The sequence below is a fragment of the Lissotriton vulgaris genome, chromosome 9 (genome assembly GCF_964263255.1).
Source record: "Lissotriton vulgaris chromosome 9, aLisVul1.2, whole genome shotgun sequence".
NCBI classification, from domain to species: Eukaryota; Metazoa; Chordata; class Amphibia; order Caudata; family Salamandridae; genus Lissotriton; species Lissotriton vulgaris.
In genome coordinates, this window is record NC_141697.1 from 149,286,314 (window position 1) to 149,358,402 (window position 72,089).

Consider the following 72,089-nt stretch of genomic DNA (forward strand, 5'->3'; position numbering starts at 1 on the left):
AACTCGTCATTTGCGGTTCATAGATACCAGACTCGACCATATTCGGAAACACCACTTACAATTGTCACGGAACCTCACGTGGGATCCATGATGGCACTTTAGTCTGCACCTACTATTTCCATTCTTGGCGGTACAGCTACCAGCAGGTCCATCAGAGTCTGTAAAGTGCTGTCAGTTAGTGTAGGTAAGGCATACACACCAGCTAGCAGACATGCAAATCCCTCCACTGACCCAGAAATCACTACAAATTGACTAATGTTGTCATTGAGAACTGCTGGAACTGACAATGGCAACGATTTATGGAGCAATTTCATTACTCCTCTTGATCCTCTGATGAAGCCAGTGTGACAAACGTGTGTGTAGCCATGTCTCTCCAGGAACCTGCAGCTTGTGCCCTGTAAGTGTGTTTCTTATAGCAGGAGCAAAGTGGGGAAATGTTTTCTTGCAAATTGTAGAGTTGCCCCTGTTGTAATTTTATTGTTGAGGCCATTCACATTCCAGAACCCTAACTGGTAATCTTCTAGGCTCTTATTGTGCATTAAGGAAGTCATAAATCTGAATAGACTGATTGGCTAAACTTGTTGACCATAAAAATTAAACCTATTCCCACCCTCCCAAAACCCTCCCCCATACCTCTATAAATTAAGTATCTGTCGCCCATTTAGAACTATATATCATACAATGCAGGTTGGGCCAATGCTTTTGCACTGTATGGTCTACTGAGCTCCAGTGTGGGCCCTAGATAGGATGTACGTCCACCTTATTTGAGCCCCCTGTGATGTTTCCATGATTCCAGGAGTCACTATGTAAGTATGTCTGCATAATGAGCAATAAAGGAGAAGGAAATACACACATCAGTTCAAAATCATGTTATACTACCATTACTTAAGTGTTTGGGAACAGTTTGTCTTTCACAGCATTCTTTACCTTCAGACTTGCTTTCTCCTCCCTCTCACTGCCCCTGGCCGTTAAGACCGCTTTGTAAACAATTGGGTTACTAGGTGAAGAGAGTAAAAAAATACTCAAGCAGAAACTGCAATCCTTGCCAGGGTGAAGTCACAGGCAAACCCAAATTAACACTTGCTCCCCATCTGGTAGCTTGGCACAGAACAGTTAGGCTTAACTTAAAGGCAATATGTGAAGTATTTATGCAGCACTTCAAACAACAATCAAGTGAAAATACAACAGAAGAAAAATCCAACACCAATTTAGAAAAATAGAGTAAATGGTATTATATATAACAAGACCAAAACAACAAATATCAAATCAGTCGAACCGGATACATGCAATTTGAAAGATTTCAGTGAAAATAGCACCCAAAAACACAAAGCCCCAAGTGTGCATATGTGGTGGAAATGGGCTGGGACAAAGTCACAAGTTCAGGTCAACCATGATGGAGAGGTCGGCTACAGGGATCCAGTTAGTTCTGCAAGAACAGGAGCACCTAAAATCCTATTTTATAAGCGCTGACGCGATGCATCAGATCTGAGGAGCTGCAATGCAATTTCCTGCTTCGTCATTGATGAATCTGTTGATGAGGGCTTGCGATGTGAAGTCTGACATTGAGGATATGTCGCACAGTTGAGGCGATGCGTCGGTTATGAGGAGTTGCGAGACAGAGATGCAAGTACCTGCGTCATCATTGAGGCTGCACTCGATTAAACATTTGCAATGCAAGGGCCAGCGGCAATGAAGCTTTTTTTGTTGGGGGTTCCGATGTGGACTGAGAGGTTCATGCAAAGTCCTTGTACTGAGAGAATACTCATGACAGTGGCTATGCACCGATTGTGCTTGGGATTGTGCAGCACAGAAGAGGTGATCCATAGATGGGATGGCAGAGCACCTTCAGGCCCACTTCCAAGGGTCCGGGACTGAGGTGCACAGCCCATTCAAGTGAAGTGGAGCTGTGCCCAGCTCCACCCTCCCATCCTGCCAGTGATAGTCTATTCAGGCACACCTAAGCTCTCTATTGTGTGTGGCTGTCTGGGAGGACTACACAAAGCCCAAGTGTCAGCTTCACCCAGTCATGTGGCCAGAGACAGACTGCAGGCACTAAATGGCTAAGGCAGGAAAATGCCAAATTTCTAAAAGTGACTTTTTCAGAATATCCAAATCCACCATCAGAGAGGATTTTTCATTGCAATTCCAAAGACACCAAACATGAACTCGTTGCCTACTTCATTTATAAATTATCACTTATTAAATGTAAAAAGATAACTCCAATGTGAACCAGTGCAAGAGGCAGGCCCTGCAGTAGCGAAAAATAATTCTTAGGTTTCACTACCTGGACATATAAAACTAAAGAATACATGTCCAACTTTATAAATAGATAGCCTACCCTAGGGGTGCCTTATATATATATTATAAAAGAAGGTCTGGGCCTGGCAAAAAAAGGTTTATTTAGCCAGGTTGACATAGCAGTTTAAAAAGTGCACACACAAGCAATGAAACATGTTAAAAATGCTTCAAAGTGTGTGGCATATTCTTCAAAAGTTTAGATACCAACAAAAGGACGTGCGCACAACCCTAATATCAGGGTCCAATAGTCCAAGAAATATATTGCAATGGTGCTTCTAGAGAAATGATGCGTATCCTACATCACCAACTCCCGTGCAGGAGCGACAATATGTACAGTAACCTCTGAGCACACTTTAACAGTCTCTATATGTAACACAAACAAGTATCTGGCAAGTGTCTCTCTTTTCTTGAAGAGTGAGATTTAACTTTCAATCTCACAAGGTCAATTGAAAAGTTCCAAAATATTCAGTTTATGTTGTTTATTTCTTTGTTTTTCTTCGTGTCTCCCCAGATGTCCAGAGGTGGGAAAGTACCAGCCACCTCTCATGACTAGCCATACGTAGTACGTGTAGTGATTATGGATAATGTTTATTTGATTACAGCCCTGAAGAAGTCGAGGTATTATACTGTACACGACGAAACACGTGTTGGCTGTTGTAATTAACTTTGGACATCTGGGGAGACACGAAGAAAAACAAAGAAATAAACAACATAAACTGAATATTTTGGAACTTTTGATTATTGGAATTGACCTTGTGAGATTGAAAGTTAAATCTCACTCTTCAAGAAAAGAGAGACACTTGCCAGATACTTGTTTGTGTTACATATAGAGACTGTTAATGTGTGTCATATTCAATGCTGCAGGCTCACTAGTAGCATTTAATGTACAGGCCCTGGGCACAGAGAGTGCCACTTTACTAGGACATACAAGTAAATTAAATGTGCAAATTGAGTAAAAGCCACTTCTACCATGATTTAAGGAGAGTGCACAAGCACATTACCACTGGTAAGCAGTGGTAGAGTGTGCAGACTCAAAAAGCCAGCAAAACAGGAGGATGGATGGCAAAACATTAGGGGGAATACCACACCAAGGATGCCAGGTCTAACACTCTTCATGTTGATCAGTTTTCTGATCATCTGAGACTCCTCTTTGGCAGTGATGTCATAGTGACCTTTGTTCTTTTGGGGCTTCTGGTGTTTTGAGGCCTCAAGAGATGTGAGGAGGCACTTCTAACTCAGTTGTGCTTCGATATCTTTTCTTCTCTGTAACCCTGCCTTGGGCATTTCCAGGTGTTTCATAGAATTGACATTTGCCTTGGTGCAGTACTTTCAGGTTTGACAGATCCAATGGCACATGGTTCAGCTGTATCACTCTTAGCTTCTTTTTGACGTTGGTGAAGGACTGTAGTTGTTGCTGAACTTGAGATGTGTAGTTAGGGAATATCCAAATATTCTAAGAGTTCAGTTGCACATCAGCCTTACAGTGAGCCTCTTGAAGGACGGCATCGCAGTTTTAGTAGTTCAGTATTCTGCTAAACAAAGATCTTGGAATGGTGCCTGGCAGGGAATCTGTGTCAGATCTATGTGGACCCTTTAAATTGCAAAGCATATTGACAGTTCTTTGAGCAAAAACCAGGTCTTCATCCAGTAAGTCAAGATTAGAACTGTTGTTCAGGCTCTCCAGAACCCCCTGACAACCTGAGGTTGTTTATATATGACCAGTTTCCTGCATCCTTCACCGGCTTCTGTAGTCAAGAGGAAGCATATTCACTCTTCCAGTCATATCCTCCAGTGTGGATCAAGTATCATCGAAGTTGCCCCTTCAATCTGAGTGTGAGATTGGATTGGTATAGCAGTGTTGGGCATCACATATTTGACAAATGTGCCCTTCTAAACTGAAACCGGTCCTTTGTCCTTGCCATCAATCATGTCTTCTGCTGAGCAGGGAATGAGAGCTCTTTAGGGAATTAGGTGATGCTGTAATGTCATCAGCAGCTATTATTTATGTCTCACATGCCTGAGAATTCAGCCTCTAGCAAGAACTGGAGGAGAGGCCCCTCAAGGGGGTTCACCCAGGCTCCGCCTCCAGCTTCTTACTCTTATCTTCTTTGTTAGCTCGGATGTCTAGTCTCTGTGAGGAAAGGAAGAGGATCCCTCAATGCACAGGTAACAGACTCTTCCATTAAACTCACGGTGGGGGGGGGGGGTTGACCTTCCTACTGCACTACTCCTGGTCACCTCTGTGCTGTGAGACAGTGTCTTACGTCTCACTTGTAGACCAAAGGGTGTCAGGCAAATGCAGCTGTAGTTAACAACCCACAAGCAAAAGCAGCATGACCTGCCTTCTTTGTGTTGTGCACTATTAACAAAGGGCTTCCCAAAGGCAAATCAGACCTTCCCTTTTGCAAGGATTTTGGGGTTCAAAAGGGTTCTACTACCCCCCCCCCCACCCACACACATCACTAGTCCAACAATACCCATCTCTAAAAGGCTGATGCAGTCACTCACTATCCATTTCCCCCAGAGGCCTCTGCGGGGTTCCTCACCTTCTGCAGTCAGGGTAGGTTTGCAAGCCTGGGCTCTGCCCTACAGGCTGTAGGTCAGTGGTTTCGGAATTCAGGGGTAATGTACTGCTGAGTCTAATGTCAGTCGGTCCACCCCGCAGACAGTGGTTCTGACAGTGCATGAGTATGAAGTAAAGGAGGAAATAAATACTGGAGGGAATAGGGAATGTAAGAGAGAGCACAGAGAGAAAAGAACATCTTTTTATTAACAGTCATCGACTTCATTAAAGTGTGGCACATTACATTGATGTAAATCTTTTCTGTTCAGGCACATACAAAGTTAACGGCATCATAACATTTCGTACACTGTGGGGTAACTCAGGGCGATGGTATATCTTCCGGGTCTGTGTGTAGTGGTGAGGTACACATATTTCCTCTGTATCGGTTCCTGGGCCCCCATATACGAGTCAATTTCTTGGGGTATCCCCTGGCCACATAGACTGTCTTTTCACAGAACATGCACCAGTCCATGTTAACCTACCAATCTTCAAGCGCTGGAGGGGCGGCCGCCCCCCAAGCCTGTGCTATGTTCCTTTTTGCAATCATAACCCCAAGAGTGGCCCATTGAGTTTGGCTTACATTCAGGTTGGTAGGTTCCCATATGTTAAGCAAACACATAGGGATCCCCAGGACACCGCCCCCCACCACCCTATGAATTGCGCTCCAGTAGGTCTAGACAAGCAGACATTCCCCATCAATACCAGTCTCGGTACAGTCAAGCATATTCTGTGTAATACTTTTATTATTTTTATTAGGCGATTTGCAAGAACTTTCGCAAGGATTTTTGGCTCGGCATTAAGTAAGGAAATAGGCCGATATGAGGTACATTCTGTTTCTATTTTCCCATCTTTGTGAATTACTACTATATTAACTATGCATTGGTCAAGTGGGAACACTCCCGACTCTCTGCTCTCCTCAAACATAACTTTGAGGTAAGCCTACAGGTTGTCCAGGCAGAGTTTATACAGTTCTATGGGTATCCCATTAGGGCGAGAGGCCTTACCAGATTGAAGCGACCTGATGGTCTGAGCAATTTCTTTTTCTTTTTTTTTTTTTGTTGTAAGACTTTATTGGCAGTTGTCAAATACCCAATACATCATTCTCGTGTTCAGATATCAGTTGCCACGCCATAGTCATTACAGTGTTTGTAATACACAGCTATTTAGCCGACAACCTTCCGGTCCGACAGCATTTAAGGATACTGTGTTCGAGACATTCCATCAATAGATAAAGAAATCAATTGTCTTACTTTTGTTATTTTTTCTGAACAAAACCACAGACTCATTAGGAATAATAATCAATATAACAAGATATCTATATACGGTCAATCGCTCATATCAGTGGGTTTTCCCGATTTACTATTCTATTCTTATCTTGTGAGCTTCTTAAAATATCCCCCCTTCTGATGCACATACCCCTCCCACTATTCCGTCAACGGGTATGTATCAATCCCACAACTCATCCTCCTCATCAGAGCTGTCTTCTTCTTCTTCCGGTAAAGGCTCACACAGGTCACCCCTATATTTATTCTAAGGTAACCATATCCTGTTCCATTTGCGAGGGTCGGCTCTTATCTTATAAACCGCTCGCTCGGTCACCATCCACCTATCCATGTGTTTGCACCATTGTGCCGATGTCGGTGCGCCCGCTGCCCCCCATTTCTGCGCTATATCACGTTTGGCCGCCATCGTTCCTATCACTACCCACTGCTGCCCCTGTCGTGTTAGATCAGTCTTTTCCCATATATTCAGCAAACAGACCCTCGGGTCCGGTGTGAGCGATACTTCTAGCGTTTGAGAAATGGTCCTCATAATGCGTTTTCAGTATTCACTAATGACCGGGCAACCCCAGAGTGTGTTTAGCAGTGTCCCTTCTTCTCCACAGCCTCTCAAACAGTTTGGATGATCAGTCCTATGTATTCTGTACAGGGTAGTTCTGGTGTAGTACACTCTGTGCAGTATTTTAAATTGTATCAATCGGAAGCGGGCCGACACTCCTGCCTCCCGCGGGGATGCCAATGCGGCATTCCAGTCCGTTTTGTCCATTTCCCCTAACTCCTCCTCCCATTTGTCTCGCAGTTTAGTTAGTGGATCGGTAGGTTGTTTAGCAGCTTTCGATAAGTGAGTGATGGTCTGAGCAATTTCGCCCACGGTCAGTTGACTGTCTAATAGCTGCTTGTTTGCCGAGTGTGTTGCAGTTTTGTCAGGTGTGTCTCTTGGACTTCAGAACTTTCGGAACAGTATTCTCGCAAACTGGTTTTCACAGGCAGTTAAGCAAGCGTACACTACCAACGCATAGAACACCACGATATTTAAGTGTTGATTAGGATGGTGGGCGGACTTTAGTCCGGCCGCCACCCTAGTGGTGCTGGGACCGGCCGCCAGTGGTGCAGCGGTCCTGTACCTGCAATTGTGTGGTGGCATCCTCCATTCCCAGCATTGTGGCGGCGGTGCTCACAGTACCGCCCGCCACAATGCAGGGAATGCACTGTGTGCATTATCATGCACAAGGTGACAGACACCGCGAGGTGCCTGCCACCATGTCCATGGCAATGCAGGGGGTACCATAGGTACCCCCGATGTGCACCCCTCACTCCCCCCAATACCCTGGGAGCCCGCAACGGGCCCCCGAAAGCAGACTCCTCATGGCTTTCCATGGCGGGGTCTGTATGCTGCCATACTAATATGGATGGCGGTGTCTAGCAGACACTGCCACCATAGATAGCCCCTTTACCGCCGGTCGACTGGTTCCCCCCGCCATACTAATGTCGCGGGGGAAATGGGTGGTGGGTGGGGACGGATGTAGGGCGGATCGCCACCGCCATGCGGGCGGTGGCGATCCGCCCTACATCCTAATTGGCTCCTTAGTATCATCACAGACAGGAAGTGCAGTAAACATTGGAAATACAAGCTGTTATGCTTACCGGTTTCAGAGTGGTAGCTGGTAATGAACGAAAACCCGCGTTCTAGGAAGCTGAAACAAGAATAAGCAAGTTCCAGATCAATAGATATCCTGGTAATGGGGTTAAAGAGTTATAAGAACAAGCGAAGCTAACAAGCCGACTCATAATCCAGAGTCAAGATAAGTTCAGGCAGTGCACTCATTAAGCTTCGCAGAGCGAGCTTCTGAGGTCTGCAATAGCAGAGGCCAAATGCATCTTTATCTGTTCCACTATTGTTTGGAAATTCTGTTAAAGGATTATTTAATTTATTTCCTGCATCTTTGACCTCACGGACCTTGGTGGAGTAGTGTGAAATCGTTGAATTAAAATATAATACAATTATTGCAATATTCTTTGATTTTAACCCCAGTAATTAGCTGGAAAGAATCATGAAAAAGTACCATGCATTTACCAGAAGAAATGTACGTATCAACAATTATTAGAGATGAGCAGACCTTCTGTTCATCGATTGCAATCCCGAGCTTAACAGCAAACATGTTTTTTATTTAGTTGGAGATCTTCAAATAGATATTTTGTATCACAGCCAGGCCACCTTTTGTCTGTCCTCTGTGGGAAGAGTCAGGCAGTTTAAACATCTTAAAATAGAATTTTAGGTCAATACCATTATTCTGTAATGGTTCCTGGATACAGAAGGTGTTAAGAGGAGGGATGCATGTACAAAAGGAGATGCCCACAGAAAAGGTGGATTATAGGAGGAGAATGGAAAAAGACACTCGTATTAAAAATCGTGAGGGAGGGGTGTTTGGAGATAATGTAGGAGGTGGAGGATAGAAGGAATGTGGGAGAAAAAGCAATAGAAAGAAGATAGGCAGTTGGATGGGTAGACCCATGGAACAAAAGGTTTTCAAAAATAAAACCTGCGGGTGGGTGGGAAAAGATAGGGTGAAGAAAATATGATCCATGCAAACATTGAACGAAACAACAAAGTCAACACATCTTCAAGGTCAATGACAATTACTCCTTAAAAAAACGGAAAGGCACTTTCGAAACAAAAGATATTCTATAAATTGATTTCTTCATAATCACATTTCGTTTAAACTGTTTAGGTGAAATGGCTTCTTAGAAGTGGGGTTGCGTTGTAAGATACTTTGATGAAATCGTCCTCTTGAATTTCTAATTATCTGGACCTGCTTATAATCAATAAAGCAAGCCGGAGGGTAGCATTGAAGAATTCCATCTGCAATTTCAGAAGCTCCTTGTATTGTAAAAAAAACTGCGAAAGAATCGCTATTCACTTTCTCACACTTCGAGATCTGGAAAAAAAAAATTTCGATGTCCATTACACACTTGCTCAAAGTACTGATCTTTCATGTGAAAGAGGCTGGAAACTATAAAAAAAAAATAGGAGCCAGTCACCTGTATGGATAGAGTAAACCCCTCTGTGAATGGATCTTAATTACATTTTGTATCAGCACTATTTTTAACAGCTTTCCCTCCTACTTGTCTACACCCAAGACACTGGCTTAAGATAAGTTCCCATGGTACAAAAAAATATTATTTTACATCCTATGTAGAATTTAATATATACTTGGATCGACATATGGAAAAATATTCTCTCTACAAGATTTAATATACTTTAATTAAACTTCCTGTGGCCAAAACATTATTTCACACCCCATCGTTTGAAACTTATACTTAGGTACACATGTTCAGACAATTAACTTATTTACAAGATATAGTACACTTTAAGGGGCTCTTCTTTTAGAAATCAACAAATAATAAGGTAATTAAGTTATGATTTACGTAAAATGATCGAATAACTGTAATATGGAGTATGTTGTGTCTTACTACACAAGACTGAATAGCTAGAAATACAACAAATCAGTGTATACAGTGATATGGGATTATAGTGATTTTACGACTGTGGTGACTTTGCACTCATGGCGGAGGCTCTGTGCATAAAGTAAATTCAGCGCATCCATAGTGGCGCAAGGACATTCAGCGCTGACGCATCTATACACATGCATCAGTTCCTAGTAAATCTGCCCGCTGTAGTTACAATACAGTGCTCCATGGCGCAAGGAGTAACAGATGCATTAGAAATTCTGACGCATCTGTTGGCGTAAAAGTGGCGCATTACTGGAGTTGCTCATGAAAGTGACTCAACTCCAGCAATGTGCCACAGCAGATAGGTGAGTCCCATACAAAAAGCCCTGCATCATTCCTTACGTCTGGTCTGAGCAGGAGTAGGGATTTTGACGCAGTGAAGGCGTAGAGTGATGCAGTGAAATCTTGCAGACTTCACTGAAGAAGTTCTACATGTTTTTTTGTGTGGAAACGCCCACCCTGCATACATTATACCTGACCCAGGTATAATGTGACGCAGGGCTTTACAACGTGACACATCTCCTTAGATGCATCACATTGTAAATTGGCCGCATTTTTTAAGCCCATTCAGGGTTCATCGGGTCCTTCAGGCCTCTGGGACCAGGTGCACGACACCTGCTGCACCAGTGGAAGCTATACCCCTGCATCTAGAGTACATGAACCAATGACAATATCAGTTGAGGGACTCAAACACATTTTCTTTTGTAATTTTATAGATAATCTTACTGCTAATCACAACAAAGATTTGTTCCAGGAACATTGGCTCATTTGTCTGAACAATACCACATTGTTGTCTTAGCCTGATTAATTTGTGTTACGATTTATGATTATTAAGGCATGCATTTCATTTGTACTCATGTCTTTAGGACTTAGGTTAAATCCTAAAGTTTGGTTTTCTTTTTCTTTTTCGAGGGTCATAAACCATTTCACAGTTCATTCCGATATGTCTGCATTACCTAAAAGCTGGAAGGGCAGAGTATCAGTTTTGTTTGCTTGGGTAGTTAATGCGATATAATTTGTTTAATATGTGGTTCATCAAAATGACCCTTACTAGTTTGCTTAATGAGCAATTCCAGTTCAAATTACTTATTTTTAGCCACTGATAACTGGTATTTTGACCTCTGTAATGACTGCAGCAAACTGAATCGGCCCAGTCACGTGTGATTTATTCTGACATGTATTTCTACATTCTAAATTGTCATCTCTGTACCTCTTGTAAGACGGCCTGCTGTAGCCAGGTTTATGATTCAGTGGGCTTAATCGCATATATTGTAAGCCGAAGCAAATGTTGTGTACCAATCACTTTATGAAGCTTTATACACATCATGGGTGGCATTGAATGCTACAGGAATATATCCACTGTAATGTAAAATGTAATGTGACATTTACAACCTGATTAGATACAGACAGAAGGACCGTGGATCCGCAATGGGGACGGAGTAAATGATTCCGTTTTCATGGTGGAGAGGCCTCCCACCTAATCTATAAATGACATCCAAGCATGCGTTAATATAGAAAGGCATTTGCAGGAACCGCCATTTGTCAATGCGTTTTACTGTTTACTATAGGGCTGCATAGGCTGGACGCAATGCAAAAAACAGTTGATGGACAGAATGCAGAACAATGTCATACATTCACCCCAGTACAGAGATCTGGGCCTAAATCCATCGTTTTTTTGCACTCCACACCACCCCAGTTAAGACCTGGCCATATGCAAATCAGCCTTGACCCTGTGCCTCATGGGAACAGTCCAGCCCGAACTGCCAAGCCATGTCTTTCCTGGACCGGAATCAAGCATCCTAGGACCGTTTTCTGGCTGTCAGCCGTCTTCAGCCAGGATAGCTTGACTCCAGTGGTGTGGAGAGCATGGGACTCACGTCTGAGCATACCCATCCCACTCGGGGTGACAAATGCAAAACAACAGTTGATGGACAGAATGCAGAACAATGTCATACATTCACCCCAGTACAGAGATCTGGGCCTAAATCCATTGTTCGCATCAGCAGGACGCAGCACAGTAGCAAACAATATTTTTTTTAAAAACATTTTTAAAACTGGATTTCCTAGTTGAAAAGAAAAAAAAGTAGTGCTCCTCTCATCATGGGCGGCTTCTCCCTTGGCGGAGTAAGCATTACAATGGTTTTACTGTTCCTCACAGCCAGATTTTACCTGGTGGTAAGGATCAGTAAACAATGAACACATGTCCTCCCATCTAAATTAGGTGGGCGGACATGTATCAATTTGTCCAATGGCCCTTACTCCCCAGCACCATCAGAGAAGCTTGGCTATGAAGGAGGCAGAGTACTCTCTGCCGTGGCCAAACTTAAGGTCTGCCTGCAATTAAATTTGGCAGGCGGACCACTATATAAATGGAGGGAACTCTGTTGCCGTTGCAATAGAGTACCCCCTCCACCAATATATAAATCAGGCATTTTATTTTAAACTTTGGATTGGAAAATTCAGTCTCAACAAAATGTACTGCCAACATGTATTCTGGGAATAGGTGCCAGACGTACAATGCTGTTGTATGTTCACAAACACGCCGATTCACAGAATCGGCACGTTTGCAAATGCAACAAGGGTTTACCAGATGTATAAAGCCCTATTTGTGATTCGGTAACCTATTTCCGAATCACAAATTGGTTCGCGATCTGGTATTAGGGAGGAGCGTGTTAAGGGTGTCCTTTCCAAATACCAAATAGCAGTGGTATGTGTAAATGTTTTGTGACTGAAATGTGGTTGCAAAACATTCGTATTTTACCGCCTTCTTCAAGTATGTAGTAACTCATTCACATGTGGGAAGGGGTCCCCAAGAAACTAATTTATCCTTTAAAATCAAATGCTTGTGTCATGTGAAAAGGGTACCTACTTGATGCTGAAGAAAAAAAGAAAAATCCCTGCCTGCAGCAGTGCAGATTTCTCAATTGACTGCCAAAGACCTGTGGGTGTAGTGTTCCCATGCTCTTTTTTGACCTTCTTGCTTTACAAATTGTCTCCAGAACTGGAGAAGTAGTTTCTTGGATTGGGATCCACATGATTATTCAGTCTCCTTTTCATAAAAATCCTTCCTGCTTGAAGGAACCTGTTCCAAGTAGCTTTGTTGGCAAGGATTTGAGAAGATCCCGGGTCATGGAAGAGGAACTTTTACTGAGGTGCCTGAGTGAAGTGGATGCTGAAAAGAATCTGTGCTAAGAGTGAGCTGATCAGAAAGATTGGCAAAGGAGGCTGCATTCAAACGAAGACGTCCTTAAAAAAAACCTGAAAATGGCATAGGGAATTTTTCAGTATATTCCTAGCAGTTCTGAATTTGAGGTGTGGCGAAAATGTTGGTTTATCCAGCATTCTACCAAGCCCTGACCACTTAACAAGCATTGAGCTGAAGCCACAAATGGAACATGAAACCAGTTACACAGCATCTCTTGGAGCCCCATGCTTCAAGTCACATCCAGTAAGGTTCAACACCATCTCAAAAGCTTCCACTGCAATCCAGCTGCTTCCAGCTGGGAACTCGGTACTGCATAGACCCTTCCCCAGTATACATATCGTTGTACTGTTCTTGACGGGAGATTAAATTGGAAAGCCATGGTCCCCCCAATCATATTACAAGTTTCCTCTCCGCCAGCAGTGTCATGGAGGTTCCTCCTCATTGAACACTGAGGTAGAGAGGAAACAAAGGGGTCTCTGCAGGACCCCTTGCACCTCCTTTCAGGTGGATGCATACAGTGGGGGCAAGTCATGGTTCAACGCTCAGACGGGGAATGGGAGGCTTTGCAACTTCCACACCAGACTGTGTAATGCAGCCTGGTGGGGAAACTGCAAAGTGCGCAGGACTCTTTAGATGGATGTATGTCGTTACTACGCATGCTTTTACAACGCATTCCTTTACCACGCAGGTTTTACAACGCAAGTCGTTACAACGACTTGCGTGGGTGGCGCTGGATAGTGAATAGTTTCATTTATTATTCCAACTCCAGTCCCCGTGGATAGTAGGGAAGGTTTTGGATAGTAAATTAAACTATTCCCTATCCTACAGCGCCCCCCAGCGCAAGTCGTTGTAATGACTTGCGTTGTAAAAGTTGCGTGGTAAAGGTACTGCAGGGTAAAAGTTGCGTTGTAAACTCTGTTCCCCCTTTAGATGGCCCTCAAGCAGTCATATGCACTTAGGGAGTATAAACTAATGCTCCCCATGCTCTGCCCAACCCTGCCCCGAAATCCACTGACTGAAACAGGAAAACTAAAATGATAATAATGATTGTTATTATCATTTTATTTTTCCTTTAGTCCAGTGAGGCCACACCTCTCCGCCTTAGCGGGGAGCCGCCACTGTACCCGGGTCTTGCATGCACATAAGGCTTCTCAAGCTGCTCATTGACAACACTGTAAAATGTGGTTTCGTTCTTTTTCATAGTGATTCAGCTAGCCTTACCTCTTGAGTCCGCTGATCCATTTCTTGTATGCAGTCTTATTACAAAACAACTCTTGCCGATCATTTGACCATTCTCCTATTTGATTTGCCTCTTTTTATGTTCATGGGCGTCCGCAGGGGAGGGCAAGGGGGGGCACTTGCCCCCCTCTGGAACACCGGTCCTTCACTATTAACAGCCCCCACAGTGGTGTTTGTCTGCAGGGCCGTCAATTTTAAAAGCGTGAGAAAGCGCTTAATGACGGTCCTGCTTGATGAGCGGGAAAACTGCTGCTGATGGGCAAGAGAGAAGGTCCGGGCCTGGCTTCACCCACAGCTTGAAGCAGAGGCGCACCTACAGTCAAATTTCGGGGAGTGGGGGCACATTTTTCAAGCTAAGGAAGAGTGGAGCTGCATCCAGGGGCCCTAGGAAGGGGTGAAACCCATCAAAGCCTCATTAACGCCGCACCGAATTACACAATTCGCCCAGAGATGCAATGTGTGTGTCTGCCTGTTTTTTGCGAGATTAATTGGAAAGTCCTTCTGTGCACTCGTACTCAAGCTATATTCCTTTCTTTTGTTGGTGCTACTACATCCTGGTACCTACTCTTTAGGTGCCCTTTCGTATACCATATCGTGTGTGGTGCAGACACTTCTGGTCCAATGGATGTGTGCACTTTTGAGCGAACATGTTTCATCAATTTCTTTTCCATGGTAATAATCAGTTTTAACTCTTTTTCAGTTGTCAACAAAATATTTTAATTCATATTTTGGTTTCCATTATTACCTGTTGTTATACGTTTTTTAATATATCCATTATCTATACTACTATTATAAAGAGAGAACTTGCACCTTTAGGCAAGGTAAACTCGAAAACTACACCACCAATCTGAACACCCAAGCCATCTTAGAAAACCTCAGGGCAAGCAGAAGGACATAGGCTACATAAAAGTAAAAAATAAACGTTGTTTAAAATATTTACAAATAAAAATAAAGTAGTCCCTTGCAAGTAGCGCCGGCCGGAACGTATGCGTGAGGGGAGTAGCGCCGGCACTTAATTATGACGGCCGGGTCTACGCATCTGCTGTGCATGCCCATGTTGATGTTTTTTAAAATGTACCTTTTTGTTGTACTCGGTGCAGCCACGCAGTGTATTTTACAGATATACTGCAGAGTGTCACTTGACTTAGCATGCAGCAGCCAGCAGGCAGCCTGCAGCGGAAGTTCGGAATCGGCCCGAGACGCACTAGGTATTTGGGTGCCTTGGGCGGAGAGTAGGGGCCGGGCTGGAGGTTCTGATGGGGAAGGGGCTGTGCGCGCAGGAGCGCGCAAACATTTCTTTCACTTTGCCTCCACCAGTTGCCACGAACAAGTATAATCACTGCAGGCCAGCACCTCCAGTCCTCCCCCGCAGCCTAATCTATTGCAGTACCGTACGTACTTAGAAAGCAAAGACACAAGGCAGTATTCAATTCAGCTGGCAGTGTGTGTCGACTGTATCCCCAGGCCCGCCAAGAGTAACGGTAGGATTAGAATTTAAGCACTTTTAAGTTAGGTGAAACCTATTGGTTTTTGCCAGTGCGTGTGTTTTTTGTTTCCTTTCCCTTTGGTTTCTTGGCCTCAGGCTGCCCTTTCGCACCTCCTGACTGACAGTGCGGCCGTGTGTGTGTGTGTGTGTGTGGGAGGGGGCGAGGGGGCAAGGGGGCGAGGGGGCAAGGGGGGAGGGGGCGGGGGGGGGGAGTTGGGCGCTGCAGTTTCGCTCAGACTGACAGACATCTTGCTTGCACAACAGACCTGGGATGAGGGGCTCACAGGGGAGGTATTGACACTTCAGTGACTCATTAGGGGTGAAAACACTTTAAAAGGAGATGTGAACGTTGTCACTAACTTGGGTTGAGGCCTTAAAGACAAGATCTGCTGGTAGATAGCAGTCACAGCTGCCAGGCGCCAGGAAGCCCTAGCTATCTCCCTTTCGCGCAGGGCCGAGTTGACGAGGAGAGCTGAGGAGTGAGGCCCTGACCCCACTCCCATGATGTAACTGTTGAATTCAGCAAAGTAAAATCCCGTGACTTTCCCCCACCCCTAATTTCTCAGTCTAAGGGGAGTAAATGTCACCATAAATAGAATATCTATACAAGAGATGTAGTTGCAGGAGAATGATAACAATGTCATAGGTGATACGGACAAAGATGGAATTATTGTCATTATGAACAAGTCAGACTTTATGGGTGAAATCCCAAGGCAGTTACATGAGGGATGCTGTTAAAAAAAACTGAATGGTAACACTATGCCATCTATTACCACATCCATTAATTAATAAACTCACTTAGTGGAAGGAATGTGGTTTAACATCAGATTATGAATACTCATTGTCCCCATTATGTTTCCTATGTATTTATACAGTTCCCAAAATGCACGATGGGTTCTTCCCCACCTGGTAGGTCCATTATTTAGGATAATGGATCAGCCATTGAGGACTTGGCACAATATGTAAATATGTATTTGCAGACTTTGGTATGGAATCTCACCAGGCTGAATACATGTATAGCACTTGAGTCTGGTATGGAAGCTCTATTACAATTTTTGTACTAACAGAGTGATAATTATTTGGAAATTCTCAGATTTGTTGTAAATGGCTAACATCATACTTCCCCACAATCTTTTTCTGCATGATGGAATTTGGTATTTACAAAAGCAGGGGATTGTGATGAGTTCCAGGTTAGCGCCACCCCCGTGTGTCTCGCAGATTCACTGATTCATAAATACTGCTGGCAATAAAGAGGCCATCTCAACAGGTACTAAAGGGCGGCCAGGTGCGGAGGTCGGTGCACAGTGCGCTCAGCTGGCATCAGGGCTCGCCACAGCCGGCGTCGAGGCGAGACTGGGCATGAGGGTGTGCGCGTGCTGCTGAGTGAGTCTGAGCATGCCGGGCTCCGGATCCCTTCATATAGGGCACAGGGGTTTCACATCGGGTGCGGAAACGGAAGTTGTCACTGGAGGCAAAGGGGAGCTACAGAGGGAGGGTTGGCTCATAGAGGAAGGAGATGAGGGATGGCAGCGAGGAGGGGTATGGAAATGCATGGTGAGGACAGGTGGACGTATGAGAGAGTTCAGAATAGAGTTGTGGACAGAGAATTGAGGGGAAAATGTGAATGGATGGTTCCTAGGTGTTTTTACACCAATTTTTCCATGCAGTTTTTAGCTGGAGTTTAAACATGTGTGTTTACAATTCCAAGTACACAATGAAACCCTTTTGGGTTTTGATCGAGGTGTTGCATTATAAAACAGACCTGTTTTATATCACCTCAAATCAAGAAAATCAGGAACATGGTCCAGGAGAACGCCAGACCACTGGTTTCAACAGTGCCTGCCTGGCAGGACCCGCACAAGGACAAAGGACAGTTCTTTGTCTTACAAATGTCTACTTTAAGCATCAAGTCAACCAGACCTGAAAGCAAAACTCTTTCTCTCATTGTTCAACCATCCCACATAATTGCGATACCAAATGACGGAGCAACACCAACGACGATGAACACCAGGCAGCCGTTGCTTTACTGGGTAAAGGAGGTTGCAGCGCCTGCTAGCAGCCATTATTATTAATTTAATTGCCTTTGGATATTTTTATATAGTACTTGCACCTGTTTCAGAGCTCCTAGCAGGGAAAGGGAAGGGTGTGAATAACATGACTGCATTATGAATTAAGAGATTACAGGTCAGCGCTTTATAGAGAGTGCAAGCTGTATACTTAGAGAAAAAAGAAAGACTTCAGGGCTTTCAGCATTTTTGAGCAGGGCCTTATTTGTGCAGGTGGTTTCCGGTGCTAAGCATCAGCACTTACTTGACAAGGCCAGGGCTATTGAATGTATATTCCTTGTGAATGCCCAAATAATATATCTACTGTCCCTTCCACCGCCTCCTTCTGTTCAGATGCATGCCTGTCCGCCTTGCATGTCTTCAGAGGTACCAGTTGAGGACGAATGTGGAGCCAATATAGTAAGTGGGTGGAGCCACTGTAAGAAGTGGGTGGAGCTGTGGAAGTGGGTGTGGCCTCCTATGAAAAGTTTAGCACCTGCACTTAATATTTTACAAATTAAGCACTGGCGGGGAGGTAAGTCGGGACCTGGGGGGGGGGGGGGGGGGTTTACAAAGCCGAGGCGGGAGGCGGGCGTGAGACGCGAGGCGGGAGGTGGGAGGCGCGAGGCGGGAGGTGGTAGGCGCTATGCTCAATGTTGGGGCGGGGGGCGGCGGGCTCAAAGCGGGAGGCGGGAGGCGGTATAGCCAATGTCGGGGCGGAAGGCGGGAGGGATGCGGACTGGGCAATGTTGGGGGGGGCGGGGGGGGGGGATGATTGCGGTGCACAGAGGCTTACAATGCTGCCCCCAGACCCTTTCTGCCCCAGGCAACGCTGGGGAGGGCTGCTAGTGAGTATATATTTATGAGTCAGAGGCAGGCTCAACCTTATTCCACAAAGTAGTTTGCAAATTATAGGGTGTTCACCGACTGGTTTTCCTGCTATATATTTTGAATGTAAAGAAATAGGTTATATTTACGATCCTTTTAGACTTTACTGAAGATGCTAGGTGCGCTGAGAATTTGACAATGGAAGAGATAATGCCGAAATGGGATTTGTATTTGATTCCATGCACCAGCAAGTTCAGTAAGACCAAGATGATTTGTAGAAAGTGGAAGTTCCTGGAGCCCAGGCTCTGTTATTTAATTCAAGAGCGTTTGATGAAAGAACTGGGGTAGACAATTGAGATCCGAAACCTTTTTGGCCATGAGTTAAATGTTGCCTAACATTGTGATAATGTCCTAAATGTTCCTGGAGAAACTTCAGGCGAATAGGAAAAAATAGTGCAATTTCTATTGACATTTGAAGCAGATCTGGAAACAATATCGTTGGCAGTCAGTATGGTATGATTACAAACTAGTGTTGATAATTCCCACCTGATTTTGGAGTGACAACAAGAAATCATCAGGAAGAGGGAATGCATATAGAAGACCCTGAGTCCAAGAAACGTCTGTTAGCCATTAGTTCTGGTGGCCCACTCTAGAACTGGGGAATTTGGGGTTGAAACCAGTCTCAACCTCGAAGGGACCTCAAAAATTTTGAAACTACTGGAAAATTGGCAAATGCAACTGTCAGTTGCTGAAATCTCTGATATGTTTCTGTATTCAAATGTCCTGGGAGTTACTATGTTATTACTGAAATGTGATGGCCAAGGCAGAATTCTTTTTATTGCAAATGTGCTAGTATTTTTGAAAATTCTCTGGAAAACTGAATAATAAAAAATAATTCTTCTGAAGCACTGTATTGCAAAGGAGCCAGCAAGAAGCTCTAAAGTATTTATCTGCATATAAGACTCTTTCAGTGACAATGCGCCATGTGTTGTGCACTGCCTACAACGAGTGCCTGATCCTGGCGAGCGTGCATCAGATTTTAATAGTAGATCTGACTTGCATTAAGTATTGGCCTGCCGTTCCAGGAATCCATATGTTGCAATCACCGTCTTGCCTCTACTTTGGTCTCCTAGTTCAAAGGAATTAAATCAGAATAATATAACCCTTTCCTCAATCTTTGGAGATAATGGAGTGGAAGTGTGTCTGGAACTTGTAAAGGGGAGGATGTTGAGTTTTTTTAGAAAACCAAGAAACTCTACTGATTTCACTGAGGTAAGTAAAGCTTTTGCTTGGTTGATCACAAACACCATACTTTTCAAATGAGAGGTGGTGGTGGTAAGTCAAAGTGAAATGGGACAAAATCAGAAAGCCATCTAGGTATCTGAGGAGACAAATGCCTTACAACCTGATGCGAGATATCACTGGTTTTGAGAAGTTGGATGAAGCACCAAAGAGCAGATGGATGGATGAAAGGAAGTGCCTGTGAACTGGTAAAGAGTTTCCTACTATTAAAATTGTAACAATTTGCAATGGGGATAACAAACCAAGACCAAAAGGCAGGCGTCCTTTAGATCTAAATGGATCATCCAGACCATCATGCTTCAACACCATGCGCATGCTCCGCAAGATCTTCCGATGGATCCCCACTGAAACCAGGAGGACGGTCACACAAGCACTCGTCACCAGCCGGCTAGACTACGGAAACACCCTCTAAGCCGGAACCACAGCCAAACTTCAGAAAAGACTCCAGCGCATCCAAAACGCCTCCGCACGACTCGTCCTGGACATCCCCCGACACAGCCACATCTCCGGCCACCTGAGAGACCTGCACTGGCTCCCCGTCAGCAAGAGAATCACGTTCAGGCTCCTCACCCACGCACACAAGGCCCTTCACGACCTGGGCCCCAAGTACCTCAACAGCCGCCTGACCTTCTACGCGCCCACCCGCCAGCTACGATCGACCAGCCACGCCCTCGCCACCGTACCACGCATCCGCAAGGCCACCGCCGGGGGAAGATCCTTCTCCTACCTGGCAGCCAAGACATGGAACTCCCTCCCCATCCACCTCCGACTGACCCAGGATCACCTCTCCTTCAGGAAGCTCCTCAAGACCTGGCTCTTCGAGCAGTAGCGGACCCCTCCCCTCCAGCGCCTTGAGACCCTTCCGGGTGAGTAGCGCGCTATACAAATTACCATGATTGATTGATTGATTGAGGTTGTAAGCAATCTCTGAGATGAAGGCTAGTTGCCATCTTGAAATGTCTGTGAAATAGGAACTGATTGAGTTAGCAAAGGTTGATTACAGGACACACTTTTTTGTTCTTTTTCTACATTAGGAAGAGATTGCTTCGAAACTGTGACACATCAAAAATAAGTAATTGAATCGCACTGTTTAACAATAGATCTTCTATTTCGTGAGTGATCACGTTGAACCTTTTGGAGAAAGATACTTGGAATTGGATAAAATTATCGAAGTCACTGAAAAATTGTATTTGATAGCCTGTGAGAGCTGGACAATACATGGGTAGGACGTTACTTAATGCCAAGATTCCACAAACAAAGCAATTTGACTCCCTAAAATGGTAGGAATATGTAGTACTCTTATTGTTCTTAGCGTCATTTCTTGTTTGTCCTCTGAAAAGGCCGCTTCCTCCTCTATGCCTTTAAAGATGAAAAATAATTCTTTAGTAATAAAATCAAACTTGTCCTCTGTAATTTGAGAACTGGAGCCTATTGTGAATCTTCAATATCAATTTATCCAAGCATTTATCTTGAAAGGCAACCTCTCTCTGTCAATGCCTTTTCTTGGGACCTTTATTATATTTTGAAAAGAACTTTAGGATTTTGGGGTCTATAATAAGGTTGGTGAGGACCTGGTCAGAATAATCTGGCGGGGACATTCCAATTTGATTTGATTTTTAAAATGACCTTGTCCAAATGTTGTTGAATTTGGGCTTTGATATATTCAACAACATAAAGAATGATGGACCAGTCCATTGAAAGAGGTTGGAATATTAATTATGGGTCAAACAGTAGTTCTCTTGATAGGTCGTAAACCTCTTTATATTCTTGAGCATACTTTTTTTTTCTTTTGGAATTTAGAACTTCTTTTAAGTTTCATGTTATTAGAAGAAATAATAAATCATATTGTTTATCTGACTCAGAATAAGTTGAATCAGTTATGGCATCCGAATCATCATGGGACAAATAATGATAGGCTTTATTCTCTTTATATTATTGTGCACTACCACCTTTGCAGAAGTTTCTTTTGAATGGTCTACCTCCAACATTATCACAGGATGAGCCATCATCAGAAAATTTGACAACAGGCAGTCCGGCTGCATCCTTAGGCAATTATTTTTTATCTTATTCTTAATTTTCATCTCTTTCTCTTGTTAGACACAGATTTGAATGGAAAACTTACCACAAGTCAGGACTTTTACATGAACGTTAATTATATGAATAGTGTCAGGTATTACCAGCAGACTGGGTTTTGGGCATTATTATATTTTTAATATTATTGTCTGTATTGTGCACTAGTGCCCCCATGGATTCATTAACAGCCCACTCTACTGGGGTACTATAGGCGTGGTTTACAATGTTTCTAAATTCCTCTTCACTCACGTCCACTTCCTCCTCATCTTAACTTTGCTCAAATATTTTCAATATAATAATGTTATTATAATATTCTTTTTTACAATAGTAAATGAAAAGCATAGCAATGTTCACTGTAAGCAGAACAATATCGTTTTCAGTTCAACAGGAAAAAGGAAAAGCAATCATAGGAAATTGGCCTTATTTTTTCCAAACAATTTAAGGTGGAGTTAACTTTCCTTAGGACGAAAAGCAGGCTGAATTCACCTTCATGTGACGTGTTTAGTGATTTTCAGCACATTTAGGGAGAAAGAGCAGAAGGCTAAGCGGTGTGCTCATAAACAGTTAACCTTTTGTACCGAGTACAGCCTCCTCCTTGGGATCTGATACCAGTGGCAGACGGTAATTGTAAGAGGGAGTGGGGCAAGTGGACGGGACACGCATGCACACGCACACATACACACTCACAGCCATGCATTCACATACAAGTACACACACAGACATATCCATTCACAACACTCATTATCAAACATCCACTCCAGATCCCCGTCAGACCCATGCCCACACCACATCTTCAAGAAAGCCAGCACCGCCATTGCACCCCACCTCCGGAAAGCAATCAACATCTCCTTCGAGACAGCAACCTTGCCGGGAAGCTGGAAGCTCGCTGAGATCAACGCCTTACTCAAGAAACCCAAGGTGGACCCCACGGACCTCAAGAACTTCTGGCCCATCTCCTTCTCCTGTTATAGGCAAAGGTCATCGAAAAGACCGTCAACAAACAACTGACCTACTAACTCGAGGAGAACAGCATCCTGGACCTGTCACAGTTTGGTTTCCACATCAACCACAGTACCAAGACTGCCCTCATCGCCGCCACCGATAACATCTGGACCCTGCTAGACAACAGAGAAAAAGCGGCCCTCATCCTCCTGGACCTGTCAGCCGCCTTTGACAAGGTCTGCCACCGCACACTACGAACACACCTCCATGATGCCGGGATCCAAGAGAAGGCCCTGGACTGGACCACCTCCATCATCTCCGGCAGAACACAGGGCGTCCGCCTCCCCCCTTCTGCTCGGACGCCACTGAGATCATCTGCGTACCCAATGGCTCATCCCTCAGCCCAACACTGTTCAACATCTACATGGCACCACTCGCCCACGTCGCCCGACTGCACGACCTCAACATCATCTCCTACGCGGATGACACCCAGCTGATCCTCTCCCTCACCAAGGACCCCCACACCGCCAAAACCAACCTTCACGAAGTAATGAAGGCCGTCACCGAATGGATGAGAAACAGCCGACTGAAGCTGAACTCTGACAAGACGGAGGTCCTCATCCTCGGATCCACCCCCTCGGCCTGGAACGACTCCTGGTAGCCGACCGCACTGGGAACAGCTCCAACACCCACCGACCATGCATGCAACCTATGTGTCATCCTCGACTCCACCCTCTCCATGACTAAGCAGGTTAACGCCATTTCTTCCTCCTGCTTCAACACCCTCCGTATGCTTCGCAAAATCTACAAGTGGATCCCCACCAAAACGAGAAGAACGGACGCCCAGGCTGTTAAATATTGCAGGGATTTGTTAGCATGAGCTGAAAGCCATTTTGTATTTCTGGCAGCCATCTTGTTTGCCATGTGCTGACCCATGCTCGCCATGTGCTCTGTCCTTCCTCAGTGTTGACTGCTCTTGTAATCTGCCTAGAATCGAACTATATTTAGCATCTTCCACCTTTGCACATGCTCAGAAGGGCCTAGCTAGTAGAATGCACCTGCTTCTCTAGTATAACTGTCAGGCTATTTTTGCTGCTGTATGGAGAAGTAACTCTCCTCCCACTTTGTTGAGCAAGCAGATCTTGTATGCCCATCTTAGGCATTTTGCATGCTTACATGAGCCAGGATTGCCCCTTGGTCTTATGCTGACTATGTAACCCTAAGCATATATAAGGCCCCTGTTTTCTGTACTCCTTAGACTGCCTAATTCAGTTGCTAAGGCATCTGTGTGACGTAGTCTCCCTCATCTGAGGTGAATAAATGCATTGTTTTTATATTTCAGCTTCTGTGCCAATTTCTTCTTTGTTGGTTTAAAAGGACCAAGTATTAGTGGGACCCCTGAGAAGCTTTCTATTTTCTACAAGGCCCTCGTCAGCAGCAGGTTGGACTACGAAAACGCCCTCTATGCAGGAGCCTCGGCCAAACTCCTGAAACGGCTCCAACGGATCCAGAACGCCTCTGCCCGCCTGGCCCTCTACATCCGTCGCCGCAGCCACATCACATCCCACCTGGGAGAGCTGCACTGGCTCCCCGTCAACAAGAGGATAACTTTCAAGCTTCTCACCCACGCACACAAGGGCACTCCACAACACCAAACCAGCGTACATCAACAGCAGACTCAGCTTCTACACCCCCTCCCGCCAACTTTGCTCCACCGACCTTGCCCTCGCCACAGTCCCCCGCATCCAAAGAACGACGTCCAGTGGCAGATTATTCTCCCACCTCGCTGCCAAGACATGGAACACCCTCTTCATTCACCTACGGCAGACCCAAGACCTGCTGACCTTAAGAAGACTCCTCAAGACCTGGCTCTTCAAGCAGTAGCCACATTCCCCACCCCTCAGCACCTTGAGACCCTCATGGGTATGTAGTGCGCTTTACTTGATTGATTGATACATACATGCACGCATGCACCAATTTTTTTTTTTTTTTTAAAACACCCACTTACCTGCAGCTCTGCCTCTGAGTTCCCCGGAGGCTTGGGACTGCTGCCTTCCCTCATTGGATGATCTAAGCACAGTCAATGAGGGATGACAGCAGTCCCAACGTCATCACAGAGTAGGATGGGGTTAGTGAGACTGCTGACCCCACCCCAGTCTGTGATGAAGTGTCACTGATTGACACTCGAAACTGGGCGCTGCAGGGCTTAAAACTGAAGCGCCTCGGTGCGAGGCAATCAGTGAGGCTACCCCTCGTCACCGAGGAGAGGATCTCAGGGACCTTTGTAGAGCTGAGAAGGTCACGCCCACACGAGCTGTGACTTCCTCAGCCCAGCAAATTTCAGCTCAGGCAGCCAGGAGCCTGCGCATTTAGCACATGTCTGGCTCGTGAATGCCTGACCTGAAAATGTACAGCAATTCAAAGACAATGGTCTCAGACAATTATTTCTAATCAACCAATGATCACCTTCACTTAGTCATGGGGCATGTCCAATAAATCAGCCCAAGTACATTCAATGATAATACCATCAAATCAGAAAAAGCAACAGCACTAATTATAAATAAAGGGCAAATTTAATTCATTGCAATCATGGCTATCTCCGTGTCATGCCGGACGCCAGGCTCACTCGGAACTAAACGCCGAGCTGGGACAGATTATTCAACTGATATTCGACCAGCAGCGTGTACCGACGGACGCTTGCACAATATTCCCATTGATTCCCATTTTTACCCTCATGTTGGCCGATTGAAGGGGCCTTTGGAAGTTGGAATGGGACCTGATTAATTCCCTATGGAAATTGAGGAAGCAGAGAATTAATTGCCTGCAGGATTGGACCTAATTTACTACCTAGACTCACCTTGTGAATAAGGCAGTAACTCCCTATTCTTGGGTGTGAGATTGAAATATACAACCCCTCCCTGCCACCTACACTGATTAGGGCCTTGCTACTCTTCTGGCTGCCCACACTATTAGTCCTGATGAAGACTCGCTGGCCAAGGTTTAACTCTCCATAAGGCCTCAAAGACGAGTCGAAACGTCGACGCCATAGAATCAGTGTCCTGGATGTTGTTAGACTCTTTTGTGCGCAATTTAAAGTTGGAAGCATTGTCTCCATAAGAAATTATTTTGAAAATATCACACGCCAGGCCATTTGTAAATTGTTCACTGTGTAAATTTATTGTTCGTGTATTTAAATTTAAAGTACTCTTCAGTCTATGCTCTTTTTATATTTTTCTATCTTAACACACTATATTCTGTTTCTTGCACATAATCTAGTTTGGGCAACCACATTTCTCCTGCTGTACACGGAGATAGCCACGATTGCAATGAATTAAAATTGCCCTTTATTTATAATTAGTGCTGTTGCTTTTTCTGATTTGATGGTATTATCATTGAATGTACTTGGGCTGATTTATTGGACATGCCCCATGACTAAGTGAAGGTGATCATTGGTTGATTAGAAATAATTGTCTGAGACCATTGTCTTTGAATTGCATTTACTACCCGGGTCTCTTTGACACTCTGGGTTACCCCATTGTATTAATGGTTATCTGAAAATGTACAGAGTATGTCAGGCTGACCTATGTTCAGCCTGACAGACATTGTACGTGAGGGGCAAGTGGTGGGGGGGGGGGGGGGGGGGGGGGGTTAGGCCCTTCAGCCCCAATGGACCAGCCGCGGCTGTTTGATACCAAGGTTTTGCGAGTCTCGCAGGCTGCCGAACCAGTTGGATCTGTTTTCCAATGATCGAAAATAAAACAGTTATTCAATAAACACATTTTTTAAGTAATAACACAGTGAAGGTCATAAAAGCCATCTCCTAGGGATGCACACTAATGTTCAGTCCTGCCGCGTGCCACGCATCTAGGGTTAGCCTAATGGGTTTTAGTAGGTGTCTCCGAAATTACTGAACTAAAATGTTTTGTCACACACATGTAGCTCTTGTTCATTGCATGGGGTGCTTTGATCTCACCTTATCATCTGTAAAGGCAGCACTAGTTTGGATGATCTTTTAATGGTACCCAGATAAGAGTTGACTGTGGTTTTCATGGAAACCGGCGATAGGCCCAGCTCAGCTTTCTCTCCAGTGCAGGTGAACTCAGAGTGAGAAGAGCAATGTCACAGGCAGAAGCCCGGCTGGCTCTGCCAAACTGCAGCAGAGACTCATCAGCCAGCGCAGTCGCGGTCGCGTCCTCAACTATAATGATGAACTCCATAAACCCTAAGGTAATCCAGTTCAGCGATGCAGCCAGAGTCCTTGTTTACATTTCATGCAACGCATGACTCTTGCATAGTGCATACTGTGAACTGAGTCACCTATAGGTGTCTGAGTGTGTTTAGGTTATGGGTAAGTGTACAAGATGGTGCACAATTAAGAGCTCTGGAGTTGAGGCTGAAGGCAGTGAGAATTTCTCACACTGCCTGTCAGTGGGTCATCAAAGTGTTCACAATACATGCACTTCCAATCCTTGGCATCTCTGCAGAGTGCACAGTGTAATTGACACATATGTGCCAATTGTGATTTTCATTTTATAAGAAACTGTGCAAAGGGGGTACACAGCTGTAGAAATATTGACAGGGGAAAGGGAAAGAAAATGTTTGCGGGAGAGGAGAGAGAGAATGGGTGGTGACTGGGCCAACACTATTCTATTATATTCTATGAAGCACTTGTAGAGCACGTAGCTACCCATGGGCATCCCACCGCTAATAGTGCGGCACAGGCTTGTTGAAGAGAATTTTTATTAATGGGAGCTTTTCTGAAAGAGCCATGTTTTTAGTAGTTGCTGGAAGGGAAGTTTCTTTTTAGCAGATTGCAAAGAGAGGATAAGGCTATCTAGCCACAAAGTATGAAGAGGACTGCCCTCCAAATGTTTCCCTTCTAACCTTAGGTACTCTAGCCAAATGTGCAGTCTGAAAATAATGAAGAAGAGCTAGATAATGTGTGACCTATTTAGATGGAAGATTCAAGAAAGATGTTGGGAGATAAAGAGTGTAAGTGACTAACAGAGCGAGACAGCTGTGGAAAGTGTTGAAAGGGGAAACATTTGAGTGACTGAGATACTCTGTAAATCAGTACCCATTCCATGTACCTTAGAAATGTTTAATTCACAGTCCACTATATTCAGAATTGACATATCTTCAATTCTAATTATTCAAAACAAAATCATTGCTATTACCTATTTAGCTGATATGGCTAATAAGCACTGGCAACAACAATAGGTATGGCTTGTATTTAGTGTATTTCCCTTGCTGTGTGATATGTCTGGATGCAATAACAGAAAAATCACAGAAAGCCACTCAGAAGGTGGTAATTGCTTTCATTTACTCATGGCACAAGGTCTGATTTACATATTGGCGGAGAGGGACCTCCACTGTAGAGGTGACAGAGTTCCCTCCCCACCATGCTTTTTGCCTGTGACATTGTTATTCAGTGACCCAGTGTTTCTGCTCAGGCCCTAAAATGGTATAGATAATATTGTTTTCACTCAATTGCTCAATTTAACTTTCCTGTAGATCTGTGGTAGGCAGTGCAGAAATTGCACCAGTGGTACAGAAGCTCCATGTCATAGGAGGCCTGCAGTGTGTATTTAGACGACTTGCATATAGGACAAAATATGTGACTCCGTGTTTATAAATGACCGCCTGCTTGGCAGTCATTTAAAAATTAGGTGGACAGCCTTTCCACTATGGGGCCAGAGTAATTTACTCCATACCCATGGTGGACCCAAGGTCGTCTGCCTATATTTAAATCGGGCCCAAAGTATTTCTCAAAGTCTCACATTTGACAATAGAAGGTCTCACATAAGCAATCCTAAAATTTGGCAGCTATAGATTTGTCCACTGAAATTTCTTTGCAATAATATAAAAAACAGTAAAGAATCAAATCGTTGGATAATGACTCAGTGCAAAACCATGATGTTTTGGAATTCAAATTCAATACATGTCTATGTAACTGACTGCCATCAGCAAGAAAGGGGAAGTGCTCGACCAGGGGTGATCAATAAATGGCTTAATAATATGATATGTGATTTAACTTCATTGATAGTCGAAAAGCATGGCATTATGGGTGCTGTAGTTTTCTTTCTTATACTACATGATAGTTCTTTTTACTTTATAACTGTCTGCTATTAGAATAAGCTGCAAGAAATACAACATGATATGAGCTTCCCGTCTTGACATCAAATTAATTCCTGTTGTCATGTGTTCAGTGCATGACCCATTGTAGATTTCCCTATGTTAGCCTAACTGTGCACGATATAGACCACATTTGCTTTACACATGTTACTGTGTAAACACACTTATTTTTGTGCCACATTGTACTTTCACACAGAACTTGCAGTTGTTTTCGCATTCTGTTCTTTCCTGGTATTTAGTCTGAACTCAGCAGACAAGGTAAAACACCAATGTCCCTTGTTATTTTGTTCTGGTTAGGCACTAGCACCTAGGCACAACACGAGTGCAGCTGTTGTTTGTGAGTACATGATCCTTGCAATATAGGTGTGCACAGTAGTGTAACATACATAAAGAGAGAGAATTTCCGAGAGGAGATATGGCTGTACCTCAGATGTAGAACATCCACCTGTGTATCCTAAGGTACAGGTGTCTCCTACTAATCCCAGAGGTCTTTGTTGTATAATCATTTCACTTCTGTAGTTGGGGAGGGGGGTAAGCTAATATGTCTTATAATAAGACACTGCTTTTCATACTATAATGTTTACTGACTGTGCTGACTGTATTTTCGTTGGGCATTTGTTTTCTAATTGTGGCACAAATACTGCATTCTAGAGCACAATAGTTTAAATAAAATGTCAAACTTCCTTTGTGTCTCTGTTATATCTTATCGTGGACAAGTAGGAGTGTGAGAACAAAAGGGGGTGTCCTGTTACCATAATCCCTGAGGGGATCGGGAGTGTTGTGTTCTGGGGTGTCAATTCACATGGCTCACTGGATATGGTTAGGAGGCAAGTGAAACGCTATAGCCAGTAGGACTCTGGCTCATGGTTACTGAGGTGGTATGGTGACTCAGTCCCTGCCTACTAACATTCTCTGGTCCCAAGCATAGTTCTGTTCCTGAGCAGAATCCCTGCAACACTATCTGAGCTAGAATCTCCAATATGTCATGCAATATTTGATAATATCTGTAGCTCATACTGGTTTGAACTGATCTTGCATTGGAGGAGTTGCAGTTGGTGTACCATGCCATACTCACTCGTGGATGGTATGTTATTTTAATTTCTATTTATATAGCACCAAATCACCAAGTGCTAAAACAAGACGAATGAGGCACTTATAGAATGAAGATTGTTTAAACCTACCATTTGTGAAATTTCTATGTTTTCACAAGCGCCATGGAAGGGGATGGAACCAGACACAGGAACGGAGGGTGGGGGTAATGGGTGAAAGAACAGAGGAAAAGAATAGGGGCGAATTAAAAGAGAAATACGAAGAGGGAGTGCTGTGGATGGAATAAAGAGAAAAAAAATGGATAGAGTGTAGAAATTTGATAGACGTATGTGAGAGAGGAGGCATGAAGGCAAAGAAGGAGGAAAGGAGACCATAGATAAAAGCAAGTATAGGGGGTGAGAAGAAGGAAAGGAAAAATGAATGGAGAAAAATGTAGTGCAAAGAAAGAGTGATACATAAAGAAAGACATTCATGCTGTAAATATGCTGTAGAAGAGACTACATTTCTATACGAATCTCCTGAAACACAATTCATAATAATGCAGAGAGAGAAAGGGTTTTGTAATAAGACACTGTTGTTTAAACACTCTGTAAATATGCACAGAAATACAAGAAATGTAAGAAACAATTGCAGTGATCCGGAAAGAGGCTGAGAGTGAATAAATGCGAATAGGTTAGCAAGAGGCACCAGGAGCCAGATTTATCATAATTTGGCAGAACACAACGTATCAAGGCAACTTACTGCACTATGCTGCATCAAATGGAGAGAGCGGGAATGTAACATCATTACTAACATTTGGCACTTTCCTGTTCTCTCTCTGTGCTGGCACACTTGTGGCTGTCTAGCGCCAACACAGGCACCCTTGCATCGTGGTGAAAACGTGTGTGCGTTACAGTAGGATTGTTTTTGTGTAGGGAGGGATACTTTCCTGTACAAGAAAATCCCCAGAAGTGTTTCCTCTTTTTGTGTGTACTGCAAGATGCAGCACACTTGGAAAGAGGAAATAACGCGGAGGAATAGATATATTTCTCCATGTTATGTCTCACCTGGGAAGGTGTAGCATTTTGACACATTCCCAAGTTTACTAGTCTTTATACATCTGTGAATGCGCCAACAACTATGGGTGGATCCGTAGGAACACCCATGCTCTACCCCTGGAATGCTTTACCCACACAGAGTAACTTAAAGCAGCGACTTGCGCTGACTTATTTCTTCAGATTTACTATGTCATGCAGAGCCACACAAGGTGGCTCAGCTTGGCATTGTAAATACGACTTAGGAGCTTGCATGACGCAAGGGCAGCACAATCCTTTGATAAATCAGGGCCCAGGTTGCAAAAGAACAGATTAAGAAGGGGTAAAGCTGAAGACCACATGAGGTGCGTGTATAAAGCACAGGAAGAAAATATACAAGATGCATCTGGAAAATCTATCTGCATGTGGGATCACATTTATTTTTTCAAAACAATGGCCACCTTTTCATTTTTTGAGCAGGAGGGGTTCTTTAGCTAACTAAGTACTAATATGGTGCAAATGCTTACTGCCATTGTCCCCCTCTCTTCATCTCCTGGCCCATTTTCCATACGCCAACTTTATATTGCTAGAAGAAACATATTAATCCAACGAGGCTGAGAAAAAATGTTCCAAGTGATAATGTATCATGCTTTTTGCCTGTGACATTGTTATTCAGTGCCTCAGTGTGTCTGCTCTGGCCCAATAATGGTATTTATAATATTGTTTTCACGCAATTGCTCAATCTGACTTTCCTGTAGATTCCTGGTAGACAGTGCAGAAATTGCCCAGTGGGCCAGAAGCTCAATGTCATAGGAGGCACACGACTTACATTTATGGAAAAATATGTGACTCCCCAGAGCACTACTCAACGCCGGTTGGACTGCACACTGAAATTCTGCGGTGAAACATGAAAGGGAAAAGTGCATTTGGCATGTAAGAAAACTTGTTTTATATATTATTAAGACACCCTTAAAGCTCGCACACTATATATTCATCTCCGGTTGTTGGCTGATTGAGAACTTTAAATCTTGTCTGTTCTGGTTTTCCAGAGGTAAGGGCAACCCCTTCTAGTAGCTACATTGCTGCTGATGCTGAGAGCCTCCAAGCAGGAAAGTGCTTCCAGAAGGAATCCCAACAGAGGAAAAAGTCCAAGAGCATAGAAGCTCCAAAGATAGTTGGAATCCAATAAGAAAAAAACAGGAAGAAAAACAACTGGAAGGAATTAGACTGAAGGCAGGACTGGAATAAGGCATGACAACAAAAAAAATAATTAAAATGCTGGTTGGGAAATTCCAAACGTAGTAGGGAATGATGCACAATAAGGTAGGAGCATGAAGCATTGTGACGTAAGGACTAAGCTGGTCTGACCTCCTCATACCGAGCAGGATACTTAGGAAGTTAGAAGGTGGCCATCTTAGATTGGAATAAGGTAATAAAGAAAGAATAGTCGGAGGTGGCCATCTTGGTTTAGACTGTATTAGATTCAAGGATCCCACCAAGGGAATTCTGGGAAGAAGACAGCAAGAAGGACTGGAGGCGCCGGTGGTGTCCTCCAGCCACAATTTGTGCCATAAAGGAGTTAGGGACACAACAACACCAGTGGAACAGCTGCTGCAAAGAAAGTGTAAGTGGCGCGGTAAGGTGTCCCTCGGGTGAGCTGCTCGCATTGCCCACCAACCCGACTGACAGGATTCCTGGCATCATAGTTGTGCTGGATGCTGGTGGTGATGCCACAATATGCCCCCCCCCCCGACCCCCCCTGGGAGGAATCCTGAAAACTAGATGGGAAGGCATAGGAATAGAAATCCTGAGAGAAAAGAAAGGAGTAGAGTGGGTGGCACTGTGAATGGAACGCTATAGTAAAATTCAGCTAATGCCAAAAAGAAAGATCAATCTGTTGGGATCCACCGGGCCCGCGCACTGCAGGAACCTAGCATGCACCAATCCCCTCTTCCTGCCCACCAGCCACTCACAAGATACCAACTATGAGTGTGCCAATGAACCTGAAAAGAGGGTGGTATTATGAGGAGACACCAAGTCTTCCACCCTGTATGTAACGATAGGACACAGCTCCCTCCTCCACGCCTCTGCACCTATATAAAACAAAAGGACACACACTTCACAATATATGTACTACTTCACTTTCCCCAAGTCAATAACCATGTCCTGCCATGACATTCACAACCCCTTACCAGTAGTCAGCGCAGGCTCAGCTTCGTGGGAACACCAAGGAGCATGTAAAAAACGACAGTTCAATATTTAAGTCATTCCACCAGAACGACAAGGGTGTACAAAAAATAGGTGTCCTTCGTATGATTTCTTCGTGTAACGAGAAGAAGGGAAGAGGGGAAAAAAGGGCACACAACAATCACATAGCATGTACCAACAAAATTCTTTCAGGTCGCAAAGGGCAAGGGATAGAAAGAAATCCACTCGGTATATCGAGTAACCCAGTTTCCGACAACAAAGCTGCAAGCGGAATGACCCAAAACGTCACTTCCGCTCACAACAAGGCGAAGAGAGAACCAACTGAGGACGCGCGTAAACGGAGATTAACGCTCTGTAAACACTATTGCGTCAATCCTCATCCGACCTCCAACAAAGTAATAGATTCACTCGGGCGTGAACGGGAGCCCCCGAACACTGATGCTCAAACACGGAAACTGGGAAGAAACAAGGGAGGGGAGGGAAAGCGGGTAAGAGAACGGGGCAAACCTGACTAACTACAGATATCGCGGGTAAAGGAAAACAAGCCAGGGGGCCAGGGCAGGAACAGAAAAATAATCCTCACGAGCCCGTGAAGAATGCAAGGAAGGTCAAAAAACAGCAAAAGCCAGCTAACAGCAGCAACCAGGAAATCAGGAGCCCATACAGAAGGCAATAACGAGCAAGAAAATAAAGGTAGGACCATCTTTTATCCTACTGCCAGCAGGTCATGTGATGTCAGTACATGGTTACTGAAAGAGGACTATCCCCCAATACTAACAGTACCCCCCCCCCGATGATCCTCCCCACCGGGCGAGGTTTTAAGGGATGTTGTCTATGGAACAATCGAACCAAACGTGGTGCATGCACCGCCCCAGCTGGCTCCCAAGTCCTATCCTCCGGGTTGTATCCCTTCCAATCAACCAGATGAAAAAGGCGACCCCTGACACGCTTAGAATCAAGGATAGCTTGAACCTCGAATTCCATCTGTCCATTCACTACCAAAGGAGCAGGAGGGGGCAACACCTGAACCGAGGGGATATATGGCTTCAACAATGACATGTGAAACACGGGATGAACCCCGTAGTCTTGTGGCAACCTAAGCTTCATAGCCACTGGATTAATCACCTGAATCACTGGCAATGGACCTACAAACCGAGGCTGCAACTTACGTGAACCGTGCAATCTCAGATTGCGAGACGCCAGCCACACTTGATTCCCCACTTTATATGAGGGAGCAGGGACTCGATGTTTATCCGCCTGTGCTTTCATAGCGGTCTTGGCGTCCTGTAGGCTCACCCTGGCCAAATCCCAGATGTCTCTCAGTCGCCCACACACATCGTCTATGGCTGGCACGTGACCCGTAGGTTGCATATCTACAGCTCTGGGATGATACCCCAGGGAGCAATAAAACGGTGTCATGCCCAAAGCGGAATGCAGACTGTTGTTATAGGCAAACTCCGCTATGGGCAAAGCTGTCACCCAATCACATGACAGAGATGTAACAAGACACCTCAAGTATTGCTCCATGGTCTGATTTGTTCGCTCAGTCTGACCATCAGACTGAGGATGGTATGCCGAAGACATTCGTATCTCTGTTTTGAGCACTAAACAAAGGTCAGTCCAAAAATGGGACACAAACTGAGCTCCCCTATCAGATATTATCACAGCCGGCAAGCCATGTAACCGCACGACCGAGGACAGAAAGACCACCGCCATTTCCTTTGCCGTAGGGATTTTGGCGAGCGGAATAAAATGCGCCATTTTTGTGAATGAATCCACAACCACCAAAATGGCAGTGTAGCCAGACACAGATGGTAAATCGGTCACAAAGTCCATACTTATGGTATGCCAAGGGGCAGGAGGTACCTCCAAAGGGTGCAACAGCCCAGAGGGCTTACTGTGCGAGGGCTTGCTGATGGCACAGATAGGGCAAGCGCGCACATATCCCTGTCCATCGCTAGCTATGGACTCCCACCAAAACCACCTCATACACAAGTCCTTCGTTTTCCGTATTCCTGGATGTGCCACCAGGGAAGAGGAATGACACCACTCCAAAACCACTTCCCTCAATACGGGGGGAATAAACAATTGACCCTTATGATACAATAAGCCCTCCTTTACTACTACCTGGGGCAACGACAACCACGGAGCCAGATCTAACTGACTCAACCGCTCTTTCACCACTGTAGGAAAGTCATCAATAGCCAAAGCCCCTAGGATCCTTGCCGCCTCAATCATAGGCCTACTTTCATTCATGGGACCTTCCTCCCTGGGATCAACATGTATCCGAGAAAGGGCATCAGACTTAATCTGCTGGGCCGCTGGTCTATATGTAATGACAAAGTCGTATTCATTAAAAAAGAGAACCCAGCACATCTGACGTGGCGTTAATGCCCTAGCAGAACGGAAGAACTCAAGATTTTTATGGTCGGTGTAGATGGTAATAACATGCAGAGCGCCCCATAAATCGTGGCGCCATTCTTCGAATGCCAGTTTCACAGCCAACAATTCTCTTTCTGCCACAGTATAGTTACGCTCCGCCGGCAACAAGGTTTTAGAGAAGAAGGCAATGGGGTGCATATGACCAGTGGCTTCATCACGTTGGGACAATACCCCACCTACTGCACACATAGAAGCATCAGTTTCAACGAAGTACGGCAGGGCAGAATCAGGATGCACCAACACAGGGGCCGATGTAAACCGCTCAAGCAATAACCGGAAACCGTCCTGAGCCTAAACCGACCAATCAAAAGGAACATCGTTCCTCAATAGACGAGTCATAGGAGCTACTATGTCGGAAAAATGTGAAATAAACCGCCGATAGAAATTGGCAAAACCTAGTAGCACCTGAACCTGCTTCACTGTAGTTGGGACCGGCCAGGTCACAATGGCCTGTATCTTCTTTGGGTCCATCCGTACCCCTCCCGCTGAGATTATAAACCCCAGAAACTCCACCTCCGGAGTACTGAACTGGCACTTCTCCAACTTTGCATATAATTGGTGTTCCTGCAATTTCTGTAGTACTTGGAGTACATGGGCAGTATGGTCAGTTTCATTCTCAGAATAGACAAGAATATCGTACAAATAGATGATAACTGTTTGATGTAGGTATTCGCTGAGGACCTCGTTAATAAAGAACTGGAATGCCGCTGGCGCGTTACATAAGCCAAACGGCCTAACAGTGTACTCATACAGGCCATACTTGGTTTTAAAAGCCGTCTTCCACTCATCTCCGGGTCGGACCCGGATAAGATGGTAGGCACCCCGGAAATCCAATTTGGTAAACACCGTCGATTTGCGGAGCTGGTCCAATAACACGGAGATAAGTGAAAGAGGGTACCTGTTCTTCACTGTGGCCGTATTTAGGGTTCTATAATCTACACAAGCCCTCAATGACCCCTCCTTCTTTGGAATGAAAAATATGGCCGATGACACAGGCGAAGAGGAGGGACGGATGAACCCCAACCGTAACATCTCATCTATGTATTCTTTAAGATGTGATTCTTCAGGTTCCGATAATGCATATATGCGGCTACATGGCAGCGGAACCCCTGGTACCAAATCAATCCTACAATCGTAAGACCGATGCGGTGGAAGACCCTGAGCACATCCTTTGTCAAAAACATCCTCAAAAGCAGAATACTGTGGCGGGACCGATCCCACATCAGCCACAGCACAGGTCAAAGGATGGATCCGTTCCTTAGCTTCCTTGTAACAATGTTTTAGGCAATACACGGAATCCAGTGTCACCAATCTCTGTACCCAATCAATCCTAGGGTTGTGTTCCTGTAACCAGGGAACCCCCAACACCAACCCAAAAGAGGGGGCATCTATCAGATCGAAAACCACTACTTCAGAATGCCCATTCTCACACAACAACCTAATGGGAGCGGTCTGACGAGTAATACAACCAGATGTCAACTCAGTCCCATCAATAGCCCTTACTGGTTCCGGCTGCTCTTTATATGAACAAGGAATCGCCAGTTTCTCTGCCATAGGCGTCCTGTAGGCTCACCCTGGCCAAATCCCAGATGTCTCTCAGTCGCCCACACACATCATCTATGGCTGGCACGTGACCCGTAGGTTGCATATCTACAGCTCTGGGATGATACCCCAGGGAGCAATAAAATGGTGTCATGCCCAAAGCCTAATGCAGACTGTTGTTATAGGCAAAATCCGCTATGGGCAAAGCTGTCACCCAATCACATGACAGAGATGTAACAAGACACCTCAAGTATTGCTCCATGGTCTGATTTGTTCGCTCAGTCTGACCATCAGACTGAGGATGGTATGCCGAAGACATTCGTATCTCTGTTTTGAGCACTAAACAAAGGTCAGTCCAAAAATGGGACACAAACTGAGCTCCCCTATCAGATATTATCACAGCCGGCAAGCCATGTAACCGCACGACCGAGGACAGAAAGACCACCGCCATTTCCTTTGCATCAGTTTCAACGAAGTACGGCAGGGCAGAATCAGGATGCACCAACACAGGGGCCGATGTAAACCGCTCAAGCAATAACCGGAAACCGTCCTGAGCCTCAACCGACCAATCAAAAGGAACACCGTTTCTCAATAGACGAGTCATAGGAGCTACTATGTCGGAAAAATGTGAAATAAACCGCCGATAGAAATTGGCAAAACCTAGTAGCACCTGAACCTGCTTCACTGTAGTTGGGACCGGCCAGGTCACAATGGCCTGTATCTTCTTTGGGTCCATCCGTACCCCTCCCGCTGAGATTATAAACCCCAGAAACTCCACCTCCGGAGTACTGAACTGGCACTTCTCCAACTTTGCATATAATTGGTGTTCCTGCAATTTCTGTAGTACTTGGAGTACATGGGCAGTATGGTCAGTTTCATTCTCAGAATAGACAAGAATATTGTACAAATAGATGATAACTGTTTTATCTAGGTATTCGCTGAGGACCTCGTTAATAAAGAACTGGAATGCCGCTGGCGCGTTACATAAGCCAAACGGCATAACAGTGTACTCATACAGGCCATACTTGGTTTTAAAAGCCGTCTTCCACTCATCTCCGGGTCGGACCCGGATAAGATGGTAGGCACCCCGCAAATCCAATTTGGTAAACACCGTCGCTTTGCGGAGCTGGTCCAATAACACGGAGATAAGTGAAAGAGGGTACCTGTTCTTCACTGTGGCCGTATTTAGGGTTCTATAATCTACACAAGCCCTCAATGACCCCTCCTTCTTTGGAATAAAAAATATGGCCGATGACACAGGCGAAGAGGAGGGACGGATGAACCCCAACCGTAACATCTCATCTATGTATTCTTTAAGATGTGATTCTTCAGGTTCCGATAATGCATATATGCGGCTACATGGCAGCGGAACCCCTGGTACCAAATCAATCCTACAATCGTAAGACCGATGCGGTGGAAGACCCTGAGCACATCCTTTGTCAAAAACATCCTCAAAAGCAGAATACAGTGGCGGGACCGATCCCACATCAGCCACAGCACAGGTCAAAGGATGGATCCGTTCCTTAGCTTCCTTGTAACAATGTTTTAGGCAATACAGGGAATCCAGTGTCACCAATCTCTGTATCCAATCAATCCTAGGGTTGTGTTCCTGTAACCAGGGAACCCCCAACACCAACCCAAAAGAGGGGGCATCTATCAGATCGAAAACCACTACTTCATAACGCCCATTCTCACACAACAACCTAATGGGAGCGGTCTGACGAGTAATACAACCAGATGTCAACTCAGTCCCATCAATAGCCCTTACTGGTTCCGGCTGCTCTTTATATGAACAAGGAATCGCCAGTTTCTCTGCCATAGAAATGTCCATAAAATTTCCAGTAGCGCCTGAATCCAGCAACACAGACACAGGGACATGATTCTGTACCGAAAGTATTAAATGGGCAGTAATGATGAAATATCTGGGGGCCTGGTCTACGGCTCCCAAAACCTCGTACTGATTATCTCGTTCCCCCTCTTCACTCGGTTGGCCACCCACCTGTATACATGCAACTTTCTTGCCAGAACCCGCACCTGACGGCTTTACAGGACATTCCCTAGCAAAATGGCCTCCCTGTCCACAATATAGACACAGATTCTTCTCTCTCCTCCTCTTTTTCTCTTCCGGGGTCAAAGGACCTCTCACTCCACCTATTTCCATTGGTTCTGACGCTGTCTTACTCTCCCCTGCCGGCTTCAGTTGAGCCTTCACATAGCTACCCCGAGAAGCTTGGAACCGACTGCGCTCCCCTCTTCTCTCCGACACCCGATGATTTAACTTAACTACAAGGTCAATGAATGCTGCACAATCCTCAGGCGGATTCACCACCTGTGATACAATGTCCTTGAGCTCTTCACACAGACCCTGATAAAACAGGGATGTCCTTTTTTCTATTGGCCAGTGAGTCTCAGATATCAGCCGGTTAAAGGAGGCAATATAAGTCAATAGATCCTGCCTACCCTGCCGCAACTTCAGAAGCTCTGCATCACTCGCCTGCATGAATGCATGTTTGGCGAACAGACCCCGCATCAGTTCCTTGAATGCTGAATAATTGTATAGTACACGATCGTCACTTTCCACTAAGGGAATAGACCACTGAGCAGCGTTGCCAGCCAAATACGATATCGTGAAGGCGACTTTTGCTGAGTCATCGGGGAAGGCACTCGGTCTGCACATAAAGTGCAGCTGACACTGGTTCATAAACATCCCGAATTTGTCGCTATCCCCGGTGAATCGCTCAGGTGGGGCTAAAGGTACAGCAACAGGAGAATTCACTGTTACAGCTATGGGATTGCTACCACCAGCCTGACTTTGTCCTGACGCACCACCATACTGAAAGGTAGCAGGCTGCAAAACCGGACCCGACCCCCTGTGTTGCAACTGCTCTCTAGCCCTCACCACCACTAGCTCTTGTTTTAGACCCACATTCTCTTGCTGTAAGTCCTGTACCTGAGCCTGCAGTGTATGTACTGCCCCCATTATGTCCTGCATAGAGGGACCACCCGTGCCCCCCCCAATGGATTTCCGTCCTCATCCATGCTCGTCCGGGCAGTGCGATTTAACGTGGGCTCGTTATTCTGTTGGGATCCACCAGGCCCGCGCACTGCAGGAACGTAGCATGAACCAATCCCCTCTTCCTGCCCACCAGCCACTCACAAGATACCAACTATGAGTGTGCCAATGAACCTGAAAAGAGGGTGGTATTATGAGGAGACACCAAGTCTTCCACCCTGTATGTAACGATAGGACACAGCTCCCTCCTCCACGCCTCTGCAAAGCAAAAGGACACACACTTCACAATATATATACTACTTCACTTTCCCCAAGTCAATAACTATGTCCTGCCATGACATTCACAACCCCTTACCAGTAGTCAGCGCAGGCTTAGCTTTGTGGGAACACCAAGGAGCATGTAAAAAACGACAGTTTAATATTTAAGTCATTCCACCAGAACGACAAGGGTGTACAAAAAATAGGTGTCCTTCGTATGATTTCTTCGTGTAACGAGAAGAAGGGAAGAGGGGGAAAAAAGGGCACACAACAATCACATAGCATGTACCAAAAAAAAACCACTGAGTATTCTTTCAGGTCGCAAAGGGCAAGGGATAGAAAGAAATCCACTCGGTATATCGAGTAACCCAGTTTCCGACAACAAAGCTGCAAGCGGAATGACCTAAAACGTCACTTCCGCTCACAGCAAGGCGAAGAGAGAACCAAGTGAGGACGCGCGTAAACGGAGCTTAACGCTCTGTAAACACTATTGCGTCAATCCTCACCCGACCTCCAACAAAGTAATAGATTCACTCGAGCGTGAACGGGAGCCCCCGAACACTGATGCTCAAACACGGAAACTGGGAAGAAACATGGGAGGGGAGGGAAAGCGGGTAAGAGAACGGGGCAAACCTGACTAACTACAGCTATCGCGGGTAAAGGAAAACAAGCCAGGGGGCCAGGGCCGGAACAGAAAAATAATCCTCACGAGCCCGTGAAGAATGCAAGGAAGGTCAAAAAACAGCAAAAGCCAGCTAACAGCAGCAACCAGGAAATCAGGAGCCCATACAGAAGAAATAACGAGCAAGAAAATAAAGGTAGGACCATCTTTTATCCTACTGCCACCATGTCATGTGATGTCAGTACATGGTTACTGAAAGAGGACTAGCCCCCAATCCTAACACAATCACTCTATGTAGAAATGGAAAAGCAGGGAGGATACTTTTTGAGTCCTTGATTAAGGCTTTCAGTGTGGCCGTTGGCTTGTGGCTAGAAGCCAGAATATAGGGCGATCTCAAACTGTAAGCTTTGACAGAAAGATTTCTAAAAATCTAGATACTTGCCAAGGTCTCTGATCTGAGACAATTACCTGGGGAGGCCACGAAGACGAAAAGTTACTGCAGAAATATATGACCCAGGGTTTTTGCAGATGGAAGTTTCTTCAGGGCAGTGAAATTGGCCATTTTAGAAAAGGAGTCGACAGTTACCATAATCACTCTATAACTGTTGGATGGAGGCAGGGCAAAAATTAAGTCTTTGGAAATGGTGTGCCACTTTTCAGTTGGAAATGGGTAAAGGCTGTAGGAGCCCTGAAGGACGAGAATCAGTAGCTTTGTTTTGAGCTTAAATAGGACAAGAATTGACATAGAGATAATTTTCTTGTCAAACAGGAGACCCCCAAAAGAGCGAAGCACTAGTTCCAGGGTAGCTTTTGGAGCCCTGTGTTTCACAATGGGAGAGTCATGAAACATCTAGAGTACCTCTTCTCTTAGATTTATTAGTAGGGATGAAAAGAATTTGCCCTTAAAGAATAAACATTTTTCTTACATACTTGTCTTTGCAATATGGCCCATTTTGTCATATAGATTTTGTTGTAACTATTTTGTACTTTATCATAAAAGGATTGAACTAGCTCAATGATGAATTGAGGAGGTAGTATATTGTGACATACTGGACTGGAGACTCAGGATATGGACGCGAGAGAGCATCAACCAAGATGTCCTTAGAACCAGTAATTGTCTGTCAGGTTTGCGAGCACCTGTTGTGCTCCGCTCCTCCTTCCAGGCCCAGTGTGCTCTTTACCGCACATGGCCCCTTGATGAGGTATCCCTTGAATCTGGCCCCACACCTCAGTCCTTGACCACCTGGCAGGTCTCTCTGCACCCAATACTTCTTTTACCCTTGACCGATTGGCCCCACCCTTCACCCTTGACATTTTGGTCCCATCTTCCATTTATGCTGGCATCATTGAACCCCTGGCCTCCCCTCCATTCTCCACAGAGCCTTAAGGGTAGCCAAGGATCTGCCCTCCATCCCTAATTGTAAAGGCCTCCTTCCTCTCCAGCACTGACCTTAATTACTGTCCTGGGGGGAGGGGGAGGGGGCAAAATCTCATGAGATTTCAAAGACCCACAAGAGTTGGTGGGCATCTTGGGTACGGTACTATAAATACCATACCCATTCCTCTCAGCCCTTGCCTTTGAGTTTTCTAAGTGAATGCACCACTTTCATTGCTCTGCTTACTAAGTTCTGGATCCCAGTTCTCATCGCCTGTGGCAGTGACTTCTCCCATTCATCAACACTCACAGCAGTGTCTGGTTCTTCTCATCTTGTCCTGAAAAGAAAAGACAAAGAAAGAATAGCAGTAAAGTCATTGCACTGAACCCATATTTTTCCACAACTTTAAGCAGAGTCTGCGGTTTTTATTTTGTTGGATGCATGCATCCCAGAAACAATTTGAAGACTAGTGAATTGTACTCAGCACATGAACACTTGATTGATCCCTGAACTCCAATAGCGCACAACTCATTTTTATTGGAAATGTCCACCTTGATGTCTATGTCTGTAGTAATACTCTCTATGACTTAATAGTGGGATAACAGGAATAAAAGGATGAATCCACAATAGTTTAGCTTTTGGGTGACTACAAGCAAATGTATGTTTTAACTAGGTTCATCAATGTCGTCCCTATTAATCTATGTCTCATTGTATCCCTTGGACACAGAAAATTCTTGAGTAGAGCAGATTGAGGATCCTATGCACAGATCATTTTCGACCAGACCTTGAGAGCTGTTTATTTCAGACACTTAGGGGTCCTTTACGATGGGGGGCGAACACCGTCACGTACAACAGGACCGACCGCCAGAGATGCAGCGGTCCCGCTATGCCCATTAGGATGCAACGGTCACCCTGGCAGTCTCATCCTGCACAATTAACAGTGTGGCTGATGGTGCTGCAAGCAGCACCCACCACAATGTCAAATGTGCATGTTGTGCATTGGCATGCAAAATGTGACAGGCACCGCACGGTGCCTGCCACCTTGTGCATGCCAATGTATGGGGGGACTGTAGCTACCTCCAAGTGCAGCCCCCCACCTCCCCGGGGGACAGTGAATTTCCGCATGCCTATCATAATATGGATGGCAGTGCCTGCAAAGCACCGCCACCATGTTATGTCCCAATTCTGCCCGCTGGCAATACGACTGGCGAAAAAGCGCCGCAGCACCACTCGCCATACTAATATGGTGGGGGTGGACCAGGACCCTTTGGCAGGCAGATCACCACCACCAGGGCGGCGGTGGTGATCCGCCCATTCTCTAATGACCCCCTTAGTGCCAAGCTGAGGAGTATCTTCTCCCTTACCTTGTCTACCCTCATCTCCCTTTCCTCCAGGATTAGCCACCAACACCCTTGCGTTTTCGTGTGTTGAGGATTAGCTCTCAGGGAACTGGGTAAAATATCTTTCTGCAGATCCCTGGACTTCAGGTGAATGGAGATGTGTCAGCACTCAGCACCCATCAAAATGTCATCCATCAAGACAGGCCATCTTCACTGCTAGATGCTCTTTCAAGAATCAAATCATTTCTTCTGAATTGGATAGGATATGAGACACATAAAAGATTGGATGCTCCAGCCATCATCTTCTTGTTTCTGTAGACGTACTGCTCCAACTGTGTACTAAGATACATTAGTTTCAATCAAAAACCTTTTTGTTGGACCTGGATGTTGCAGAAAAGGGACCTGACTAAAGGCTTCTTTTAATTTGAGAAAGGCCTCTTCTGTCTAAGTATCCCATTGAAAACCTGTATGCAACATATCCTTCTTCAATATTCGGTTAGTGGTTTGTTAGTGGTGTAACATCTCCAATAAATTGGCAAACCCCAAGACGAATTGGGGTTTCTCTTTGATACTTGTAGGAGTAGGCCAGTCAAGAATAGCAGAGATTTTCTTTTGATCCATAGAGATTCCAGTGCTGTTTAATCAGAACTCTAAGTATTTAACCTTAGAGAGATGGATATAATTCACTCTTTTCAAGTTTGCAGAAAAGTTTTTTTTGTCGAAGTCTATGTTACATCTGTCTGACCTGTTGAAAATGGGAGGTAACATATTTTGAGCAGATGAAAATGTTGTCAATATAGATGACTATAAAGTGGTTCAAATGTAAGCGAGGCATTGAAAGACTGCTGGAGCATTACTGAGGCCAAAATGCATCACTCAATACTCAACATGCCCGAGACGGGTTCTAAAACTCACTTTCCACTCGTCTCCCTTTCTTATCCCAAGGAGATGGTATGCTCTTCGCAGGTCAAATTTGGTAAACATGTTTGACCCTCACCCTGACTTTAAGATACATTTTATTAAGGGAAGAGGGTACCTGTCCTTGATAGAAACCTTATTGAGTCCCCAATAGTCTATGAAAGGTCTTAGGTCATTAGTCTTTCTGGGGACAAAGACCATGGAAGCCCCAGCAAGAGAGGGGGATAAGGTGATGAGGCTGTTCTGCAGCTTTTCTTCTAGCTAGGTTCTAAAGACTTCTTTTTCTTTTTTTGACAAGGAATTAACACGCCCAAAACGGTATTGACTGGCTCAATATATATATAGCACAGTCGAATTCATGATGGTGGGGCAACTGTACATCTTTAAGTTTCTTAAACAGTTCACCAAAATCTTGATTGTGAGGTGGCAACCTTTGAAGAACATTAATAGTACTGGACTCTTGCATGGGATTTGCAGTAAGTTATTTTGGGGTCCAATAATTGCCTGATGTGAAAAATGTTTATTACAAAGCTGGAAGGATAAAGATATGTTTCTGGTTTTCCAGTTGATGTAGGGATTATGTTGGGTAAACCAGGGAACCCCCAAAATAAATATAGGATTTGGAGTGAAGATTAGGCCTAAAGGAATGTTTTCTTGGTGCTTCCCAAAGACTCAGAAACCACAGAGACGGAGAGATGCAAGGAAGGAATTACACACCCAACATGTTTCAGCCTTTTACAGTGGTGTTAATTTACCTAGGCATTCATCAGGACTAGTGCCATAACCTAAAGTGAGATAACTGTTTGAGTTTACGAACTATCTGGTGGGGTCACAGACCTTTGGTCCATTGATCCTTCCTATTGAGTACTTTTATATGTGTTTTTAACCCCCTCTAGCTATTTAGCGTGTTCTAAGCACTTATTTTCCACTTCACTCCCTAGAGTTAGTGGTATCATCCCTATAGGGTTATACGGATGGTGATAACTTTAGTGTTTAGTTGCTAACACTATTTTTGCCACAGCTTTGGAGCACCCTGGACAAACGACCTGACCTATACCTAGTATTAATTGTGTGTATGTCTTTTATGTTTGGCTGTGTCTTTTCTTTTACAGGTGCAGAAACACTCCTAAATCAGGAGTTTTTTTAGGAACGGGCTATGTGCTCTTCCCCCCCTCCTTTTTTTGCACTTTACTACACTTTTTACTTTTTCACTTTCACAACCCCAGGTTAGGGTGGACGATTAGAGAGTCCATACCGCCGGGGTTTACACTAGTCCTGATGAATGCCTAGGTAAATTAACACCACTGTAAAAGGCTGAAACATGTAGACTGACTTAATGTAATTTCTGAATTAAACCAAACCATTACCTTTGGCTGTAAATTCAGACACACTTTTTAACTGTGTCTTAGGGATCTACCAATAAAAAATAAAAAAATTGTTTTGAGATACTCTTTAGGCACTTTTATCTATATACCTCACTGCACGCCCAATCACACAACCAGCTCCGCAGTCTTCTGGCGTCGTAGCACACCAAAGAGGCACTCGGCCTCTTTGGTGGGGCCCTATGATGAAGCATGACACTGACTAGGTCGGTGTGTGAGGGCTTACTTATCTACCCAAATTGGGTGTGTAATTCCTTCCTTGCATCGCTCCGTCTCTGTGGCTTCTGAGACACATTTAACCTCTCTTCTTTTGTTTATGTACAATAACCGGGGACTAAGAGAGTGTTCCTGAATCTCCCTACCTCTCCTATTGTTATTCTGCTTCCCAAAGACTACCTTCAAAGGAGTTGTCATTTCTTTGACTGGACCTGGTGTTAAAGGTATCCCATCCACCATTTGCACTTGCTCTGGGACTTCTTTTGGGATTCGAGAAATCTAGTGTTTCCAAGCCCTTTTGATGTCCAAATAGACTCCACTTGCTCAGTTGTCTATAAGAGCAGAATTCTCTACGTCTTTCCTGCAGGTAATTCTGACCAAATTAGTAACAGTACTAATGATTAAGCCCAGGTGGCGTACTCCCCTCCACCAGTGGAGTTTGTGGAGTTTTACCAACTCCGCGCTCTGCTGGGAACGCAAAATTGGGGCAAAACTCCATGGCGGAGCAGAGTACGCTCCTCAGCCCCCTACCCCATGGCCCAAAAAAGGGTAAAAAAACCCACTTACCTTCTCTTCTGTCCGCCCTCCTCCTCGCTACGGTGTATCCTCCTTACTGTCCTCCTCCTCGTGTTGCCGGTCACAACCCCCTATGTTTTATGTCCTGCGTGAACTGCGCAGCTCACGCAAGACATAAAACGTAGGGGTTTCGACCGGCAATGCGAGGAGCAGGACGATGGCAAGGAGGAGACACCGCAGCAAGGAGGAGGGAGTCCCGCATACAACAGATGAGAAGGTAAGTGGGTTTTTACCCTTTTAAAAATAAAATTTGGGGGGGGGAGTTCCACTGAGTTTTGTTTTAACTCCGTGAAACTCCGCGGAGTGCTACTCCGCAAACTCGCCCAGGGTTACTAATGATACATAAGGGGCATTGGAAGTGCAGATGAAAGGGGCTTGAATCCCTCCTGTCCTTTCCCCTTTTACAAGGGATGGATCTGGCATTTCCCTACACTCTCACAGGGCATACAGGACAGGTGCAGATCATATGTAAGGGAGACCCACAGTACATACATAAACCATTTCTACATCTAATATCTTTTTTGGGACTCAGTAAGAGCCCCACAGGTCACACCAACTTGCATGGGCTCCTAGTTAGAAGAAGCTGACTGATCTTCAAATGGTATTTAAGACTTGCAAGGTGGCATTTGGGTGTTACTCAATGGCTGTGATGATTTAGCCCTACATCTCTTGGACCTTCTTTCTCACAGGCGATGTTCAATAGATAAGGCTTGGTCCAAAAGTGTAGACAACGATTCAGACCTAACCGAGTGGACTAGTTCATCTTCTATTTCTTCCCGCAGACCTCACCATAAAACAGTGACCATGGTTTGATCAAACCAAGTTGTCTCTGTAGCCAACTGGTGAAAGTGGGTTATATAGGTCACTACAACTTCACCTCCCACCTGGATATCACACAATGCCTCTTCTGTCGAAAAAGTGTAGATCAGGTCTCTCAAACATTTGTTTAAGATGGGCCAAAATTGTAGTTAGACACACTTGTGTCATCAGAGGCTACCAGAGAAGTCCTCCACGCCAATGCCAGTCCAGACCAGGCACTAATCAGGTAACCAACTTTATCACAACCTTGCATACATTTTTCAGGGTAGAAAGCAAACCGTTGAGGCATCCAAAAATTCCCTCATTTTATTTGGGTCCCTGGAAAAGCGTGAGGTCTTAGAAGAAGCAGCTAGAATGTAGGAGACTTTGACAGAAAGGGCTTGACATAGAGCTGGTCCATTTGTTCACCTTCGCTACTCGAACGGAGTCATTGCAAACTGTCAGGAATCAGACGCCTACTTTCCGGTCTCCAATTGTTGGTTGATGGTAAACTTTGGGTATTGGCTGTTCTAGTCTACAAGAGGTAAGAGCTACCCCTTCTAGTAGCCATGTTGCTGCCGACGCTGCGAATGTCCAAGCAGTAAAGTGTCCTCCAGAAGGAATCCCAAAGAAGGAAAAAGCCAGAGGGCAAAAAATCTCCAAAACAGTTGAAATCCTGGTAGGAAAACCAGAAAGAAAAGCAACTAGGAGGAAATAACTGAAGCCAGGCTAGAATAAGGCAGTAAAACAAGGGAAAGTACAAAAATGCTGCCAAGGAGATTCCAATCAAAGCAGGAGCAGTGAACACTAAGGCAGGAGCAAGAAGCATTACGATGCAAGAACGAAGATGGACTGACCTCCTTATATAGGTGTTTTAAGGTAGCCCTCTTGGATTGGGATAAGATAATGAACTAATAGTCTGAAGCACCCACCATCTTGGTTTGAGCTGTATTAGATTCCAAGATCCCACCTAGGGAATCTTGGGAAGAAGTAAGCATGAAGGACCGGAGGCACCCATGGCATCCTTCAGCAACAATTTGTGGCATGAAGGGGACAGGGGTACAACATCACCGGTGGGTCAGCCGTCGCAAGGTAAGTGTTGGCAACCGTTGTGTAGGTCGATCAATGTGATTAAAAATTGTATTTTCTCTTTAGTTTTAAATATCTTATTTTGTAGTCAAATCAGATTTTTGATAACTTTAGTGTAAAAGTAACTTTATAAAAATATACTTTGCGCTGCACGCAGAAGAACCATGACCTGCTTCCATTCATTCCCGCAGCCCTCCTAGATTCCTTGGATCCAATCCCAGCAGGAAGTAGAACCAGTTAGGGCCCTGACAGAGGGGAGAAGAACACATCTAAAGAGGTGTGTGGCTAGAGACCTGCTTAGAACTCTTCCAGAGGAAAGAAGTCTTTAGTCATATTGAATTTAGGGCTTATAGGAATTCTTGCAGTACAGTGAAGAGGAAATCATGCAAAAGAAGATGAGGTTTCATCAAGAAAGTAAATGGGATTTGGGAAAAAAACGTATCCAATCACTTGCTGGTAAACAGGATAAGACTAGCATCCCATCACTGCCTCCTCAGATCATTCCTGGACCTGGAACATCAACACCTGAGGAGGAAGGCCCTACTGAGAGAATAAAAACTCAATGACCTAAGGATTCCTGACTGCTGTTTGCACCCAGAAACTAAAACAGCTCTCTAAGAGACGGTTGGCTGATCTCCTGTTTACCTGCTCCTGGGACTCAAAAAGCCGAAGGACTCCTAACTCTAGGCCCTGCTGGCCATGGAGGACTGAACCATATTCAAGAGACATCTGGTGTCTACACGCCTGCTCTGAGTACTTGGGCACCTGGGGCATGTACTAGTGACCAGGAAGAACTGTCCCAGCAGTTGGAGAAAAGTGGGACTTAGTAATTTTTTTGCCACCTCCATAGTACTGGATAAGGTGATGAGGCTTGCAAGGAGGGCACATGCAAGATGGATGAGAAAACTTGGTTCGTCCTGCTCAGAGCTATTTGCAGCACTCAAAAAAGGCCCCGCTTGACCTTGCAGAGAAGGTATCCAGCCTCTGGAGCCCTACCCAGGTACATCTTCCAGTCTACACCTACTGGAGGATTTGATTTTGAGAACCAAAACCTGACTAAGGGCCTTGTTTAGATCTTGGTGGATGAGTTACTCTGTCACAACGGTGACGGATAGCCCGTCTGCAGAAATATAAATCCCATAGGATATAATGCGATTTATATTTCTGTGGATGGGCTATCTGTCACTGTTGTGATGAAGTAACACGTCTGCCAAATTCTAAATCATTATAATAATGGGGTAACCCTAAAGGTACTGGACCTGGGTAATTACTAATATAAACAAACAATGGTCCGAGACCCACATTTTTGAAAGCGAAAAATCAAAATTTAAACAGTTCACGGTGTGTATTAAATTCACAGACCTAAACACAATTAATGAAAGACATAAAGAATAGGCAACAGCAACAACCTCAGAGTCTTTTATAGCATTTAATCCATTCTCTGAATCAAAGTTCAATCTACAGTTTTTTGTACATTTTATATACAGTGCCCCGTATCAAGAGCGTGCAGTAAAGAAAAAAAGAAGGTGTCAAAGGTCGTGATCGTGAAAAGGTGAAAAGGAAAAGGAATCACACAGAGTATATAAAAATTATTCTGTATTATTCTGTATTATTCAAGGAAAAACCAGTCAACAAAGAACTGGAACAATAAATCCTGGCCACTTTGGTAAATCAATGTACAGTCCTTATGGTTATTCAAGAGACATAAGATGTATGAATGTCTGCACTAGGGGGGAATTAACATTAGTGGTCCAGGTATTTTTAGATGTCGACGTTTCGACTCGTCTTGCGGCCTTCCGGTTGGTTATGCCTGGGCCATGCGAGTCTTCCTCAGGACAGGTACAACGGGGCAAGGGATCTGGCAGATGACCCTATAGAAAATACAAATAACCATGAGGGTTGGGGCTGTTGCCTATTTAACTTAAAACTATGGGAAGGGTTCCAAGATTGCTTACCCTTCACAGGACGGAGTAGGCGTAATGTCTTCCAAGGTAACTTGGTCCATATAACGAATGGGGGTATTGTACAGGTCCTCTGAAAGAATCAATGAGGAACCTGTATATTACAATAATGTATACTTTGTAGGATTCATACCAGAATAGACAGTATAAAATTATTACCTTATCCGTACGTGGGGGGTTCCTATCTTAATCCTGAGACCATCTATCAATATATGTCTCTTCAATCACAATCCATTGCTAATTGTGCTGCTTGAAAAAGTCTTCACATTTTTAATTAGCCTGAAAAAATTAAGGACCAAACTATGGTGAGTATCAGCACAATAGTGTACCATATGCACTTAGACTGATGGCCAAAAAAGAGAAACGACAAGCCATTTACCTGAATTAGGCTGACTGTAAGCGCTTCAAGTGAAGGATAATTCCCTCGCCGATTAGAAACCTGAACCGGCAGCTAAAGACAGAAAAAACGAGGATGAGTCTCCTTATCTAAGTCACTCCGCGTAAATATTCCCAGAGTTTACAAATGTACTTACATTTGTAAGATAGGCTGCGTGCTTCCAAGTAGACACGCGTCAATTGTAGAACCCCTGGACAGAGTAGTCCGACACCTTGTGTGGCGACTCTGTTGTAGCGCGTTCAGGGAGTAGAACGCGATGACGGACTCCCCCGTGCCCAAACACTTCCGGGTGGGAGAGGGCGAGAAAGGACCCTTCGCCTGTGTCCGTATTATAGTTGAATAAATTCATTTAGAGGACATTAAATAGGAGGGGGGCAACCAAGTCCCTTTTAATATCTATTCTAATGCGACCAATTAAAAAATGTATTATTCCAAACCTTAAAGCGATACATGTTCGGAATTGTTTACAATTAGCGTATTAACAGGCTTAGAACGTTCACCATAGGTGTGGTACATATAGGCCAGTTCTAAGTGCATTGGTCATAAGAGAATCAGTTTAAGAGTAAAGAACCATGGCGGCCATTTTGAGTTGGGGAGACAGAGATCGGACCCCACTGGTCATCATGATACACAAGTTAAAAAACATATTTACAAGTGAAAAAATGGACAATTGACAAACATTATTTACAAATTTTCACAAACAGCGCATAGTAGACATATTAATAGTCATTCACACTGAATATACAAGATCTGAATGTCATAACTGATTTAACACTTAGAACAAAAGGGGGGAGTAAATGGTTAGAGGATTCCCACTTGTCTATTAATCTCCTCCAATTCATTTAACCCTTTGTGTGCCGTGTCAAGGAGATGTATCCAACGGCATTCTCTCCTGCTTAGGATACTCTGTACATCGCCTCCTCGTGGGTTAGCTTGTACTTTTTCCACAACCCACCATTTGATACTCTCCGGGGGATGTGAAAAGGTGGTAAAATGCTGTACAAGTGGAGCCCCTGTTGTTTTGCATCGTATCCGGCTGACATGCTGGAGGATCCTACACTTCACTCTTTGGATGGTTTGACCCACATACATAAAGCCACAGGGGCAAAGGATGGCATAAATCACCCCTGTGGTGTTACAGTTACTGTGGACTTTTAATGTATGTGTTTGGTCATTATGAGTAAAAGTGATACATTCCACAGTCATGGGGCAGGCTTTACAATTCCCGCATTTCTTATGCCCAATTACCCATAGTGTGGTTTGAGAAGGGGCTGATGGTGTTGGGAGGAGTGATTTAATAAGATGATCTCGAATGCTTTTCCCTTTTCTAAAAGCATGTAAGGGGGTCGAGAGTCCCCCTACTTCATCCTGTACCAAATGCCAATGTCGGTTGATGGCTTTTTTTATCTGGTTGCTTTTTGTGTTGTACGTAGTCACACAGACTAGCCTTTCCTCATTCTTATCCTTCTCTTGTATCATGAGCAATTGGTCCCTGTGATTATGCCAAGCTCGTTTTCGTGCCCTCTTGAGTAGGCGGATGGGATAGCCTCTCTCACTGAGTCTGGCAATCAAGAGAGAAGACTCGTCGAAGAAATCTTCCTTCTTGGTACAATTCCTTCGGAGCCTCAGGAACTGACCAAACGGAAGGTTGTCCCTGAGGTTCCGAGGGTGGTGACTTGAGTACCTAAGTAGTGTGTTACGTTCACTGCTCTTCCTATAAAGGGTAGTATACAGGTGTCCTTGTTCTGATTTTATTTGTATGTCCAGGAAGCTAATCATGTATTTGTCACATTCTAGGGTAAATTGAATGTCCGACAGTTGTTGGTTGAGCCAGTCATGGAAATCAGTCAACGATGATTTACAACCGTTCCAGATAAGGAGGACATCATCGATGTACCTGGCCCAAAGTTGGATTCGGTCTCGATAAGGGTTTTTCTGATTTAACACAAACGTCTGTTCATACTCATTCATAAAAATGATAGCTAGGTTAGGGGCAAAGCTTGCCCCCATAGCCACGCCCTTCGTTTGTATATAAAATTTGCCCTGAAATGTAAAGAAATTTTGAGTCATAGCTATATTCAGGAGTCTAAGGATAAACTCAGTAGGAACCCTATGTGGGGCTGGTCTGCGGTTCAGAACCGTTTCTATGCAGTCTAAAGCAGCCTGTTGCGGGATGTTAGTGTAGAGGGCAGTGATGTCCATAGTTGCAAGCAGGCTAACCTCCGGATCGTATTGGAGTCCATCCACCAACTGTATGGTTGCCGTGGTATCCCTTAGATAGGTGGGGGTAGAGATTGCTATGGGTTTCAAAAATATATCTATATATTTACACAGTGGCTCCAAAACTGAGCCACATCCTGAAATGATGGGTCTCCCCGGTGGGTCTTCCAGGCGTTTGTGCACTTTGGGGAGTGTGTAAATGGTAGGCATGCGTGGGTGTTTATTGTTAAGGAAGTCGAATTCATGTTTAGTGATAATTCCTTCCTGTAGTGCAAGGCTGGTCACGGTGCTCACTATTTGACAGATTGTCTTAGTCGGGTCTTTTTTGAGGAGTTTGTAATTACCCTCAACATGTAATTGGGACAAAATTTCAGACCTGTATTTTTCGACACTTTGAATAACAATGGCCCCCCCCTTGTCGGCGGGCTTCACTACAATAGCAGTATTGTCTTTCAAACCATGGAGGGCCAATTTCTCTTGTTTGCTCATGTTATATGGCACATACTGCCTAGTGTTCAGGATCTGTTCTACATCTCGTGTGACCACCTGTTCATAAGCCAGGATCTTGCTGTTAACCATGTGTGATGGCGGGTTAAATTTGGAGGGTGGTCTCAATCCACTAGCTGAAAATATTGGGTTGAGGGGGACTTTCTGGAAGTAGTGTTTTAAACGCACCTTCCTGAAAAATTGCTGTAGCTCAATTTTTAGATTAAAGTCGTTGGGCATGGATGTAGGGACAAAAGAGAGCCCTTTTGAGAGCACATTCTGTTCCTCTTGTGTTAGTACATGATCGGACAGATTTATAACCGGATTCTCTGGTCTATGGACTACCATCTGTAATGTTGGCGTCTCGTCCTGATCTCGCCGTGGGAGTCCGGCTGGAATGGTTTCTTGCCCCTGCCTGTTCCTCGATTCCAAGTTCCACCCCGTGCTCCCCTGGGTCGTCCCCAGGGGCGGCCTCTGCCGCGTGGTCCCCACCATTGATCCTCGCCTAAAAAAGGCTGTTGGTCTTGGAAATTCTGGGCCGAAGCCCCTGTACTTGTACTGGGACGTTCTTGTTCACTGTCTGAGCCACTACTTGTCGATGAGCCTGAAAAAGTATTGTAGCGTCTGTATCCTCCACGGCCCCTGCTCGAGAACCCACCTCTATGGTCCTGTGTGTAGTATCCCTCCTCTAGGTAGGGGTATGTCACTTTTTTATCATAAGCCTTGATGTCCTTGGCCACTTTCTCTAGTTTGGTTCCCTGTGTATATATATCAAACTCCCTGATGGTCTTTTCTAACCTCTCTAGTGCTTCCTTAGCATTGACCAAAGCTTTGTCATCAATAATTTCTTTTCTAAGTGTTGCTATCTCCCTGGTCAGCCTCTCTACTTCAGCTACTGCTGTTTCAATGCCCAAGACCATCCAGTGTCTTGAGCACGTATTAGATATAAAACTGAAACCTTCCTTGAACTTCGGGTTTTCTAGGAAGATGGCCGGTTCGTTCCGGACTTGAAGTCCGATTGGGATGACGTTTGATCTTAGATATTTTGCTAATGTATGCCCATGCAACCTGGTACGTATTAGCTTCTTCTCCAAGCGTTCTAATTTAGTAATCTTCTCATTTAGTGTCAAATCATTGGTAGTAGAGGGGTCAGTGAGGAAGGTCCCGCTGCCCTCTTCTAATAAGAGTTTATCTATATAGTCCTCACTATAAGATAAAGTCTCTTTTTCAGACATTCTATGGACAATATGTTCCTGTACAAATCAATTTCAGTGACTATAAAAAAGACGGCATCATCAACACAGTAATACACAATTAAACAAAACATACAACCCTCGCAGACAAACTGCACAAGGTAACCATTATAATAATGGGGTAACCCTAAAGGTACTGGACCTGGGTAATTACTAATATAAACAAACAATGGTCCGAGACCCAAATTTTTGAAAGCGAAAAATCAAAATGTAAACAGTTCACGGTGTGTATTAAATTCACAGACCTAAACACAATTAATGAAAGACATAAAGAATAGGCAACAGCAACAACCTCAGACTCTTTATGTCTTTCATTAATTGTGTTTAGGTCTGTGAATTTAATACACACCGTGAACTGTTTAAATTTTGATTTTTCGCTTTCAAAAATTCTAAATCAGGCCCCAAGTCTGAAGGCAAAATCTTGAGCCAGATTAAGGCAACAACTCTATCCGACCCCAAAAAACGGCAATAAAGTCCATGTTTGTCCTGCTCAGAGCTTTTGGTGCCATCACCAAAGGTTTCATCTGAAGTTTGATGATGTATCTGACTTCAAGGGAAATTCACTGTTGTCATTCTTTGACCTTGCTGCACTGAAGGATTTTGATTTCTATTTTAAGGACTAGGGATTGACCGTCCGTCCTCTCTATTTGGAGTTTGGTGAATTGTAATTTTTGCCAGTGGACTCAACAGACATTGAGCCATTGGTCAAAGTACCTCAGACCGTCCACTCTATTTTGAGCGGATGTTGTAATGTACTTTTCTTTTTTTAACCACATGAAAAGCCTGGCAGTCCTGAAGGAAAAAAGACTCCCAATGAGCCAGAGGCATTCGTTGTTTGTTATTCAAAAACAAACTCCCACTCTCTGGGTTTGATTTTTGAAGACCAAAAGGTTTTTTTCTGACTGGCTGCATGAAACATGGCGACTGCTCAGCAAATTTTCAGCAGCTTCAGAGGAACCACCATGGCTTCAGCTCCTTTGTAGGTAAAGAGATCAATGTCAGGCAAGCAGAGGTCTCTAAATAATGCAGGCTGGAGTCCATCAGGCAGCCAAATACATCTTCAAAGCCCTGGCAGAACAAAGTACAGCCCTACAATCACAAAATTTCCCCCTAAGTCGGAAGGTACAATTCTATTTTATTTAAAGAGTTTTACATAGCGCTGGCTAGACCCGGAGGTATCAGAGCGCTTTACATGAGAATAAACAATGTAACATAAAAAGTTCAACAATTACACAATAAATCCCCCTCAAAAAAATATGCATTACAATTAGGAGAGGAGATAAAGGAGAGAGAAAAGTAGTGGAGGGGGCAGGGGAGGCGAGAAAGGGAGAGACGAAAAGAAGTCTGTCTAAAGACTGACTGCATAGGTGAAGACCAAGGAGGGAATCCATGGCCCATCTCACCTATAGCTAAACCAGGTAGCTCCATTGGGCATCATACAAAAAAGTTCAGTCTCAGTACATTAAGAGAGGGGAGAAAAAGATCAATAAATAGAGGGAGGATGCAGGAGGAGACGACAGGAGGGATGAAAGAAAGTGCAACAATGTGGTTTAACAGTATAATAGAAAAAGATCAACAATTACACATTGCATCAAACAATCAGCAATACATTAGGAGAGGAGAGAAAGGAGAGAGAAAAGAAGTGGGGGTAGGTTAGGTGAGAATATGAGGATAAGGGAAGAGACAACCGTAGAGATGAGAGGAGGTCTGTCTAAAGACCGACTGGGTAGGTGACCACCAGGAAGGGAATCCACGGTCCATCTCCCCTATAGCTAAACCAGGTAGCTCCATCGGGTATCAGACAAAATAGCTAGATCTCAAATGACGCTGGAAATTCACAGGTAAACAGGGTGGTGACTAGGGCAAGGACAGGTGAGGGCAAAGGTTAGTAGCCCGAAAGAGGAGAGGAGTAGAGCAGGGAGGGGTAGGCAGATTCGGTAAAAGTTCCCATGGATCTGCTGTGAGGCATTAAAAAAGCAGGTCCATTTCTTCACAGGCGCCATAATGGAGTTTTCCGTGCGGTGCCGCTGAGCGGGGTCCCTTGCAGACCCTTCTGGTCGTCCCCTTCTTGGGCGGCATGTGGACCAGCCCAGGGGTCCTCCCTCGTTGCGCTGGCCACAAGGTTCGTGTGGCAGTGTTCGGGGCCGAGGCCACTGAAACGCAGCATATGTGCAGGCTACTGAGAGTCCCAAACTGGTGGGTAGTAGATGACAAGGAGCGCGCTGGGTGAGTTGTCCCAGGAGGAGTGCGACGCAGGACAGCCCGGTTCTAATAGACTGGTTTGCAAAGTTTTAGTGCATCGGTAGGTAGAGGCAGGCACCAATCTCAGTATCTGCCGGTCTCATCGTGGGAGGGCAAGAGTAGATGAAGGCCCCTCACTTGGAACGAGTGACTCCATTTTGTGACCAGCTCAAAGTATACAGACCGATCGGCATGTGGCAGGGAAAGGTGCAATATTCAGGGTTAGCTGCCGCTGGGCCAGGTAAGCGCCACCAGGTCTTAGGCCCACTAGGCGATGTCTGGCAAGAGCGGGGCATAAGCTTTTGAGTCCGCCCGGAGAGTAGCAGCTCCGATGTCTCTAGCAGGCCACCATCTTAGGGTCAGGCAGGCGAGCCTTGGCACAATGCAGCCCAAAGTGCGCTTCCGGTAGAAGTGCTGCGGCCGCCCCGATCGTCGCGCTTAGTCCCGGCCTCACCTTCAGCGCTGGTAGCTATAACAAGGGCTCCAGCCCTCAAGCAGCATTTCTCTCAGGCAGTAACGGATTCCGCCGCTCAACCCAGCCCGATCATGGATCGTCATCATCGCAATGATCACGGGTAGTGCAAGCCTTTTAGATGATCATCCTGGTAACACCTTGTTCCGCTTCAGTTCCGATTTCAGAATCTGTAGCTCGTGTGCTGCAATGAACGAATGAATGTCCATTCCAAATTGTTGCTTTCAATGACGCTTTCCGATTTTAGTCACGTTTTGCCCTCAAATGTAAACATTCATATCTCCGATTCTCCTTCTACAGCTTTAATAATTTTGACGTCATTTTGTTTATTTTAATTCTTGCCTTTTCTGAAGTGGTATGGGAATTTTATAGTGCTCTGATGACTTTCAAATTGTTGGTAGTACTTGAACTTTACACACACTTCTCTGGGGATTTTCCTGCTGCTTGTACCACAAGTAAAAGGGGCTCAGTAGAGATTCTCTAAGAATTGTGTTTTAGGCTCACCCGATTGTGTTTATTTAGTAGGTATGGCCACCATTCTCTGATTAGTAACCCAATTTCTGACAGACTGCATATGTGAGACACTGGTATGTGCCCCAATAAGAGGAGCAAGGTCCAGTTGCTATGTGCATGGTTGATGCAAGCTGGAGTTTCCTTTATTATAATAGGCAGTTTGATCTAAGCATAAAACAATATTAGCCCTTCTGACTTTGTACAAGTCTTCACCTAAATGAAGTGAGTACAGTGCAAGTCAGTGATAAAGAGTATATAAAAAATGCCCTACTCAAATGCTTTGGAGAAAAGTCCTGTATTACAAAACCTTTTTTTATTCTACAACAATTATTCTCAAGACTGTGGCATTTTAGCTGTTTAAAGATCTAAGAGAAAATATGTTGATTTCCCAAAACAATATAATCCATATCCCGTGGGGGTTAGACGCAGGGTCTGGCCTGTAGAAAGGCCCTTTGGCCAACCCCCTCTAAGGGAAAGGCAGCCCAACTAGGTGGGTTGCCACGCGGCCCACCCTCCAAGCCTTACTTTGGCCCCAGAGAGATCAGACGTATCTGTTTGTGGTATACAAATTTCTTTTTTTCTTTTATAACTTCAAAACTACTGAATGGATTTACACCAAATAATGAAAAGTGATCATTCTGGACCAAGATCTAGTTTTCTACCCAATTTGGTGTAAATCATTTCAGTGGTTCGGGCTGAAGTCGTATTTAAAATCCATATAGGAAATTGCATGGGGGAAAAGCATTTTGGGACCCCCCCCTTCTCTTCTCGGCCCCAGCTTCATGAATCACTCTGAAACATTCCAGGAAACAGCTGATTGGCAAACTAGTTTTGAAAAGTTTGTTAAATGGTGTCAAAGTTATTGGCAAAACAAACAAACTATTTGTTTATGGAAACTAGGCCCTAACTATGACTACCTTCTGGCGAACTTCAGTAGGTAATATAAGTATATATAAACAACACATATATCTATAAAGATAATTTGCACAGATTTCTTACTGCTTATAATTCTGAACATGCTAGAGTCCATCCAGCTCTACAAAAGCATTGGCATCTGATGAAGTAGGACACTAATATAGGTACTCATGTTACGAAACACCCACTGATCACATACAGAAAACCAAAATCCCTGAGGGATTATTTGGTTAACAGTGATCTTAATATCGACACTACCAAAAAAATTTGACTTACCCCCAAGGATGGCTTAAAAAAACGCAGTAAGTGAAAAGCTTGCAAGAATTAAGAGAATTTGACCACACTACACAAACCTTTTCAAAAGATCATTAAGATCAAAGGTAACCTTACCTGTAAATCAAGCGTTGTTGCATACATTCTCAAGTGCTCCTGTAAAAACATTATGTGGGTAATACCCGCTTACCCATACATGAACGTGTTTTGCAACACATCATAGCCATTGTTAATAATGACCACAGCTATCCTATAGCCCAACATTGTGAAAGTGCCATCAGAGTGATCCCATGGATCTGAGATACAGTTGTGTAGTACAAGTCCCTAACAACAAGTGAGGGACAGATAGAGAGAAGGAGCCCCATAAACTGGAAACATTTTTCATTTTGGAATTGTAGTAAGGAGCCGTATGGCTTTTACATTGGTGAGGAATTATATACCTGACTCTACTAAAGTCTAGACTTCCATACGTCACTTCCTTTGGGCGCTTTGAGCTTTTATTTGAATTTTAATTTTAGATATAAGAACACTACACTTTTTTCTGGGGGATGGTGCTGTTTTTTTCACATAATTCTTATTGATAGTTATGAGGGTTCTTGTTTTTCATCTCCTGCTTGCTAAAGCGCAGAGATGTCCCTTTGGGGACGAGTCGCGCGCTATATCACAACCCAATTAACATAACATAGCATTGTTGAGGTTTTACATTTTATCATAGGATCCAGTTGGCTTTAGCACATATATTACTGAATGATCAACTTCATTTTGATGTACTATTGTTGGAGGTTTTGGAATGATTTTACAGTTTCAAACTTGAGGTTTTCACTCCTGTTGTTTTTGTACTATACATTTCTGAAAAGTAGGTACAATTACAAATTCAACAAGGAGCCACATGTGTAGATCTCTCATGGCTTTCTCAAAGAAGCTGACTGTTGAAATAAAGAAACATTGAGAATGAGTAGGGAAAGGCTGCCATTTGTGATAACATTTCCATTTGTAACATTTTGTCACAATAGACGGTTTACAAAACAAATATACCATTACATCCATTACACCCTTCTGGTTGTGGGGATATATAGGGTTTGGATGTTTTCCGAGAACCCAAGGCACCCACAGCCAACAACTGAGCTGCACCGTACAATGTTTTTTTATTGCGCACTAAGTAAAGACCACTTCACATGGTGAATCATGTAGAGTGAAAAATGGATATCAAGGAAACCCATTTATATCTGAAATGGGCACAAGAATGTGGAGTTCAGGAGCAGTGATTATTTGGATATCTCTGAATTTGTGGGTACTGGTGCACTGCAAAACTGCCCACTCTTTACACGCCACAGAACTCTAATGAAATTGGTCTCTGACACACCAAATGAACGGGCACTCTGCACAAAATTCGTACGGGACACAATGATTTATTCACACAATAAATTATGCTGACAACACTATTACTGAATGCTTCTATTGAAGAAGTGTTTCTGATGTTTAGTTTAAGAGCCATCATTAATTCACAAGACAGCCGTCTAATATCAATAATTTAGAAATAATCATTTGATGTAATGAAAAGAATCATTTTCTTCACGTTAATGTGCTTTATTATTGACACATGGCTTATGATTTCTAAACTTCTGCTATATTGGCTGTGTAACCTTTAGAGACCATGTTATTTCTTTTTAAGCATCCTCATATGAGAAGAATGCGACTGCTACAGAAACAAAATGATTTGTGCAATGTATGTATTGATGTTACATGTAGGTACTTTCCAAATGTAGTTCTCAGCGATACTTACTATTGAGAAATGCGCTTATTCATTGCATCCTAATGTAAGATAACTAAAAGTACTAAAAAAAATTCTGCACGTTTACGTTTAAGTTGTGCACACTTATATTAAATGTACATTCTTGATTTAATACCTATACTTGACATTTGCTCGTAAGACCTGTAATTCACCATGCTGCATTTCATGAAAACTCTGTACTTTATTCTGCTTACTCGGCGCTTCTTGCAGGTATTCACATGCATTGCTAGTTTAGACTAGAAACTTTTTGCAATAGAAATAGATAGATCACTTGAGAAGCGGACATTGACAGAGAGCACAAGAGAACTTTAATTTCAATGAACGGACCATTTATGCCAAACTCCCGGGTATATGAAAGAACTGCCCTTCTCAGGTCGAGTGTGAGCCTGTTGGAAATGCTGCAGTCTGCAATGTGTGAAACCCCTGGCCAATGGACCTTTATGAGATGTTAAAACTAAAGGGGTGTTGCCTATGGATCTACGGATTATGACTGAAGACCCCTTCAGAATAGCCTGGAGATTTCGCATAACACTTTTTCTCCGGACTCTTCTGGACTTCTTTGCTGAACTCCTTCTGCAGCCCCATGGTGAATTCTCCTTAAACTCTTTTGCAGACTCACAGATTCTACTCCGTGGAATTTCGCGAAGTTGTCGAATAATTCTGTGGAGTTCGACGTGCAGCCGAATTCCGCTGCCCTTCCTACCTCTGAGCCCCTCCCTGTCGTCACCATCTCTGCTGTGCGACTGTGAGGGAAACCTTGATCCTGTTTCTCTGAGAGGTCCTACCTCCATGGAGATCGACCCGCCCAGGAGGGGGGAAACGGGCTAACTTAATGTGTCTGGATCCCACCACAGAGATAAAGCAGGGGCGGCTCTAGGCTCATGGCAGCCCTAGGCAGGGAGCGTAGGTAGGAGGCCCCAGAAGAGGGGGTCTGGGTGGGGTGGAGCATGCCCGGACCGGGGTCAGGGTGTTTGGAAGTGGAACCAGGGGCCGCCACGCAAATATGTATCCATCCTCAGAGGATTATTATATTAAGGATATATATCGGCGTGGTGGCCCCTGGGGTTTGGTGGCCCTGTGCAGGTGCACAGTTTGCACATGCCTAAGGCCGCCCCTGGATAGAGAGACTCCAGCACGTGCAAAAATAGATCTGGAGGAGGAGAAGGGGTGTCTCTTATCTAAGCTGGAGCTCTGGCATTGTCAAGGAACAGCACAGTGTATCTGCAGCCTCAGACCCTCGGAGTGAAACCTTAAGAAAATTCCAAAAGAACACTTTCGCAGGAAGAAATGAGGCGACTTAAAAACTCAGCCGGTGCCATGATGCTTGATGAGAAGGCCATCAGTGCGAGCAAGCACCAAGAAAGAGCGGTGATCCCACTCCCACCGGTAACGTATAACACTCGCTGCTTCCATCTTGCAGGCAGCCATGGACACGTCACCGTGGCCAAACCAGCCGACGGCTGAAATTACTGGCACTGCTGCTCCTGTCTTGCAGGTGCAACTGTACGCTGGTTGCTGATGTCTGTGTGACATGTCTGCTCACGTGACTCTAAAAGTGTGAGTGGGCATGCTGTACTAGCCATGGCATATGAGGGCGGTTGCACACAGTTTGCAGGAGTTTCCTGAACTGCAAAAACACTCCCCACTTCCAGGGCACCACAGTGGAGACTAGCAGCCCAAGCTACTATTGTAGATCAGGTCCTCATGCAGTAAAGGGGGACCCACCCAGCTCTGCTCCAGAGCCCGCACACCACCCGCTATGCCAGTGCCCCTCTGTATAGAAGCTCAACACTAGGGGTGTGTGGCAGGTGACTGTAAACTGACCATTTGCAGAGTTTTTTGCCGAACTCTACATTATAAGTGGAGCTTGGAGTACGGAATACTCCACCGGCATAGCAGAGTTTACCGCCCACCCCTACCATTTAATGCACTTTGAGAGGTTTAGACCTCAATGACTCGTTTGGACATTACCGTAAGTGTGGCTTAACCTGACACTTATTTTTGACCCGCTGAAGACTCTTGACTGAGCTTACGAGATGCAAATGATTCTTCCTCTATATTTGCACTTGTTTCTCATATGGAATGCTTTTTTTCTGAGAATCTTCAGATAACTGAACCCTTCCTCACCTTTAGATTGTGCTTGAGAATTAGATTACTAATGAATAGACGAGATAACTTAAGATTGTTTTCAGAGCATCAGATATTGTTGTTGTTAGCTAGCATCACCCTGACTGAAATGTATGTCTATTTTATATTAATTCACCTGAATTTGTTAAGGAGACTTGGTCTTCCTGTTGCAATTTTGTATTTCTATAGCAGGGTCTTAAGAGTGATCTATTTGAATTAGATTACTAATTTGTAATAAACACCCATGAACTACTGAGTCCTGGTCCTCATTGTGTAGCCAAATGGGGTGCACGGTTAATGTAGAGGTGTACTGCTAACTCCCTTTTCCCTAAGTTCGATAAAGAAAAGATTCATCAGAGGACCAAGGGTACAGAGATTTTGGTAAAAAGTGTGGGCTCAGACACGCTGGATCCGTATTAACATTAAATGTAGAGGTTATATTTGAAAATATCTTCTTTCCTACACACTGGCCTACATTTATAAGGCACAAATGCAGCAAAGTCCAATTTGGAATGACAAATGTTGTACTATTGTATTTCCTCGCAAGACTTCGGATATAAATGTTACCTCACTCGTGTGGATAGATAGGCTTAGCACCTGTGGCCGGAAAGGGCCCAAAACTCAACATTGACGCATCAAATATTACCACAGAAAACTGGCCCTTATTTTTCAAGATGAGTAGCTGTGGATTTTGGGCCCTAGCTCATCCTTCACATAGGGAAACTTAGAAACTTGCACATTTTTGAAAACTAGACACCTGGAAGAATTGGCGTGACTTGCAAGGCTCTCAACAGGTTTCTTTACCCAGAATCCCTTTCACACCTCATACTTTGACCAGAAAAAAACATTTTCCTCATATTTTTGTGATGGAAAGTTCTGGATTCTGCGAGGAACCCCAAACTTCCTTTCACCTAGCATTCCCCCAAGTCTCCTAATAAAATCGGTACCTCACTTGGGTGTGAAAGCCTAGTGCCCCCAACAGGAAACGTCCCACAACGCAACATGGATACATTACATTTTTCCACTGAAAACTGAAACTTTTTTGCAAAGTGAGTATCTGTGGATTGTGGGCCCTAGCTCAACCGTCACCTAGTGAAATGAAATGAAGTTGCATGGGACGTTTGATGATAAATCCAACTTCTTTATTTAAGTTATGGAGAATCACCTCAGCCAAGCATTGAAAGCATGAGTAAATGAGTTTCTTTAATCTTGCAGACAAGCGGGAGCGTGAGGTAAAGTGTTGTTTCTTTTCAAATGCAAAGCCCTGGCAGAGCGAGTTAAAGAAACAAGTTAGCACAAAGAAGCCTCTCTATAAAGTTCAAAAGCCCACAATTGCCAAGAAACAAGAGAGCTCACAGAAGCCTCTACCGTATTTTCCAGCGTATAAGACGACTTTTTAACCCTTTAAAATGTGCTCGAAAGTCGGGGGTCGTCTTATACGCCGGTAACCAAATTTTACCGCTCCACCAACCTTGCCTATGCCTGCCTGCTGTTGTCCTTACCGGCTATGGCCGCTCCGCTTTCACGACCCAGGTACTGATGCCACTCAGCTGGGCCAAAAGATATGCCTCCGCGTCGGTGCAGTCAGTGATGGCAGCGCAGCAGCTCCAGTGGGGAGGAATTCGGGCGCCCTGTTATCTGCCACTGCTCGTGGGAGGGTGGGAGATGCAGCAGCATGTCCTGATCTGGCGTCTCTCTCCTTCCGATGTGGCCATAAATCTCGTGGTCATCAGAAGGAGAGGAGCGTCAGTTAATGGCCATAGAAAGGGGACTGTAATATTTTCCCGCCGGCAATACAGCAACATAATGTTTTGCTGCAGTTACCGTACGGTATTTCAGAAGGCTGATTACAGTACATTCCTGTTGAATCACCAAGACACTGCATTCTTTTTAAGATCAGATGGACAGTTCTTTAAACTTCATGTCACAGAGGAGGGCTAGAATCAAGGGTAGTAGTACGGCGAGTATAGCACAAAACCTAAATTTTTTCAAGAAAAGTAGGGGGTCGTCTTATACGCCGGGTCGTCTTATACGCCGGAAAATACGGTATTTAAAGTTCAAAAGTCCAAAGTCCAATGTATCCGACTTAAGCTTCTTTAAAGTTTAACAAAGCACACCAATTTTAAATAACATGCATAACTAGGTGAGGGGCCCGCACGCCAGTTTATTGCTAATAGTGTTTCAACTAGAGCTTGATTTACAGGAAATCAAAACTTTTACTGAAAAAAACAAATTTTCCTCACATTTCTATGATTTAAAGTTCTCGAATCTGTAGGGAGCCACAAACTTCCTACTGCAGATCATTGTCCCAAATCTCCCGATAAAAATGGTACCTCACTTGTGTGGGTAGGCCTAGTGCCCTCGACAGGAAACGGCCCAAAAAGCAACACACATACATCACATTTTTCCACTGAAAACTGAAACTTTTTTGCAAGGTAGATTTAGACCCCTAGCTCAACCACTGCCTAGTGACATTAAATGAAGTTGCATGAGATGGTTGATGATAAATCCAACTTCTTTATTTAGGTCATGGAGAATCACCACAGCCAAGCATTATAAAAGAGTTTATTTAATCTTGCAGACAAACAGGCGCATGAAGTAAAGGGTTGTTTCTTTTTAATTAGAAACCCACAGCAGCACGAGTTGAAGAAACAAGTGAGCTCAAAGAATCCTCTCTTTAAAATTCAAAAGCCGACAAATGAGAAGAAACAAGGGAACTCACAGAAGCCTCTCTTTAAAGTTCAAAAGCCCAAAATCAAATATATTTGACTTAAGCAATTTTTCATTTTGATAAAGTGGGTAGCTGTGGATTTTGGACCCTAACTCAGGGCCTAGGGAAACCTAGCAAACCTGTACATTTGTGAAAGCTAGACAACCAGGAGAGTATACAGGTGCATAACTTGCATAACTCTCACTAGGTATTTTTTACCAGAATCCCTTGGAAACTGCAAACCTTGATTAAAAAAGAAACACATTTCCTCACATTTCTGTAATGGAAAGTTCTGGAACCTCTGGGAACCCACATATTTCCTTCCAACCTGAGTTACCGCTTGCCACCTGATATGAACAGTACTCCACTTGTTTGGGTGGGCCACAAGCCCATGACACAAAAAAGCCCTAAAGCGCTACATTGAGAGATAAGAAATCGGGGTAGCTGCAATATTTGGGTCGTACTGTTGTGCTACCTATGCAAATCTACTAACCACAGACATTTTTGAAAACTAGACAACTAGGGGATACCAGGGCAGTATACCCTTAGTGGATCCCATGAGGAATTCTTACTCACAATGGCCTGAAAACCTCAAGCCTTGCCTGATATCACTCATTTTTTTTACATTTCTGTGATGAAAACTTCAGAAATCTGCAAGAATCCGCAAAATTCCTAGCACCCAGTGTTATCCCACTTGTGCTGATAAAAACGCTGCACCACTTGTGTGGCTGGGACTACTGGCTGCAACAGGAACGGATTAAACCAAGGTTTGATCTGTTCCTGTTGCGGGCAGTAGTTCCAGACACACAAGTATTGCAGCGTTTTCATCAGCACAAATGGAAATAACACTTGGTGCTAGGATGTTAGTGGATTCCTGCGAATGATTCATTTGAGGTATGCAGGGCATTGTGGGTAAGAAAAGGTCATGAGATATACACAGAAGGCACACTACCCAGGAATCCTCTGGTTGTCTACTTTTCATAAATGTCTGCGGTTGCTAAGTTTCCATGAATGGCAGCTGAGCAAGGCCCCAAATCCCACAGCTACCCCTATTGTTGATCTCTCCACGTAGTGCTTTAGGGCCTTTTTTTGTCATTGACTCTTGGCCCTCCCACACAAGTGGGGTATCGTTCTTATTGGGAGATGTGTGGGCACTTAGGATGGTAGGAACTTTGTGGCTCCTCACAGATTCCAGAAGTTTTCCTCAAAGAAATGTGAGGAAGATGTGTGATTTTAGTTTTTATGCAGACCAAGTGCCTTCCCAAATGATGCAGCCATGGTAGCTCTGGTGATTTCTCATCTCTGGTATAATGCAGCCACCCAACCTCTATTCTGTTAGTAACCAGTGACCATCCGTTACTTTTTGACTTTGGAAGATTCAAAGAAGCTATGCATAAAGTGTATGAGAGACATGTCTTCCAGGCTAGCAATAACAAACTTTTAAATTTATGACAGAAAATAAGGATCTTCTGACTTGTATAAGGACCTTTAATTGTCAGGTGGCAGAGGCCAACTGGCCCAAGGAAAAAATAAACTCTCTCTTTTATAGGGGTTTAAGTGACATCCTCAAAGACGTTCTTTCTCTGATAGTTGAACCGCCTGAAGAATGTTCATATTGCAAAGCTATAGTAGTCAAATTAGATTATCATCTTGAAAAAAAAGGCAAACACTACAAGGGAATATCAAGTCAGATGTCATAAAACCTGATGAAAAGGAAGCATTTAGCAAGATTCAGGACTCAGTTGAGAGTATGCAGATAAGGTAAATACAAGATCCTTTGACAAAAGAAGAAATGAAGGCGACAAATGTTAAATCTTTGTCTCCGCTGCAAAAAATATAGACATTTTTGTCCAGGAGTGCTTACTTAAGCCAAATAATTCTAAGAAAGTAGCAGCAGTGGTGAAACTGAAAGGCAGGTTGTTGGAAAACTGAGATGCTTACATAGGGATGAGGATGACTTATTGACAAAGAAAACTAACTTGATATTCCATTTTTTGCCAATAGTTGATGCCTCTGAACTATCATTTGGTTTATCACCTTACAGACCAAACCGATTGTAGTGGTTTGGGAGAATAGTCATTCTGAAACAATATGCTTTAGTAAACTAGATACACCGGTTTTGGGGGCTATCCTGGAGATCCCTTAGTTACTACAATGCAACCCTAGAATTGAATGGGCTCTTTTGAAGGATATATTGGGCTCTAGGCACTGTCTGTATTTTTGCTACCAAGAGGCACCAGATTTAGGGACATCTCTAGCCAGTGTCCTAACACAAGAGGAACCAATCAAGCTGTTACCTGAACCTCATCATGATTTTCTAAATATATCTGATGAACAGAGAGCCACTCAGTTGCCCGCTCATTAGGCGTTTGATTGCATCTTAGGTACAACATTACTGTGTAGTATGGTGTAACAGAACCAGAAATGCAGCATTTAAAGGAATAGTTAGATGAGCTGTCAGTCAATGGGTTTATTCATAATTTCTCATCAACAGTGTCATTCCCGCTATTTTTCCTACCTGAAAAAAATGGAAAGCTATGAACATGCTTCGATTATTCATTTGAACAGAGTTACTAATAAGAACAGACAGCCTTTGGTTCTTGTCCTCTTCTTGTTAGATCAGATGAATTATTCCACCATATGTGCTCAGCTAGATCTCAAGGGTGCTTACCATCTGATCAAAATCTGTGAGGGTGATGAAATGAAGACCACTCTTTAAACTAAATTCGGTCTTTTTGAATATTGAATTTTAATTCTGCAATGGCCCAGCAGCATTCCAAATCTTAATCAACGAGGATCTCAGGTAATTTCTGGCTAGATAATCATCTCTATTGACAACATTTATATGTATTAACAAGGTGGAATAGACCATAGAAATCATGTTGGGCAGCTTGAGGAAAACCCATTTGTTTGCAACGTTGGAAAAGTGATAGTTACATCTTACCACAGAAGAAATTATGGGATTTTTTTATTCCCTGCAGAGATTACCATGGATATAAAACAAGCAATTCTGGGCATCCTAGTGTAAAATAGGTACAGAGCTTCTTATGTTCTTTCTTACAGATGATTTAGGGCAAATCTTTCTGAAATCGTCACCAGTATAACTTGATTACTAAGAAAAGAAAGACCCCTTCAAGCGGTCAGAAGAAGTAAAAAAAAAAGCCTTCAGGCTCCGTAAGAAACAATTCACCATTGACACTCTGCTTAATCACCCAGACCACATACAGTACTTTTGTGAACGTTGATGCTTCGCAATCAGCTTTGGGGGGGCATTTTCTTAAAGAGACACAGAAACCAGTTAGATGTAGCCTATAGCTTACTTTTCTAAGAAACTTCTCCCTGCAGAGAAGAACTATAGTAATGCCTAGAGCAAACTCCTGGCTACTAAGCTAGAATTTGAAAAGTGGAGACATTATCTCTTAGAAGAAAACAATAAAGATACAATGCACACATATCACCAAAAACTAAGTTTTTACTCTGCAAAGCATTACAAGCTAGGCAGATGCACTGGTTATATTGTTTTAGTGATTTCAACTTCCTAATTTTCGCCCTGGCTCAAAACAAGCAAAGGCTGATGTTTTAGCTTGAATTGGCTTTCTCTCGTCAGAAGAGTAAAAAGAACCGGGGCAAACAATGAGTCCTGAAAGTAAAATTGTAGCAATATGTAATACTGAAGAATTCCTGACTACGGTGAAGGAAGCAAGCAAAATTTTCCATGCTAATAAATAGTTAGAGGGAAAAGACCAGAGAACTTATGGTGGATTACTTTTTTTATTAGATTCATATATTTGTCCCTACTCAAGAATTACCTGAGACTGGTTTGCACTGAAGTCATTGTACATCACTAGCAGGACATGTTGGAGAGAGAAAAAACATTTGAAAATTGTAAATGTTGCTTCTGGTGGAAGACTGTATCTCTGGATATCAAAATATATGTTGTAATTTGTTGCACATATACTTGGGACTAGCCTGTGCATGTACAATCTTCAGAATTACTGCGACCCTTACCAATGCCACTCACTCCATGGTTTACAATAAATATGAATCTTGTTACCGATTTATCCAAATATAATGTCTGCACTACCAGTTTAGTGGTCATGTATGTGCTCAACAAAATGGCGCACTTTGTGCATTTAAGACAAATTCCTTCGGCCAAAGAATGAATTTGACATTTTATTCAACACGTGATACGACTACTTGGGTTACACCGCACTATAATCTCAGATCTAGAACCAAAGTTTTGCAAGGTTTATGTACATCTCTAGATAACTATGTTTATCTATCATCCACAACCCACCCACAAATGGATTGGCAGACTGAACAGGTCAACCAGTCTATGGAACACATTTTACAATATTTTTAAGTGACTTTAACTTGTAAATGGGACAATGATTTGCATTTTGGCAGATTTTTCCAATAATAATAGTGTGCATGCCCCTACTGGACATTTGTTTTATCTTTTGTGTAACAGGATTACACTAAATCTATTCCACTGGAATCTACTTCTGAAGTTTACCCATTTTCTTCTGTCCAAGAGCATCATACACAGTTGGTAAATAATTTAAAAGACATAAAAAATGACCTGTCAGACCATAAAGAGAACATGAAGTACCAAGCAGACAAACACCAGTCACCACAACCAGATTACGGAGAAGGCGATCTATTATTATTATTAAATTAAATTTATAAGGCGCACAGCTACCCGGAGGTTTCCTGGCGCCAATGGACAAATTACAACGGAGAGAACAACATCTACTGATTAAATAGCCAGGATTTGTGGCCATTACGAAAGATCTTATGGTTGACTTCATGACGGAGTGGTGTGGGTAGCGAATTCCACAGCACAGAGGCTAGATACGAAAAAGACCATCCGCCCATGCGTGACAGTTTAAACCTAGGAACTAAAAATTAGGCTTGAGATGAGGATTGGAGGAGACGTGTCAGGAGATATGTCTGGGCTAAGGAGCATAGATATAGAGGTGCTATGCCCAGTTTGATCTTATGCATATAGCAAAAGGTCTTAAATATGGTCTGGTTCTCTATTCTGAGTCAGTGAAGATAGCGGGGAGCACCTGAGGTGGAAGATGATTTTGGAACTTGGCAGAGTAGTCTAGCCGCAGAGTTCTTAACCACTTGTAGTTTGCGAACTACCTCTTTATTTGCTCCTAGGTACAGAACATTGCCATAGTCCATCCTAGACATGATCAAGGCTTGGATCACAGTTCTTTGAATGGAACCAGGCAACATCCAAAGTATTTTACGGACCTCTTGACTACTTGCTCTCTCATAGACAGCTGATCATCAATCACCATACCTAAATTGTAAGCAGTTTGCACCGCTTGGGGTAGTTCGCCCATTTCTGGTGGTCAATTATGAGGGCCCCAGAGATCTTTATTTTTTCCCAGGATCAGAACCTCAGTCTTTCCACCATTTAACTTTAGCCAGTTAGCGTGCATCCAGCTAGATATTTTATGCAGCCCTATATATAGAGATGACACTGTGAAAGGTTCATTTGAGGATAAGGAGAAGAGTAGCTGGGTGTCATCCGCATAAGAAAAGATGGACAACCCAGTTTCTTCCGCTATGGTAGCTAAAGGGCTGACATAGAGATTGAATAGCACAACCCTTTAGTACTCCATAAGGAGATGCATAGGTCTTAGAGCTAGCAGATGGGGAAAAACCCTGAAAAGTCCTACCGGTGAGAACGTTTTTAATCCAATCCAGAGCTGAGCCAACTATCCCTAGGGACTGGAGTACTTTTAAAAGAGCTAAATGGGACACTGTGTCAAAAGCTGCACTCAAGTCAAGTAAAATGAGTGCCACCGTTTCCCCTTTGTCCAGATGCTGACGTAGTGTTTCTTTAACTCCCAGGAGTGTGATCTCCGTGGAATCCTCAGCTCTAAAGCCTGATTGAGACACATGCAAGATTTTGTGGGATTCCACAAACTGCGTGAGTTGTTGGTTCACATTTTTTTCCAGG